The sequence below is a fragment of the Natrix helvetica genome (genome assembly GCF_964273705.1).
Source record: "Natrix helvetica genome assembly, chromosome: Z".
In the NCBI taxonomy this organism is placed as follows: Eukaryota; Metazoa; Chordata; class Lepidosauria; order Squamata; family Natricidae; genus Natrix; species Natrix helvetica.
This window is the reverse complement of record NC_138554.1, coordinates 5,756,318-5,828,406: the sequence shown is the minus strand read 5'-3', so window position 1 is coordinate 5,828,406 and position 72,089 is coordinate 5,756,318. Positions and strand designations below refer to the sequence as shown.

General features: G+C 38.8%; 2 protein-coding genes and 1 pseudogene across 3 annotated transcripts; 2 read left to right on the top strand and 1 right to left on the bottom strand.

Moving 5' to 3' along the window:
* Positions 1 to 18,749: 18,749 nt before the first annotated feature.
* Positions 18,750 to 31,466, bottom strand: LOC309401205 (vomeronasal type-2 receptor 26-like; the record flags this gene model as incomplete). The annotated part of the gene is made up of 6 exons (XM_081970266.1): positions 18,750 to 19,648; positions 22,785 to 22,911; positions 24,347 to 24,574; positions 26,193 to 27,044; positions 28,099 to 28,390; positions 31,282 to 31,466. 6 exons carry the CDS (start codon positions 31,464 to 31,466, stop codon positions 18,750 to 18,752), a joined length of 2,583 nt encoding a protein of 860 aa, XP_081826392.1.
* A 927-nt stretch (positions 31,467 to 32,393) lies between these two features.
* LOC309401204 (vomeronasal type-2 receptor 26-like) lies at positions 32,394 to 41,710 on the top strand (the record flags this gene model as incomplete). The annotated part of the gene is made up of 5 exons (XM_081970265.1): positions 32,394 to 32,614; positions 34,899 to 35,190; positions 36,634 to 37,497; positions 40,550 to 40,676; positions 40,812 to 41,710. 5 exons carry the CDS (start codon positions 32,394 to 32,396, stop codon positions 41,708 to 41,710), a joined length of 2,403 nt encoding a protein of 800 aa, XP_081826391.1.
* Positions 41,711 to 49,195: 7,485 nt separating this feature from the next.
* LOC309401203 (vomeronasal type-2 receptor 26-like) lies at positions 49,196 to 54,458 on the top strand (annotated as a pseudogene). Its single transcript has 4 exons — positions 49,196 to 49,395; positions 50,164 to 50,455; positions 50,868 to 51,693; positions 53,561 to 54,458. The product of its transcript is annotated as a vomeronasal type-2 receptor 26-like (transcript).
* Positions 54,459 to 72,089: the final 17,631 nt, after the last annotated feature.

Sequence of the window (72,089 nt, the reverse complement as noted above, 5' to 3'; positions counted from 1 at the left end):
CCTTGGTTTACCAAGGAGCTAAGGGTGATGAAGCACCACAAAAGACGCCTAGAGAACAGATGGAGATCCTCACGCTCTGAATCTGACCGAACACAGGTAAGAGCCTACTTACGGACTTACCTTGTGGCATTAAGGGTGGCCAAACGTCAATACTGTGCCACTCTTATTGCATCTGCAGAAAACCACCCTGCTGCCCTGTTTCGGATGACCCGCTCCCTCCTTTCACAGAGGCCGCGGGAAGCCCCTCTACAGGGTAGAGCAGAGGAATTTGGGGAATATCTGCAGGATAAAATCGCCCAGATCCGGAGTGAATGGGTCTCCCTCAGTGATCCAGGGGTGACGTCGGAGGTGAGTCTTGAGGGACCACTCTGGGAGGAGTTTGACTCTGTTGCCGCCGAGGATATGGACAGGTTACGTGGGCGACTGAGGGCCACCACATGTTTACTGGACCCGTGTCCCTCCTGGCTGATACTGGCATCCTGGGAGGTTACACGAGGCTGGCTCCTGGGACTAGTGAACGCTTCATTGAGTGAGGGGTCCTTGCCAGCTGTCTTGAAACAGGCGGTGGTGAGGCCCCTACTTAAGAAGCCTTCCCTGGACCCATCAGAGCTTGCCAATTATTGTCCTGTCTCCAACCTTCCCTTCTTAGCGAAGGTTGTAGAGAGTGTGGTGGTGCAACAGTTCCCTCGTCACCTGGAGGAAATTGACTATCTAGACCCGCCCCAGTCCGGTTTCCGGCCCGGTCACAGCACGGAGACGGCTGTGGTCGCGTTGGTGGATGATCTCTGGAGGGCTAAGGATGGGGGTTGTTCCTCCATCCTAGTCCTATTAGATCTCTTAGCGGCTTTCGATACCATCGACCATGGTATCCTGTTGCGTCGGCTGGAGGGATTGGGAGTGAGGGGCACCGTGCTGCCGTGGTTCTCCTCCTACCTCTCTGGACGGACGCAATGTGTGTTGGCAGGGGAGCAGAGGTCGACCCTGAGGCCACTCACTTGTGGGGTGCCACAGGGTTCGGTCCTCTCACCTCTCCTGTTCAACACATACATGAAGCCGCTGGGTGAGATCATTCAAGGTTTCGGGGTTGAGTATCATCTGTATGCTGATGATACTCAGTTATACATCTCCACCCCGAACCACCCCAATGAAGCCATCGAGGTGATGTCCCGGTGCCTGGAATCCGTACGGGTCTGGATGGGCGACAACAGACTCAAGCTCAACCCTTCCAAGACGGAGTGGCTGTGGTTACCGGCACCCCGGTTCAGCCTGTGGGCTCCATCTCTGGCCATTGGGGGTGAGCAACTCTCCCCCCCCCATGGACGAGGCGCGCAATTTGGGCATCCTCCTAGACACGCGGGTGTCGCTGGATGACCATGTGACGGCCGTGGCTAGGGGGTCCTTCCACCAGGTTCGCCTGGTGCGCCAATTGCGCCCCCTACTGGACCGGGACGCCCTTCGCACAGTCACTCACGCTCTGGTGACGTCCCGCCTGGATTACTGCAATGCTCTCTACATGGGGCTCCCCTTGAGATGCACTCGAAGGCTACAGCTGGTCCAGAATGCAGCCGCGCGGGCAATTATGGGGAATACCAGGTACCCCCATGTAACACCTCTCCTGCGCGAGCTGCACTGGCTACCTGTGGCTTTTTGGGTGCGTTTCAAGGTGTTGATTCTCACCTTTAAAGCGCTCCATGGCTCAGGACCTAGTTATTTGCGGGATTGCATCCTACCCCATACATCCCTGCGACCAATTCGCTCTCACAGAGGGACTCCTCCGGGTGCCGTCCGCCAAGCAATGCCAGCAGGAGACGCCCAGGAGTAGGGCCTTCTCTGTGATGGGCCCGACCCTCTGGAACGACCTCCCCCCTGACATTAGAATCATTACTGATCTCCGCTCCTTCCGTAAGGAACTCAAGACCCACCTGTTCCAATTAGCTGGCCTGACCCAATCGCAATTATGATCTAATCCCTTGACTTTCCTGACCGGTTATTTTAAATTTTGGGGTATTTTAATTTGGTTTTAATCATTATTTAATCTTTGCACTATTGTACAGACTTGTGTTTAATTTGTTTTTTATGGGGTTTTGTAATTGTTGTATATAATGTTTTTTATAATGTTTTTATTCTGTCTGTACACCACCCCGAGTCCCCTAGGGGAGAGGGAGCGGTTGACAAATCCAATAAATATAAAAATATATGGGTGAGGTGCATTGTATTAGGTGTGTGGGCAGACACGAACGTGCAATATCACATGCACGCCCATTATTTGCACGCCTTTACAAAAAGGTTTGCTATCACTGGTATAGAATCTCCAAACTGGCACGAATAGCCAACACTCCAGAAGATAGACTCAAGATACAGAAGGATCTTGACAGACTTGAACATTGGGCCCTATCCAACAAAATGAAATTCAATGGTGAAAAAAATAAGGTTCTACGTTTAGGCAAGAAAAACAATTTGAGTGTAGGGTTTCCTGCCTAGGCAGGGGGTTGGACTAGAAGACCTCCAATATCCCTTCCAACTCTGTTATTCTATTATATTCTGTTTGTTTGTTTGTTCATTTGTTAGAATGTATTTGGCATCCTTTCACTGTCAGGGTTTCTAGGCTGCTGGAAAAAAAATCCAAAATACAAACAATAGAAATAATAAACATTCCCACACACACACCCCTGGAGATAACAATCCATTAGATAAGCCACTTGATGGGCTCCATCCCACTCTGGATTTCAAAGGCCTGTTAGGCCTTGCAAAAGACTATCAAAGTGGGTGCCAATCTAATCTCCATGAGGAAGATGTTCCAAAGAGAGGGAGCCACCATAGGCCCATTTTCTGAGTCCTGCCACATGGACTTTCTTAGGAGAGGAGACCCTCCCTGCCTCCCCACTCTGATCGGTCAGGAAGATTTGACCAGGATGAGATGGTCCTTCAAATAACATGATCCCAACCATATTAAGATTTAAAGGTAACAATCTTTACCCAGAAGGAAATTGGCAGCCAATGCAGCTCTTGCAGGAGAGGTGACACATATGAGCACCTGGGTCTACACTAAACCACCACCACAACCTCCTCCTCCTCCTCCTCCTCCTCCTCCTCCTCCTCCTCCTCCTCCTCCTCCTCCTCCTCCTCCTCCTCCTCCTCCTCCTCCTCCTCTTTCTCCTCCTCCTCTTTCTCCTTCTTCTTCTTCTTCTTCTTCTTCTTCTTCTTCTTCTTCTTCTTCTTCTTCTTCTTCTTCTCCTCCTCCTCCTCCTCCTCCTCCTCCTCCTCCTCCTTCATGATTGGACATTGGGATCATATTAGCAATCCTATTTTTATCAACAGCCGCACGAAAAAGTGCTGCTGAGTTTGGTCCAAACCAGTCCCTTACATTTCAAAGCCATGATGTCCTTCTTCTGCCTGGTCCTCAGTTGCCTTAAGTCTTTCCCTGGAAGATTAAGTGAAGTATGCCATCTTTTTCCAGATGTCGCATCACATGTCCAAAATATTCCAACTTTTGCATTTTTATGGTTTTGATGATCATTTCCATTGGCTTTCCCAGGCGTCCTATCACCTCCTCATTTCCATATAGGCGATTGAATTTGGAAACAATTGGAGCCTCCGGATATCTTTCAAGGGAAGTCCCATATTTGAATGGTCGAATAATTGGCAACTCCATATCTCTGCTAAAAAATGCTCTGTCCTACACAGTGGCAACAAAAACCAAAACACCAAATGCAAGCTGGGTGGATACGACCTAATAGACGGCTCTGTCAAGGACCTAGGAGTACTCATCTCTCAAGATCTAAGCCTCAGAGCTCACTGTAACCACATTGCCAAAAAGGTTGTCAACCTCATTTTACGAAATTTTTTCTCTGGTAACACTATACTGCTAACTAGGGCATACAAAACCATTGCTAGAGCAATCCTTCAATACTGCTCACATGCCCAGAATCCACACTGTATATCAGACATTAATACAGTAGATAGTGTCCAGAGGTATTTCACAAGAAGAGTACTTAACTCATCTGCTTGCAAGAACATACCTTATGCCACCATGCTTGAAATTTTAGGCATGGAAAACCTCCAAATATTCTGCCTACATTGTGACCTAAGCATAGAATACAAAATTATATGATATAATGTTTTACCTGTAAACAACTACTTCAATTTCAACTGCCATAATACAAGGGCAAACAATAGATACAAACTCAAAGTAAACTGCTCCAAACTCGATTGCAGAAAATACGATGTCAGCAATAGAGTGGTCAATGCCTGGAATGCTCTACCTGACTCCGTTGTTAGTTCCTCAAACTCCCATATCTTTAACCTTAATCTGTCCACTGTGGCTGTCACATGTTTCCTAAGAGGTCCCTAAGGGGGCATGCATAAGCGCACTAGTGTCCCTACTGTCCCTATCTTACTGTCCCCGTTGATATGTACTCATTTTATGTGTTCATGGCCGTGTTACACTTATTTATACCCATCTATTTGTACCAATCATATGCAAAAATGTCCATGCCTATACTAATACCTGTTGCCTTGTACATGTTGACAAATAAATAAATAAAATGTCAGCCCTCAGGCTGCCATCCGGGGGGACCCTGTCCATCACTATGCCCACCATGCAACGCTGCCAGGTTGATGTTGCTCCTTTGATGTCGATTGAGCTTGTAGCTTCATATGGCTCTTCTACCCGTATGCAACAGCCTCCTCGATTGTAACTCTTCTACTCAGGTGCAACTGCCTACTCTGTCGTAACTCTTTGCTCGGATGTAGCTAACCAGGAAAGAGGCTATGATGACACTGAGTGGGGGTGTGGCTGGAGGTGTGGGTCATGGTCATTGGTGATGGTGGGTGGGTGTCATCTGGGTGGAGTTGTGGGTGGAACTGGGTGGGGTAATGCTATATACATGGGTGATGGTGTTAACTTGGTTAGAACTGACTTGGATTTGATTACCTTTGTGTCATTGTCATTTGGTGTTGGTTATCATGTAGTTTGTTAGATAGAGATAAAAGTTTTTCACCAAGCAAACTGAATCTCTCTTTGTATGCAATGTGAACACCGGAACGTGACATAAAATAAATAAATAAATAAATAAATAAATGGAGAGCCCCATATAAAGCTGCTGATATCATAATTGGTGGTATAGTCTATCCCTTTTATGAATTCAACTTAAAGCATCATGACATAGAGGTTTATTTACAACGGAAGGGTTTTTCTTTCTTTTTATATTCTTAGCCAGTTCCCCAATAATTGTTTAGGTGAATAAAAGATGTTACAGTATAAATGTAGGTTTTTTATCTAACATAAGCCATTCTGTCCTTCTAATGTTTCTAGTTCTGGGAGAAGAAATCATATGTTAAAATGTTAGCAGTAGAATAGTAGAAACTTTGGTTCAAAAAAAAAGTTTTCAGTGAGTTCACGGTAATTTCTTTTAAAAAGTTTCTGCATTGTTACTCCTCATGACTGATACCTGCTAGATATGTTCCTATTCCATTTTGTGAAAAATTGATAGAAAAGAAATGTTTCTAGATTCAAAAAACACTTTCAACAATTTCAACAACCAGGCATATATTTTATTGCAAATCTCACTTATATGATTTTCATTGGCATTTGCTCATATAAAAAAAATAGTTGAACCAGTGGTTAATTATTATCTCATCAAAATGAAATAATTTACCCCCACAGGAATCACCATGTTTTCTCAGCTAGGCAGAAAACACCAGAGGCTGCACAGAAGGAAATGATATTCAATAACAGTCAAGGTATCAGCTTGGATAAATGAAACCTTTGAAGTACAGGAAGTTTGGCACAAGGGTAACAACAGCTCCGTTGGGCTCATTGCTTAAGATTTCTACCCTCTGTTCTCTTCTGCCAGAGTATCTGTTCAAATACTGTACAGGATACAAATTTGCACTCACAGGGATATTCAAGTAGAAAAGAATAGATTTTCTCATTTGGTGCATTCTCACATACAACCTTGGATCAATCTTTAGATGAAGTATTGGACTATAGGTAGTTTCTGAACAGGAAGATGGAAGGAAAAACATTTACACAATAACAAAAGCATGAAGATGTTTCTTGTGATGTTTTTGGTGCACAAAGTAGTCACTCTGAAATGCCCTGCAAGTGATGTTTTCCTTGTTCCACACGAGTGGTACCAGCCTGGAGACATCATCATTGGTGGGATGGCATCTCACTTCGCTTACCACCATTACGTAGCTAAATTTAGTGAAAATCCTTCTAAGAGACCTTATGAGATACCAGTGTAAGAATTCTTTTCTCTATGTCTAATGTTACTCAGATTTTCAAAAATCCTTTCTAGGACTAAAAAGTTATTTGTGCATAAATGTAAGGTGTAAAATATAATCTATGCCTCCCCTTTCTTCCAATTGTATCTGTTTATGAAAAGAGAAATAACCTTTGTGAGATATTAAAACCAGTTCCTATACTCACAATGCAAATGACAAGTCTGGTTCAAAATTCAGACATTTATTGCAAAGAAATGAAATAGCAGTTGTAAGTGCGGCCTCCCAGACTCTTCCCGAGTACAAAGAGTGCAAAAAACAGGTTTCAAGCAATACAATTTATACTTTTCTAATCATTACACATGATGCCTAAGAAGATCTCCCCGTCTCCAAAGTCATTCTTTGAAGTTAATAAGCATTTCAAGAGATCAGAGGGACCCTTCCTGCAGACCCCTTTATCTTATCAAAGATTTTCAAAAATCCTTTATATGACTAAAAAAGTTATCTGTGGATAAACGTAAGGTGTAAAGTATCTACCCTTCCCTTTGTTCCAATTCTATTTGGTTATGAAAGGAGACATAACCTTCTTTACATTATCTTAAAATATTTCACATGAAATGTACAAAACATAAGATCAAGAAGTCTCTACAGGAAGATTTACTGGGATAAGATATTTTTTAGGAAGATTTGACATCTCTCCTCACTATATATGTGTGTGTGTGTGTGTGTGTGTGTGTTGTATTTGTGCTGATAAATAAATAAAAGAGACTAGTATGGATCCATTTCAAGCTATTTAGCTCTCATCAGCTAGCCATACCCTTACTGGGATTCTAACCAGGGCTGTATTGCATATTAGGCCGATGCAATTGCCACTAAGCCACAGGCTCTCTCCTTTCCTTCCATATTTGGGCATACCAGGGGTTGTAACACAAATACATACATAGTACTTGGAAAAAAGTGACCATTTCTATAAGTTGCAGTACATATTTCTTTGAAGTCAGGGAAATGCTGTGTAACATAAATGTGAGTTCTGTAGAAATTAGCAATATAAGAGAATATTTTAGTTCAGGGTGGAAATGAGGGGTCCTCTCACATTGATTGTTGTCTTTAAGACGTCTCATTAGCCAAACTAGATAATATCATCAGTGCTAGGTTGTGTTGATGTTACCTACTTTGGGTAATGAAATGTCTCGAAGAAAACAGCCAGGCTCAGAGAACACCAAGGACCCCTCTGTAGAAATATTAGAAAACTATTTTCTTTCTATTACTGTCAGAGAAAGAAATGTTTGTTATTGAAAAAGAAATGTTGTCACCTTATGAGAATTGTCAATTTTCCCTTTCAACTGGGTGGGTATTTAAATATTTGCAGCATATTCACCAAATTTCACCAACATGTCCTTGCATTGGCTTTTGCTGTGAAGGAGATCAATGAGAATTCCCAGATCTTACCTAATGTCACTCTTGGGTTCCACATCTATGACAGCTACCTCAATGCAAGGATGACCTATCGCACCACTCTGGACCTGCTTTTCAAATCTCAGGAATTTGTCCCTAACTACACGTGTGACAGCCAGAAGAATCTCATGGCTATCATTGGGGGACTGGATTTTGTCACATCATCTCATATTGCTGAAATTACTGGATCCTTCAAAATTCCACAAGTAAGTTGTGCAAGGGCTAAAGGAGAACAATTCTGTATTCTGTTCTTGATGTTGTTCTGGATTAATTAAGGAGCATCAAAGATTAGGGTTATGTTTTTATTAAGATGTTCTGCCTGGCCTAAGGTCTATTAGTTGGCATACTTTTGAAACTATAATGCTGAATACAAGAACTGAGTATCCATAGACAGTCCACATCTGAGGTAAGAGTTGAGAGTAGTATTCTTTATTTCTATCAAAAGAATTAATCAATTCTATGTGTTTGAAATAATTCCAATAAATTCCTTTCTATATTTATACTTAGAAGAATTTCAGGAAAACAATTCCTTTCTTGCATGTATGCAAAATAGATCAGGACAATTGCATTTTATCTTACAACTGAAGAGAATACTACTCCATTTTCTTGCAGCTGACATACGGCTCATTACCCCAAGAGCAATTTCAGACCCGTAAGCTCTCTTCACTTTATTTCATGGTCCCCAAAGAGGACCACCAGTACATTGGGATTGTCCAACTGCTTCACCATTTCAAGTGGACGTGGATTGGGATATTTGCTGTTGATAACAATGATGGAGAAAATTTCTTACAGAAAATGCTGCCCTTGCTTTCAGAGAATGGAATCTGTATATCATTCATAGAAAGACTTGAAATGCTAATCCACTTGGAAGACTTCCTAAAAGTAATTGAAAAAATCTTAATTATTTCCATGAATTGGATGAATAGCCAAGCCAATGCATTTCTTGTTTATGGAGAACCATTGACAATTATGTGGCTAAGATTTGTCGTATTTATGGTAGATCCTGAAAGCAAGGAAATTGCATTATTTAGAAGGGTGTGGATCATGACTGCCCAGATTGATTTCATATTATCAGGATTTCAAATCACATTGGATCTCACAATGTTCCATGGGGCTATTTCCTTCACCCTTCATTCAACAGCAGTTGCAGGTTTCAAGGAATTTCTTCAAATCATGAATCCTCTTTCAGACTATAGAGATCAGTTTCTGCAGGAAGTTTGGGAACAAGCATTTGATTGTTCATTTCCAAAACCAGAGTTACAAGAAATACAAGGAATTTTCTATACAGGAGGTAGAATATGCACTGAGGAAATGAAGCTGGAGGATCTCCCTGGACCTGCCTTTGAAATGGAAATGACTGGCCAAAGCTACAGTGTCTACAATGCTGTTTATGCTGTGGCTCATGCTTTGCAGGCTCTGTACACTTTACACTACAATAGGAAAAAAACAATGATGAGTAAAAATCCTGTCCTTCCACATCCCCCAGCTTGGCAGGTATTCCCTTTGCTTTGGACACTTCTTTTATTTCAATAAGCAGCTTGACGTAGAATTATGTTTTGAAGCCATTGTGGAAAGTCTTAATATTTTCTGCATGTGAAATCAAGCACAAGAAACAACCTAGAAATAAGGAGGAATTTTGTGATGGTGACAACAATTAACCATTAATTAATGGAACTGCTTCTCTTCAGAAGTTTCGAATACTCTCAACACTGGAGATTTTTATGAAGAGGACAGCCACTTATCTGAAATAGCATAAGGTGTTGGATTAGAAGACCTCCAAGTCTTCTGTACTCTGATATGCTGTTCTGTCCTAAATAGATATTGAAAAAAAATAGTTTGTGTTGTTGTTCTGGAGCTATTGTATAAATTATGGTTTAGATGTCAGTAGTGGTTATTTAGTAAATCAATACAATACAATACAATACAATACAATACAATACAATACAATAATACAATACAATACAATACAATACAATAGTAGAGTTGGAAGGGACCTTGGAGGTCTTCTAGTCCAACCCCCTGCCTAGGCAGGAAACCCTATACCGTTTCAGACAAATAGCTATCCAGCATCTTCTTAAAGACTTCCAGTGTTGGGGCATTCACAACTTCTGGTCACCATACATTGCATAATAAAATCACCATACATTGCATAATAAGAGATAGTTAAAATTATAATTTAGGTTACTTTTCATTGCCTCCTCCAACAATAATCAATTCTCCAAGAATTTTCTACGTGGCTCATGGACTTGTCATGGGTAACAAGCTGAGCTTTCTGTCTCTATCTGGAGTTTTAGAGGAATGAAATAAAAATGGGCCTTCTTAGATGTGGCACGCATAGTATGAAACATGAAACATGTTTGCAATAATCTCTATCTTGCATCTCTCTATGGAGGAATGCTTTAGTCTCAGAATCTAAAATTTGAGTAACAGACAATGAGGAAAGATTAGATATGATCTAGGTGGAATTAATTGTTCATGTAGTCAATTTAAATCAGGTGTTTCAAACTCATGGCCCACGTGCTGGATGGATCACGCGCTGGCCATGCTCACCCCTGGTTTAGTGAAGGGGGAAAAAGTCATGACGTGTCACATGATGGCATGATGGTGTGAGTTTGACATCCCTGATCTAAATCATAATTTAAGGAAGGTACATAATTCCAGAACCTTTTATTCATTCTGCTTCAATTCATTCTTACTCTTCCTTATACTAATACCAATAAGATAGATAGATAGATAGATAGATAGATAGATAGATAGATAGATAGATAGATAGATAGATAGATAGATAGATAGATAGATAGATAGATAGGACATGTACATTATCAGGCAATATTGATTGTCAAATTTCTAAGTGTCCATACTTTATAATAGTTATAGGAATAGGAAGAATGAGGGAATGAAACTTGAATATGATTTTCTCTTCTCTACTATATTGTTTTTAATGCCCTCTCTCTTTCAATCCTTTTCAAGTAGCTCCATCCATTTCTTCAAGGCATTTCTTTTAATAATTCAGCTGGGGAAAGAGTGTTCCTGAGTGAGAAAGGGGAAGCAACAGGTGGATTCGATATCATCAACTTAATCACTTTTCCAAACAGATCCTTTCAGAAAGTTAGAGTTGGAAAGATGGAGCTACAGGCTCTAAAAGGGAAGGAATTATTGATTGATGACAATGTGATTGTTTGGAGTCCAGCTTTTAACCAGGTATCAAATTAGTGATTCCACTTTAGTCTATTATGATTCCATGCCTTAACCCATTATGATCCCATATTGAACATAATCTCTTTAGAAATCTAATTTCTATTTTTTTAAAAAATAAATAATGGCATATTGTTTCAAATGTGGATGATCAAAGATTCCTCAAATTGGCAAATATGATATTACAATGTAAATGCCAGGATTGCATATTTGGTGGGCATTTCCACTTGAAATCACAAGAGTGGCCATGTTTGCATGACATTGTTACCATGTATAATTATTTATTTACCCTACTCTTCAGACAGGAGGTTTTGAACCTCATTATATTTTCTCAATTATTTTTCGGTTGTTGATGAAGTTGTTAATTTGCTGTATTCCTTTGGGAAGTCAATAATCATGTTACTATATTAAGGAGAAAAATCAGCAACTGTCTTTAAAACTCTCCTTTTCAAAAGATTTTCATGTTTATCATCAGGTTCTTCCATTCTCTCGATGCAACGACCCTTGTTTTCCTGGATCCTGGAAGAAAGGGATTGAGGGAAATCAATTCTGCTGCTATGACTGTGTGCCATGCCCTGAAGGGAAGATTTCAAATCAAAATGGTAGGGTAGACATTCTACCAATTTTCTTTAGAATTAAGTGAACTTTTATAAACTACATGGGTGCATAAAAATAATGTTATTATTTTCAATAATTTGGAAGGCCTAGATGACTTTTTAAAAAAATTTCCTTCCAGATATGGATGACTGTTTTGAATGTTCAGAAGATCGTTATCCAAATAAAGAAAAGAATGGATGTATCCTGAAACTGCTGGTCTTTCTAACTTTTGAAGAACCGTTAGGAATTGGTTTAACCTCAGCAGCTCTTGGTTTCTTCTTCTTGACCTCTTGGGTACTTGGAACTGTTTTTAAGCACAGGGATACTCCCATTGTCAAAGCCAACAACCGGTCCCTCACCTATACCCTCCTTGTCTCTCTTCTGCTTTGTTTTCTCTCCTCTTTGCTCTTCCTCAGCCAACCGAGCAAAGTGATATGCCTTCTCCGACAATCAATGTTTGGCATCACTTTCTCAGTGTCCATTTCTAGTGTACTGGCCAAAACCATCACTGTAGTTGTGGCATTCACAGCCACTGAACCAGGATCTCATATGAGGAGATGGGTGGGGAAAAGATTGGCTTTTTCTATTGTCCTCTCATGCTCCTTATTACAAGTATGTATTTGTATTCTTTGGTTGTCAACATCTCCTCCATTTCCTGAGTTGGACATGCAATCAGAATTCCAAAAAATGATTTTACAATGCAATGAAGGGTCAGCTTTCTTCTTCTACTGTGTCTTGGGTTACATGGGTCTCTTGGCCATTGCCAGCTTTATTGTGGCTTTCCCTGCCCGTAAATTACCCAACAGCTTTAACGAAGCCAAGTTCATCACCTTCAGCATGTTGGCCTTTTGCAGTGTGTGGATCTCCTTCTTTCCAGCCTATCTGAGCACAAAAGGAAAGGCCATGGTAGCTGTGAAGGTCTTCTCCATCTTGGCCTCCAGTGCTGCTTTACTGGGATGCATATTCCTCCCAAAATGCTACATCATTGTTTTGCGGCCTGACCTCAACCACCGGGAGCAACTAATAAAGAGGAATGAACACATCATGTGATCTTTCTTTCTAAGTAAAATTGCTGAAAAACAATAGAACAATTATTTGTTGTCTACAGGTATATATAAAACATATAGGACTATTGTTTTGTTTTGTTTTTCTGTGAAGGAAGGATTTATGTGGGGTATTTAAGATTTATTCATATTTAAGCCAATTCCAAAGTAAGTGCTCCTGTTGCTGAATTTCCATCACTGTCCAAGATTCTTTATCCTAATCCAATCTCCCTTTCAACACTCCTGTTGCACTTGACTTTAATCTAGTTTTCTTAGATGCTATTAGGATATTTAAGATATTGATTCAACTGATGTCCAATGTTTGCAGGGACATTTTCCTGGGTTTTACACTGTCAGTTCGTAAAGCACTATACAAATGTAGTAAAATGCTGACTGCCATTTTATGAATATATTTTTAACACAGTGTTATAGGATATTAGTTTGGATTTCTTAGGGTGTTTTGAAATATAAAATATATTGAGATTGTGACTCCTGAATATTTAACTGTATTGAAAGAAAACGGCTCTCATACTGGATTATAACAATTCGATTTCTACATATAAATCTATTTCCATTGTCAATTACTATAACATATTAATAATATGGGAAATTTATTGAAATGAAATTTTCTCAGGCGAAAAATACCCACAATACAATCCTAGGCTGCATTAATAGGTAAAGCTAAAAGTTCCACTCACACATAGTATTAGTTCTTCCCAACTCCCTCTCTTCATCTCTTTTTCAATGCCAAAGAGCCACAGCTATCTGAAGACGTCTCCGTGGTCATGTGGCTGGCATGACTAAATGCCGAAGGCACACAGAATGCTGTTACCTTCCCACCAAAGGTGGTTTCTATTTTTCTACTTGGATTTTTACATGCTTTTGAAGTGCTAGGTTGGCAGAAGCTGGGACAAATAATGGGAGCTCACTCCGTTATGCAGTGCTAGGGATTCAAACTGCCAAACTGCCGACCTTTCTGTTCAACAAGCACAATGTCTTAGCCCCTGAGCCACCACATTAATAGAACGATAGAATCAAGATCACATGAAGATGTAGTATAACTTTACAAAGCCTTAATAAAACCACACTCAGAAAACTATCTAGTTCTGGTCACCACACTATAAAAAATATGTGGATATTCTAGAAAGAGTGCAGAGAAGAAGCAACAACAGCAATTAGTTTTTGAACTTTTTGAATTTCTAAGAAAATTCTTTGCAAAGTTAGTGCTTTTTCTTCTTCACGTTGTGCAATTTTCCAGGTTATAAACACTGCCAAAACATCTGAGACTTTTTAGGTCAAACAAATTCAGTGGAGTTTTTCAAATCAAAGCTTTCTCTTTCCTTCTAAAGAACACCTGTATCAACAAAATGTTTTCACTGAGCCTTTCAGTAAAAAAAGCTTATTGCTTTATATTGCCAAGCCTCTAGTCACTAGATGGCAGTGTTACCTCTTTTCCATCTGTCTCTGCCTCTCTATTCGAGAAAGGAAAAGAAAAATAAGTAAAAATTATGCTGCGTCCCAGCCTTACGAGAGAAGAAGCTTTTAATCCACGAATACAAAAACATGGAGAAAGTATAGAGGAAGAAGGAAAAAAAGAGACAAGTCCAGTTTAAAAGTAAGAGGCATTTGTAAAGAGTCCATCCATAGAAAACAAACAAAGTTAAGGTAGAAAAGATAACACGATCGTCTTAAACCAGAGTTAATTCACCGCTTGTTTTCTTCTGTCTTCAATTTTAGTTTAAATTCCAATTCTTTTGGGTTTTCCCTTCTTTAATAATATTTTTTTTCTCACCACTTAGACCCACTCCTGTACTGCTTCTGTTTCAGAGGCTTTACCCAACCTTTGGCAGCCATTTTGGTTAACTCTCTTGTAACTGGCAAAAAGAGCTTTCTCCTTTGCAATGCCCCTGAGGTCAGCAGGACATGCTCTTCTCTATCACTGTTCCTTCAGAACAGTTTAGGTCCAAAAGGACCATCCAGAAATAGAGATATCGACAGCAATCCTGGAGACCCAAGATTGCATGTTGTGTCGTTGCGACATCAAGCCCTGCCCCCAGAGAAAACTTTGATATTTACATAGATATAATGCCATTTTATGAGAACTGTCAATTTCCTTTTTCAAATGGGGTATTTAAATCATTAACACTGCAGTAACTAAGATCTACCAGCAAATCCTCGCCTTGGCTTTTGCTGTAAAGGAGATCAATGAGGACTCCCAGATCTTACTTAACATCAGTCTCAGGTTCCACGTCTATGACAGTTACCACAATGAAAGGATGACCCACTCTGGACCTGCTTTTCAAATCCCAGGAATTTGTCCCTAACTACAAATGTGATAACCAGAAGAATCTCATTGCTATCATTGGAGGATTGGGCTTTGAAATATCATTTTATATAGCGGAAATTACAGGTTTCTTCAAAATTCCACAAGTAAGTTCTGAAGGGGTTGAAAAGAAAATTCTTAATCTTTGTTGTGGAATAATTAATATGCAGCAAAAATTAGGCTTAGCTTTGTGTTAATATGTTCTCCATGGCTTAAGATCTAATATTTAGCTGTTTTTTTTTCTGGAACTACAATGCAAATTATATGAAGTTAGTGTCTGAAGACATTCCACAGCTGAGGGTAGATTTCAATGTATATTCCATGTTTCTTGGAATTACTTCAGATACATATAACATTATTACACGTATTTGAAGTAATTCCAAGTAATTCCTTCCTATATTGGTTCCCCCTTGCACATATGTGCTAGTTGTTCCCAACTCTAGGGGGCGCTGCTCATCTCTGTTTCAAAGCCGAAGATCCAGCCCTGTCCAAAGACATCTCTGTGGTCATATGGCCGGCATGACTAAACACCCGGAAAGCTGTTACCTTCCCACTTAGGTGGTCCCTATTTTTCTACTTGCATTTTTACATGCTTTCGAACTGCTAGGTTGGCAGAAGCTGGGACAAGTAATGGGAGCTCACCCCGTTACAGGACGCAGTAGTGATTTGAACCGTTGAACTGCTGACCTTTCTGATTGACAAGTTCAGCGTCTTAGCCACTGAGCCACTGCATTAATAGAAAGATAGAATCAAGATCACAGGAAGTTGTAGTATCACTTTACAAAGCCTTAATAAAACCACACTCAGAAAAGCTGTATCCAGTTCTGATCACCACCTTCCTATATAAATATTTTGAAGAAATCCAGGAAAAAAATATTCCTTGCATTTATTTTATATAAAAACTAGAAAGGACAATCAGATTAGATCTAACAACTAAAGAAAACATTACTCGACTTTCTTGCAGCTGATATCGTCTAGGGTAGACAGGTGCTCATTTTCTTCTCTATTTCAATTTGTGTTCCTAATCTGATTTTTGTGGTGCTGCTTTTGAGAGGTTGGACTGTTTTATCCCTTTGTGTAAAGACAGATGCAAAACATGAGTTAAATAGTTCTGCTTTCTCCCTGTTGCTTGTCACCTTCTTGCCACTTTCTCCTAGCAATGGACCAATATTTTCCTTAACTTTTTTCTTGTTTTTAACATATTGGAAGAAGCTTTTTTTGTTAATTTTTACTTTTATGGCAAGCCTTTCTTCATTGTGAGCCTTAGCTTTCCTCACTTCATCTTTACAGGCTCGGGCTATTTGCTGATATTCTGCCTTAGTTATGTCCCCCTCCTTCCACTTTTTATATGTAACTTTTTTGTCTTTCAGTTTGTCAGATAGTTCTTTATGCAAACATGCTGGTTTCTTCTGGGAGCTGTTATTTTTTTCTTCATTGGATTTGTGTTAGACTGGGCTTTTGTAATCTCATTTTTCAAAATTTCCCAAGCTTCTTGAGTTGTTTTCCCCTTGAGGATTCTCATCCATGGAATTTTTCCCAAGCTCTCTCTAAATTTTTTGAAATTAGCTTTCTTAAAGTCCAAGACTCTAGTTTGACTTTGTTCTACTACTTGTGTTTGCATAATGTTGAATTTCAATATTGCATGGTCACTTATCCCCAGGGTTCCTATGGCTTCAACGCCTTCTATCATTTCCTCTCTGTTAGTGAGAATTAAGTCCAATATGGCTGATCCCCTTGTTCCCTTCTCTACTTTTTGGAAAACAAAGTTGTCTGCTAGGTTTGTTAGGAATCTGTTGGATCTTCCACTTGGTGCAGAGTTTGTTTCCCAGTTTCCCAGCTTACGAAGATATCCTCCACCCTTTGAAAGGACGTTGATTTTGTTTGATCCACTTCTCTTTTCCAATTTGGGTAGACCAGACTGATGGGAATTAACAATGGCAATATGAACTTCTATCCCTTTTACCTTTTCTTTGAAAGCCCTGCCATGTTATAAGTAAGCAATTTTAAAGAATTAAGTATCTGGTTTTCCCTCTACTTTTTTTAAAGTCCTTCCTTGAAGTACATCTTGTGTCATGAGGACCAGAAATAATGATACACCTGGAGAAAGTGTAACCCTACACTACAAACATACTGAGGTTTACATCACTACTAATGGCTATTTGTGGCATTGGGCATGTGAGCTTCCAATAAAAGGTTGAGGATTGATTGCTTGAATCTACGCCTATGATGGGAGAACTTTATTTATTTATTTATTTATATTTGGTGCTTCTAGACCGCCCCCTCTCCCAGAAGGGACTCGGGGCGGTGTACAGTCCATAGAGAATATCACAAAATACAGTAAAAAAGTGAAATATGTACAGTTTGGAGGAGGTTAAAATGTAATTAAAAGAACTGTACAAGCTAATATAAATATAAATTTTAAATCCCTAAAACAGACACCACAAATTAAAAAACCCCTAAGATAGCCAGATAATAATACATTTGCCAGGAGGGACAGATTGTAATTATGCCAGGCCTGCTAATCGGAACAGGTGAGTCTTCAATTTTTGCCGGAAGGAGCGGAGGTCAGAAGTGGTTCTAATGTCGGGGGGGAGGTCATTCCAGAGGGTTGGGCCCATCACATAGAAGGCCCTACCCCTTGGTGTCGCCCGTTGGCATTGCCTAGTGGACGGCACCAGGAGAAGTCCCTCCCTGTGTGAGCGAATTGGCCGCAGGGATGTATGTGGAGGATGCGATCCCGCAAGTAACTAGGTCCCGTGCCATGGAGCGCTTTAAAGATGGTAATCAGCACCTTGAAACGCACCCGAAAAACCACAGGTAGCCAGTGCAGCTCGCGCAGGAGAGGTGTTACGTGGGAGTACCTCGTACTCCCCATCACAGCCCGCGCGGCTGCGTTCTGAACTAACTGCAGTCTCCGGGCGCGTCCCAAGGGCAGCCCCATGTAGAGAGCGTTGCAGTAATCCAGGCGGGACGTCACCAGCGCATGAGTGACCGTGCGTAGGGCATCCCGGTCCAGTAGGGGGCGCAATTGGTGCACCAGGTGAACCTGGTGGAACGCCCCCCTCGCCACGGCTGCCACATGGTCATCCATTGACAGCCGGGCATCAAGGAGGACGCCCAAATTGCACGCCCGTTCCACAGGGGGCAATTGTTCGCCCCCTATGGCCAGCGATGGAATCAGCTGGCTGAACCGAGGTGCCGGTAGCCACAGCCACTCGGTTACCGGTTACCGAGAACATGGTTACCGAGGAACAACGTAGGCCAAAGCAAATTACATTTTGTGAGTACATATATGGCAAGTATATGTGTCAAATAAAGGATGAGACCGAAACAGTATATTTCACATCACTTCATTTCACTACATTTCCAATATTTTTAAAATTGGGTAATAGGTCAAAATGGAAATAGAATGATAAATGCTTATGACCTTTAATTCAATTAATGTACCGGATTCAGAAACTTTTTAAGTTTTACATTTCAGAGTACCCTAAAAATCCAAAAATAATATTCTATGATACTGTACCAAATACATGTTCATAAAATGTTAATCAGCTTCTTAAACAGTGATTTATGAACAGAAAGTATAACAACCACAAAAGAATTATGATATCCTTTGAGTCAATATCTGAAATCTCCCAAGAGTACCTAAGAAATCTAGATTCACAAAATCTTCTTGAGCTGAGGTGTTGAAAGAGTAAAAGGAATTAGGTTAAACAATCTTCAAACATAGTTGAAAATGCAACACCATAAACACTTTTTTTTGAATGGGGGACATTAATAAATCTTAAAAATCATAATAACCTTCCAAAAATCCTCCTTTCACAGAAATAACTTCTATATGTTTCATATACACAGCAAAAGGGGTTTTTTATTCTTCTTTGTCAATACAGCAAGAAAAATTAACTGATGTACTAAGTCCTCTTTATTAGTTGCTCCCTGTGGTTTAGCTGAGGCTTGAAAACAATGATGTAGCATTTTGGGAGGAATATGCATCCCAGTAAAGCAGCACTGGAGGCCAAGATGGAGAAGACCTCCACAGCTACCATGGCTTTTCCTTTTGTGCTCAGATAGGCTGGGAAGAAGGAGATCCACACACTGCAAAAGGCCAACATGCTGAAGGTGATGAACTTGGCTTCGTTAAAGCTGTCGGGTAATTTACGCGCAGGGAAAGCCACAATAAAGCTGGCAATGGCCAAGATACCCATGTAGCCCAAGACACAGTAGAAGAAGAAAGCTGACCCCTCATTGCACTGCAAAATCATTTTTTGGAGCTCCGAGTGCATATCCAACTCAGGGAATGGGGGAGATGTTGACAACCAAAGAACACAAATACATACTTGGAAGAGAGAGCAGGACAGTACAGTAGAAAAGGCCAATCTTTTCCCCACCCATTTCCTCATCTGAGATCCTGGTTTAGTGGCCATGAAAGCCACAACCACAGTAATAGTTTTGGCCAGTACACTAGAAATGGACACTGAGAAGGTGATGACAAACATTGATTGTCGGAGAAGGCAGGTCACTTTGCCCGGTTGGCTGAGGAAGAGCAAAGAGGAGAGAAAACAGAGCAGAAGAGAAGCAAGAAGGGTGTAGGTGAGGGATCTGTTGTTGGCTTTGACAATGGGAGTATCCCTGTGCTTAATAAAAGTCCCAAGTACCCACATTGTGAGGAAGAAGAAAGAAAGAGCAGTTGAGGTGAAACCAATTCCTAGGGTTTCTTCAATATTTAGAAACACCACCGGTTTCACAATGCAGTCTATCTTTTCCTCATTTGGATAACGATCTTCTGAACATTCAAAACAGTCATCCATATCTGGAAGAAAAGTCAAGGCATGTTTTTACACATTCCATATTTTTGAAAATGATATTTTTTATGGGTGCCAACCATTATCCATCTCACGGGTTTTTTTTTTTTAATTGTCTACCAGTTGGATCATGTTTCTATGGAAATGCAGTTTTTCCATCATTGTACCATCTGGGACCAGCATAAAAGAACCACAATGGGAAGAGCAATTATTCTATGAAATGCAGTCCGGTGTAATAATTATTCAAATTTATTAAAAATGTAAACCATTTTGACTTTTCCCATTTTTCCAAAACACAGAGGCGAAATTTGTGAGGGGAGAGAGGGGAGGTATGAGTTTCACTATTTATACTCCGAATAACAGATTGTGTTTGGTATTTTATATTCCAAATAACAGATTGAGATTCACAATTATAGAAATGAATAGTCACCTTGAAGAAGTCACAAAGCTATTCGTTACACCAAAGTAGCATGAGGGTAAAAGGTTCATTCTCCGAGCTTGTGTGTTGGTGTCCAAATGTTTCATTTCCAGGCTACGTAACATCTTCAGCAGATTTTAGGGGGTGTCAGTGTTCTGTTTATAAGGCAGTGGTTCTCAACCTTCCCAATGCCGCGACCCTTTAATACAGTTCCTCATGTTGTGGTGACCCCCCAACCAGAAAATATGTGTTTTCCAATGGTCTTAGGCGACCCCTGTGAAAGGGTCGTTCGACCCCCAAAGGGATCCCGACCCACAGGTTGAGAACCACTGCTATAAGGGCTTTGATGTGGGTGTGTCAACTGAGGGTCTTGTGACAGGACTTGTGATGAATCATTTGTGAGTTATCTGTGAGTCTTGCGAAGGGTCTTGTGATAAGGAGATTACCTCAGATCTGGCTCTTTCAGAAGTGAACTGCTGGTGATTGGGAGTGTGGGGGGAATTGCATGAGTTGGCTGTGTGGTTGATTTGGATCCTGAGGGGTATGTAGCAGTGGTGGGTTCCCAATCCCCTGCGATGGGGCTGGGCGTCCACCCTGTGCAAGTGCACTGTGCTCGCATGTGCACTGACCACCCTGTGATGCTCCAGCTGCTTGGCGGAGGTCGCACAGGCGCCATATGCTACACATGTGTGTGCAAATAGCCTGGTTAGCTCAAATAGAGGTAAGGAATGAGGGTGGGTGGGTGGGCCCTCCAAAGCACCATTCTGGTACAGTGGCCACTGCTCCCATCTGCCACCGGTACCCCTGTACCAGGGCGTACCGCCCAGAACCCACCACTGGTTTGTAGGCTGGTAATAGGTCAACGTGTCCATCGATGGAAATGCTTGTTGGGTGCAACTAGACAGTTTTACATCTATTGTATCATTTAAGACTGGCCTAAAATAAAGTGCAACTGCTTTTAAAATGCAGTCTTTCGAACATTTACTGTTGTCCTAACAGTGACAACAATTAACTCTTGGAACAGTTTGCCTTCGGAAGTTTCTCGATAAATCCAATCTACTTTATAAAAAGAAATTTGCTGGTTGAAATCTCCCATTCAAATATTTGTCGGATTAGCATAATGAGTAGGCTGCCCTCACAAGCTATGAAGATGACATCATAAGACAGAAGAAACCAAGATATTAAATGCTGAATATATCCTGAGTTTACAAAAGATAATATTTTTTTTACTGATTAGTTATTCTTAGGGAGAAGAATAACTAATACAAATAAATATGAAAATGCATCTATTTGTGTGTGTATGTGTATACACATCCCTTTAATGGTTTTTACACTCTGACGATGTTAGCAGTGGCTAATGAAAGCTAAGTGAGCAATATATTTTAAGTTCCAGAGATCACAATGTCTGTTTCTTCTTTTATAATTACACCTGGAATTTGTATTTTTAGGATAATTCTATCGCTATCTCTATCTCTATCTATCTCTATCTCTATCTCTATCTCTATCTCTATCTCTATCTCTATCTCTATCTCTATCTCTATCTCTATCTCTATCTCTATCTCTATCTATCTATCTATCTATCTATCTATCTATCTATCTATCTATCTATCTATCCAGTACATATCTATATCATCTATATCTATATCTATATCTATATCTATATCTATATCTATATCTATATCTATATCTATATCTATATCTATATCTATATCTATATCTATATCTATATCTATATCTATATCTATCTGTCTATCTATCTATCTATCTATCTATCTATCTATCTGTACAGTACACATACATATCTATATCTCTATCTCTATCTATCTATCTATCTATCTATCTATCTATCTATCTATCTATCTATCTATCTATCCAGTACACATACATATCTATATCTATATCTATATCTATATCTATATCTATATCTATATCTATATCTATATCTATATCTATATCTATATCTATATCTATATCTATATCTATATCTATATATCTATATCTATATCTATATCTATATCTATATCTATATCTATATCTATATCTATATCTATATCTATATCTATATCTATATCTATATCTATCTATCTATCTATCTATCTATCTATCTATCATCTATCTATCTATCTATCTATCTATCTATCTATCTATCTATCTATCTATCAATCTATCTAGAGATAGAGATAGAGATATTTTTCTATCTATCTGAGAATAATTATAGATATAGATCATGCCATCATATAAACTCTATGGCTCATATACAATTTGCATTTGTATAAGAAACATGACCTGTAGGCATCTCAATGGCAAATTGAGTTTGATCCACAGGTAAAGAGATAAACATCTGTCCTGCAGTAGTCATAAATCTACTAATTACATATACTATACATCCTAAAATGTGTTACAGTTTACTTAAGTATATCTAATGAAAGCTTTCTGGAATGTCTAACCTGTTTTCCCAAAAATAAGACTGCCCGGATAATTAAACCCATTTGGGCTTTTGAACGCATGCGCTAAAATAAGCCCTCCCCTGAATATAAGCCTTCCCTGAAAATATTGCAACACAGCAGCGGCCATGAGGTGACCACCGTTTCCTGCACCTCAAAAATAATAAGGCTCTGTCTTATTTTGGGGGAAACACAGTAGTAATCACATATGCTTTACATCCTAAATGTGTTACAGTTTGCTTAAGCATATCTAATGAGAGCTTCCTGGAATGTCTAACCTACCCATTTGATTTGAAATCTTCCCTTCCGGACATTGAACACAGTCATAGCAACAGAATTTTTTCCCTTCATCTCCTTTCTTCCAATATCCAGGGGAACAGTGGTCATTACACCGAGAAAGTGGAAGAACCTGGGGATAAACATAAAATATTTTGAAAAGGGAGATCTTTAAAACAGTTTCTGATTTTTATCCCTGCTTTCTGGAGGCAGATCATAGTTTACTTCCCAAGGGCTGCTGAATTTTATCAACTTGGATTTACACTGTGCATTAAAAAGGTGTTGAAATTACAAGGAAGTGTGAGAGGATCTGCTTGAGGAGGGGCAGAGCAAGTAAATAAATTGGAATGATGGCAATATTAAAATCATAATACCAGTTTGTCAATTTGATAAATGAACCTTTATACAGAATATGCCTTCCCCCCATCCTGCTCTCAAAACAGAAATCAGATTTTGAAAGTGACTATCTTCTCATTCAAGACAACGATGAATCCGCATACCTATGGGAGTTGAACAACTAGCCTCATGGTGCGACCGGAACAATCTGGAATTGAACACACTAAAAACCGTAGAAATGGTGGTAGACTTTAGGAGAAACCCTCCCATATCACCACCTCTTACAATATTAGACAACACAGTATCAACAGAGGAGACCTACAAATTTCTAAATTCTGCCATATGTCAAGACCTAAAATAAACACCTAACATCAAAAATGTCATCAAAAAAGCACAACAAACAATGTTCTTTCTGCGCCAACTCAGGAAGCTCAAACTGGCCAAGGAGCTGCTGATACAGTTCTACAGAGGAATGATTGAATCTGTCATCTGCACCTCTAAACCTATCTGGTTTGGTTCTGAAACCCAACAAGACAGACCCGGACTTCAGAGGATAATTAAAACTGCGGGGGGAAAAAACAATCAGTACCAACCTGACTTCCATTGAGGACCTGTATAATGCACGAGTCAAAAAGAGGGCCATGAAAATATTTACAGACCCCTTGCATCCTGGACATAAACTGTTTCAACTCCTACTCTCAAAACAATGCTATAGAGCACTGCACACCAAGACAACTAGACACAAGAACAGTTTTTTTCCCAAACGCCATCACTGTACTAAACAAATAATTCCCTCAACACTGTCAAACTATTTACTAAGTCTGCACTACTATTAATCTTCTCATCGTTCCTATCACCCACCTCCTCCCACGTATGCCTGCATGGCTGTAACTTTGTTGCTTGTATAGTTACGATTAATATTGATTGTTTCCTAATATGATTTGATTGCTTATTTGTATCCTATGACTATCATTAAGTATTGTGCCTTACAATTCTTGACAAATGTATCTTGTCTTTTTATGTACACTGAGAGCTAATGCACCAAAGACAAATTCCTTATGTGTCCAATCACTCTTGGCCAATAAAGAATTCTATTCTATTCTATTCTATTCTATTCTATTCTATTCTATTCTATTCTATTCTATTCAGTATATTTTAATAGACAGCAATCAACAGATAATAATGGATCAAGATACAATTCATGCAGGTTTTGCACAATCATGATTGCCTACCTGGTTAAATCCAGGGTGCCAAAGGATTGTGTTTCTCTCAATGACAAATTCTTTTCCTTCTGGAGCATTGGACCTTAACTCTCCCACTTTAACTCTCTGAAAAGATCTGTTCGGAAAAGTGATCATGTTGTCAATATCAAAACCACCTTGACCTTCCCTCTTGTCTTTGAAGAAGACTGTTTCTCCAGCTGAATTGTTAAAAGAAATTCCTTGAAGGAATTTGTGGAGCTACATGAAGAAGGATAAGAAAAAGGGAGTCGAAAAGAAAACAAATTATTAGGGATAAAAGGATTAAAACTTCCCTTTATTTTACTCTCACTAGCAATAGCCCTTAGACTTATATACTGCTTTGCAGTGCTTTACAGCCCTCTCTCAGCAGTTTACAGAGTCAGCACATTGTCCCCAACAATTTGGGTCCTCGTTTTACCCACTTCGGAAGGATGGAAGGCTGAGTCAACCTAGAGCTTGGTGAGATTTGAACTGCCAAATTGCAGTCAGCTGGCAGTCAGCAGAAGTAGCCTGCAGTACTGCACTCTAACCACTGGGGCACCATGGTTCATGTGGTGAATGAAAATGAAAAAAAAATGTCTTCCTAACTTGAAATATAGAAGAAGAAAATGTCAACTCACACTGAATGATTAATAAATGAGGTTTGGAATTCACTTTGACCATATTGGTAAATGATGACAAGTATTTCAAAGCAACAAGCTCAACAATTTTTCTGGCAGTTTACTTTAAGCCTGAAAACTAACATCTCTTCATGAAGTTTTAAGTTTCTGGGTGTTATCATAAACGAGGACCTGGCCTGGGGCGCTCACATTGCAGCACTGGTCAAAAGAGGGCAGCAGAGATTATGCTACCTGAGACTTCTCAGGAAACAACAACTCAATGAAAAACTGCTGGTGACCTTCTACCGCTGCACCATAGAGGGTATTTTAACTTACTGCACCTGTGTATGGTTTGCCAATTGCACAGTGGCAGATAGGACAGTATTCTGGAGGGTTAACATCATTGGATCATTGGTTGACTTCTCCCCTCTTTGGAAGAGTTTTATAGCTGTTGCTGCCTTAAGAAAGTTCAAAACGTTCTGAAAGATCCATCTGATTCTGGGCACCCTTTTTTTGAACTATTACCATCTGGCAGATGGTACAGGATAATAAAAACAAGGACAAATCAGCTGGAAAACAGCTTACATCCCAAAGCAGTAACTATATTGGAATCTACTGTATAGTGCAATATGAATGGAATATCAGGGGTTTTCAATTCAATTATATAGAATGTGAAGGATGAGTGATTTGTTTTATGTATAATGTACACTGAAGATGGCATTTAATTTCATCGTACAAGGTGCAATGACAATAAAGTAAACTTAAATAGTGCACCTCTACTGATTAAAAAACCCAATTGTCATTGTCTCTGAGTTCTAACATCCCTGTCTTGACTAAATTGCAAAATACTAATCAGAAAAAAATGAATCTCCATATTTTAGAAAAGTGTGTTGGGCACAAAGCAAAGAAACACTGCTTTTAGACCCTTCTTCATTAAACTTTTCTTGTAACTGGGCTGGATACATTGACAAGACAGGCTCATTCTATGTGAAATGGTTGTTTATGGACCCAAGAATGATATACAAACTTCACTGACTGGACTGAGATTTGCAGAGGTATTGGTTATTTTCATCTCCTTGTATTCTGTAACTTAGAATCGCCTCTTACGCCATCAGTCTTGTTCCCTCAATATTTCTATTGATATGTGAGCATAGACCAAAACAAACCATACTCAACAGTGGATGAGAATGGCTATTCACTAAAACAAAAGGTAGGTAAAGCATATTTTGAGACATTACCTTCCAAGGCTGAAGATCTGGAAATTCAAACCTTTGAATGTATCTCTTTGGGGATTTTGAACTCACTTCTTCATGCAAAGAATGTGCCACTGCATAGACAGCGTTGTAGATACTGTAGCTATGGCCAGTCATCTGCAACTCAAACAGAGACGCAGGCAGAATCTCCAAGTTCTCTTCTCCGGTACAAGTTTGCTCATATATTACAGAAAATTCTTCATTTGGAAATGAACAGTCAAACATTTGCTCCCAAACTTCTTGAAAAAATCCATTTTTGTGGGTTGAAGGCTTGATGACGTGAAGAAATTCTCTGAAGCCTTGGACTTCTCTTGAGTGCACTGCAAAGGAAAGAGCACCATGGAACACCTGGAGATCGAAACCTCTTTGAAATGATGTCAGTATGAAATCAGTTGGGTCCATCAGGATCCAAACCTTTCTAAATGAGGTGCTCTCTTCATCCTCTAGATCACATAGATACACAACAACTCTGAGCCACCAAACTGTGAATGATTCTCCATAGACAAGAAAAGCATTTGCTTTCTGGTCTATCAGTTTATTGCAGATAATTGAGTTTCCCCGAAGTAATTCAGACACGTTTTCCAGATTAACCAACTGTGGAATATTTTGTGAGAAAGCTGTGCAGATGCCATTCTGGGAAAGCAATGACTGCAGTTTCTGGAAGAAACGTTCTCCTTTGTTGGTATCAAGAGTGAAGACTCCTATCCACGTCCATCCAAAATGAAGAAGAAGTTGTATAACTCCAATGTATTGATGGTCCTCATTTGGGACCATGCAGTAAAGTGAAGATAGTTTAGTAGTCCAGAACTCTTCTTGGGCAAAAGAACCATAAGTCAACTAAACTAAAAAAAAAGGGAGAGCCATTATTCATGAGAAGCAAGGGGAAAATGTGGGGGAAAATGATTGCTTTCTGGGTGTAAATTGAATGAAGCTGTCCCAACACTGAAAATGTCTACAATTATACATAGATTATAGAAGATGAGCAATATAAGCAAGGAAGTCTCAAAATGAAATATTTTCTCACCTGTGGAATAACCTTATGAGCCAAATTTAGCATCCTGACATAGAGTTCCAGAATGCTAATCCTCATGAATACCTGGTATATTGCTAAATCTGGGCAGAAGCAACCTAGAAGCAATTAAGAGGAGAAGCAATCTAGAATGAGGGATACATTTGCTAAATCAACCAATGGAAGAGCTTGCCTTCAAAAGTTGTGGGTTTTCCATCACTGAAGACTTTCAAAAAGAAACTGGAGAATCATTTATCTGAAATCTCAAAAAGGGGGATGGATTAGAAGACTGTCAAGGTCCCTTCCAACTCTATTATTCTATATTCTATGTTCTTTAGAGCTAGACTTATCTTAGCTCTTCTTTGTAGGTGGCAGAATAAAATATTTAAGCATGAAAGACTATCCATGCGATTCTGGAGAAATGGAAACCGTTAAGTATGTCCTCCCTAAATTCTTTTTTTTTTAACATACAGATCTCCAAAAAGACCCAAGTGCACCAATCGTCCAACGATTCCAGAAAAACCATTCAGTTTTATACTAAACTATTTTTCTCAGACCCCAATAAAGACAGAGTAAGAAGAGATACCACCTGTTCCCAAATGGCAGTAAAAACACAATACCTGCCTGCTTAAGTAAGCTTAAGGTTGTTCTCTAATTTATTTTTTCCATTTTAATTTTCTAATCTGTGATCATGCTAAAAGATTTTGATGTTTTAAACATTGCATCTCCTTGAGCCAATGCACTGCATTGTGGAATCAAATTACAGAAGGATTGCAAAGTGGACTTCAGTAAAGTCCTGCAGAAAGGCATGGCAAACATCTAATATCTAACATTCATTACAAAAGAAGTCAAAGTTTCTATCTCATCCCCTGCCGAAACTACCTGTGGAATTTTGTAGACATTTACACTTTCCGCCATATAAGATGATGTATCCGAGCCTAATCCTCCTATAATGGCCATGAGATTCTTCTGGCTATCACATTTGTAGTTAGGGACAAATCCCTGGGATTTGAAAAGCAGGTCCAGAGTGGTGCGGTAGGTCATCCTTAGATTGTGGTAACTATCATATATGTGAAACCCGAGAGTGATGTTAGGTAAGATCTGGGAATCTTCATTGATCTCCTTCACAGCAAAGGCCAAGGCAAGGACGTGCTGGTAGAATTTGGTTATGACACTGCAAATAGGTTAAATGCACTCATTGAAAAATGATTCTACAATTCTTGTAAGGTGGCAAGATTTCTATAAGAAGAAGACGCAGTTCTGTCTCTTGCTGAAGTAGATAGATGACAGGTTTTCTAAAACACTCAATAATTAGAGCAGAATTTAAATATACGTTTTACACAGTAATTCTATGATTTGCAACAATACTACAACAATATAGTAGCTTTTTTCAAACTATCACTTTTATTTCCTATCCACATCACTGAATATGAATAGATAATGTAGACTTTTTTTAAAGAAAAAAGTACCTAATCTCACTAAACATTCCTCAAAAGACTTCTTGCAACAAAGTTTCCTACATTTTACAAGAATGACTTTAACGTAATATAAAGGAAATTATTCCTTCTCCCACACCCAAATATATTTGAAAGACAAACAGGGTTGGATAACATACAAAACTCAGCATTTTACATTCCCGCAGCTATTATTTATGTAAGAATTGGAGGATTTGGTTAAGATTGGAAACCGCATGGAAAGAAAAGGAAACCCTTACAGGGGTAAGCCGTAACCTTTTAAAGATGGATGTTCCTTAAATGTAATTTCATAAAAGTGGTAAACAATGTGAGACACCATCCCACCAATAATAAGGCCACCTGGCTGGTACCACTCCTGTGGAATAAGGAAAGCATCCCTTGAAGGGCAGCTCAGAGTAACTACTTTGTTCACCAGGAATACCAGAAGGAGTAAATTCATGACTCTCTGCTCATGGGGAAAATATCCGCGTCTATCATTCGAAGAGATGTTCTGACAGATAAGACAGAAGGAAGAGAATTTGTGGAAGTGAATGTCAGAAAGACAGCATCACCCCTTCCTGCCTCCCTATGGCTCTTGAAATATATATATATGGATTGTTTCTCAATTTCTACTCCCTTCTGCACAGAATCTTTGTTGTTTTGCCCTACTAGAATAATGGAGTGATTCCAATAATTCACAAGGGACATAATTGCCTTTGAACTAGAGGCAACCTGGCAATTTTCTTTATTATAGCTGATCGACATTTTTCTTTTAGATGACATAATATGGGATTGAGACCTGTTTTGAAAACACATGGAGAAATAGAATTGGACTCTTACTGGGTTAAGAGTTGATGTTATACTTTGCATTTTTATATTATTCTGTACATACATGCAGATTGTCAGAGTTCCACATAGCATCCAAAAGTAAATCAGAGTCCAATTTGCTCAAAGTTCCAATTTATTAAGAGAGCCAAGTTGGCATATCTGGGAAAACCTGAATATGAAGGCTTCCTGGTTTTCCCACCCAGTTGAAAGTTCAGGATCTTGCCCCCACATCCACAAGTCCATCACATGGTCCAATCTTCCACTGCCATGCTGGCAGCTTCCACCCATCCAGTTCCAGTCAGATGCAGAGGTGCAGAGACAAAGGATGACCTTGGCTTTCTAGAAAGAATTTGGTTATGGCTGCATACCATCTAACTCTGTACAATCCCCCCTCCCATTTGCCCACAATATAAAATGCATAATAGAATCATAGAAAGTGTGGCAGGCCTAAGATCCACAAGAAATTATGGCTGCAGGCCTGACACACACTGGATTTGCAAATAATATTTTCCTTTGTATATAATATTAGATCATTCTACTTGGCTCCATAAAATTAACAAGGTAATTTTCAGTAACATGCAATACCTACATGAAAAAAAAAAATCCTTGATTTTCCTTCCAGATATGGATGACTGTTTTGAATGTTCACCAGATCACTATCCAAACAAAGAAAAGAATGGATGTATCCTTACACTGCTGGTCTTTCTAACTTTTGAAGAAACCTTAGGAATTGGTTTAGCCTCAGCAGCTCTTTGTTTCTTCTTCTTGACCTCTTCGGTACTTGGAACTGTTTTTAAGCGCAGGGATACTCCCAATGTCAAAGCCAACAACCGGTCTTTAACCTACACTCTCCTTGTCTCTCTTCTGTTCTGTTTTCTCTTCTCTTTGCTCTTTCTCAACCAGCCTGGGAAAGTGACCTGCCTTCTCCAACGATCAATGTTTGGCATCACCTTCTCGGTGGCCATTTCTAATGTACTGGCCAAAACCATCACTGTGGTTTTGACTTTCATGGCCACTAAACTGGGATCTCAGATGAGGAAATGGGTGGGGGGGAGGAATTGGCTTTTTCCTCTCATGCTCCCTCTTCCAAGTTTGGATTTGTATGGTTTAGTTGTCAACATCTAAACCCATTTCCTGAGTTGGACATGCACTCAGAGCTCCAAGAAATGATTTTGCAGTGCAATGATGGGTCAGCTTTCTTCTTCTATTGTGTCTTGGGCTACATGGGTATCTTGGCCATTGCCAGCTTTATTGTGGCTTTCCCTGCCCGTAAATTACCTGACAGCTTTAACGAAGCCAAGTTCATCACCTTCAGCATGTTGGCCTTCTGCAGTGTGTGGATCTCCTTCTTTCCAGCCTATCTGAGCACAAAGGGAAAAGCCATGGTAGCTGTGGAAGTCTTCTCCATCTTGGCCTCCAGCGCTGCTTTACCAGGATGCATATTCCTCCCAAAATGCTACATCATTGTTTTCCGTCCTGACCTCAACCACAGGGAGCAACTCATAAGCAGGAATTAGTTGATCATGTTACATTTCTGGCTCACAGAAGTTGCCTAAAAAAGAAATAGAAAGAATACCATCTATAGGAAAAAATATTGTATATAAAGTTATAGGAAGAGTTATTTTTTATTTTTGTCAAAGAAGTATTTGTGTATGATATGCACGTTCCCACCCCTCATGTACTCTCCTCCATTGATGACATTACCGCAAAGCCTGGTCAACCCCCAGGTGCCCAAGCATTCATTGCAGCCTCTGCACAGTCTGTAACCAGGAAGGGGGAGCACCCCGGTAGAACATCCTCAGTCTGTGTTCCCACGTCGGCCAGCTGGACACCCTTGGAGTGACATGCCAGCGATAACACATCGGCCAGCTTGAGGCTTCCAGGGGGCAACTCTTCCACAACACCAGGTACTGTAGGAGACCCTTGAGCCAATGTGAGTTTAATATTTGGTCTATCACATAGTGCCATAGTATTAATCCTATAGTAAGATTTAAGGCTACCTGTCCATTTCCAAATAGAGTAAAGAATGTATTGCCTCCTCATGGCTAAAAGAAGTAAAAAATGCAAGCCAACCTATAATTGTGGAAACAATAGAGGTATCCCCCTCCCTTCTAGGGGGATCATGGAAGGAAACCACAGAAAACTTCTTAAAATGCTAAAACACCTACACATCCTATAGGGTAAACAAGGGAAGGTGGTGGGCAATTATCATTTGTCATAAAAAAGAACACGTTTAAAAAATTAAGGGTATTTTTTGTTAATAAAAATAAAATGTACAAAGTCCTATTTGTACATTTTTATTAATTGTGCAAATGGAATAGAATAGAATGAAGTGGAGTGGAGTGGAGTGGAGTGGAGTAGAGTAGAATTCTTTATTGGCCAAGTGTGATTGGACACACAAGGAATTTGTCTTTGGTGCATTAGCTCTCAGTGTATATAAAAACACAAAATACATTCGTCAAGAATCATAACATAACAAGCATTTAAACAAGCATTTAAACACAAGCCACCAATTATCTCATCAAAAACAAAATAATGGTCTCCTCCAGGAATCACCATGTTTTCTTAACAAGGCACCAACATCAAAGACTGCACAGAAGACCACTTCAATTCAACCATAATCAATATTATGCTTATAAAGCAACACTTAAACCCCAGGGCACAGCAATGATCATGGCTGCGTCAGAGCCATTGCTGCCAGTTGCCTCCCTCTGTTCCCCTTGGCCAGAATATCTGTTCAAACTCTGATGATACAAATTTGCACTCTCATGGATCTTTAAGTAGACGATGGGGGATTTTTCTGATTAGGTTCCCTCTCCGATAGAAAGCTAGAATTCATCGCTAAGTTACCTATTGGAATAAAGCAACCTTTCCTGTCCAATTTCATCTTGTAGGATGAAAGACAGAGACATTTGCATGAGTTTGCTTCCCCTGATGTTGCTGGTGCAGAAAATAGCAACTCTGAACTGCCCTGCAAGTGATGCTTTACTTGTTCCACATGAGTGGTACCAACCTGGTGACCTCGTCATTGGTGGGATGGCGTCCCACATCATTTACAACCTTTATGAAATTAACTTTGAGGAATATCCTTGTGTAACCTCTTATGACATACCAAAGTAAGGATGATTTTTATTTTTCTAATCTTCATCAGTTCCCCCAAAGCTGCTTATGTGAATAAAAGGTTTTCAGCATAGCATTAATATCTAATCGAAGTCTCTCTGTCTTTCAAATGTTACTTGTTATGGGAGAATACTTTTTTAATTTTACTTTATGGTATAGTATTTGTCACACAATGTATGAAACCTTGGTTCAAAATATCTTTGAAAAAGCTGAAGGATTCTTTCTTTTAAAAAAATCTGCATTGTCACTCTTAATAAAACATACTGTGTATACAATAAATGACCGATTTATTGTATTAATTTTTATTTATTTCATTTGTCAATCATGTCAGGCCTGCAGTCGTATTTTTTTTTGGATCTTTGGCCTGCCACGCTTTCTATTATTCTTCTATACATTTTCTATTGTGGGAAAATGGGAGAAGGGAATTGTACGGAGCTAAATGATATGTAGCCATGACAAAATTCTTTCTAGAAAGCAAAGGTCATCCTTTGTCTTTGCACCTGACCGAAACTGGATGAGTGGAACTGCCAGCATGGCAGTCGAAGATTGGACCATGTGATGGACTTGTGAGTGTGGGTACAAGATCTTGAACTTTCAACTGGGTGGGGAAAACTGGGAAGCTTTCAGATTCGGGTTTTCCCAGATGTGCCAACATGGCTCTCTTAATAAGTTGGAACTTTGAGGAATCCTTTGCCTTGGACTCTGATTTAATTTTGGATGCTATTTGGAACCCTGATAAATTGTTTACAAGTTAATAGGGATAAGAATAAACATGAGTATGAATGAAATGGGTGCAAATAAATGGAATCAGTAGGACAGGGACGGTAAGCAAGATGGTGCGCTTATGCACGCCCCTTACAGACCTCTTAGGAATGGGGAGAGGTCAACAGTAGACAGCGTTTGGTTAAAATTATGGGGGTTTGGGGATGTAATAATGGAGTCAGGTAGAGCACTCCAGGCATTGACCACTCTGTTGCCAAAGTCGTATTTTCTGCAATCGAGTTTGGAGCAGTTTACCTTAAGTTTGTATCTGTTGTGTGCTCTTGTATTATTGCAGTTGAAGCTGAAGTAGTCATTGACCAGTAGGGCATTGTAGTGGTTAATTTTATGTACTATGCTTACGTCCAACTGTAGGCGTCAGGGTTCTAGGTATAGTCCAAGCCCAAAATTTCAAGCCTGGTGGCATAAGGTATTCTGTTGTGAGCGGAGGAGTGGAATATTCTTCTCATGAAATACATCTGCTCAATTGTATTAATGTCTGATACACAGTGAGGATTCCAGGCAGATGAGCTATATTCGAGAATTGATCTAGCAAAGCTTTTGTATGCCGTAGTTATCAAGACAATATTATCAAGTAATTATCAAGACAACCAGAGGAGAAGCTTTGTGATATCAGGTTAACAACTCTTAATGCCTTTTATGCAATGCTGTTACTGATGACTGATGCATGTCTATATTCTACTTTGTGGGGAAAAAATGTTAGAAAGTAAATATGGTTCAATGAAAATAGCACCATTTATATTTCCTGTAGAAGATAATTGTTGCCAATCATGCAAATATTGTAGAAAAAGCAAAATTTGCCCTTTGTATAAAGCAGTCAGCATTTTGGAAAACCTTTTACTTTCCTGTTTTCATCGGAGAAAGTCATGATTGTGATTGAAATAGAAATCAGTCAATCAGAATAGAGCTGGAAGGGGCCTGGTGCAACTCCCTGCTCAATCAGGTGACCCTACACCATTTCAGACAAGTGGCTGTCCATCTTCTCTTAAAGGACCCCTGATGATGAAGCAGCTCTAACTTCTGAAGGCAAGTTGTTCCACTGGTTAATTTTCCTCACTGTTAGGAAGTTTCTCCTTAACTCCAAGTTGGTTCTCTCCTTGATTAGTTTCCATCCTTGTTTTCATGTATTGTTTTCTGGTGCTTTGGAGAATAACTTCACCTGTTCTTCTTTGTGGGAGCCTAACCCTAATCCTCAAATACACAAATACTCTATTATGTCAACCTATCATATATCATGATACCAAATCACTGTTTATACTTCTTGTGGCAGATGTTTGTTCCCAATCACGCAAATACTACAGAAAAAAAGCAAATTTCAATTTTGCATAAAGTATTCAACATTTTAGAGAACTTTACTTGAGAATTGAGAATTTTACTTTCCCAATTACATTCCAACTTTAATCAGAGAAAGAAATATTTGTGTTTCATATAGAAACGATGCCACCTTAAGAGAATTGTCAACTTTCTTTTTTTCAACTGGGGTATTTAAACCATTTTCAGTGTCATAACCAAATTCTACCAGCATGTCCTTGCCTTGGCCTTTGCTGTGAAGGAGATTAATGAGGACTCCCAGATCTTACCTAACATCACTCTCGGGTTCCATATCTATGATAGTTACAACAACCCAAGGTTGACCTACCGCACTACTCTGGACCTGCTTTTCAAATCCCAGGAATTTGTTCCTAACTACAAATGTGATAGCCAGAAGAATCTCATGGCCATCATTGGAGGACTAGGTTTCGATACATCATTTTATATAGCTGAAATTATAAGATTCTTCAAGATTCCACAAGTAAGTTCTGAAGAGGTTGAAAAGAAAATTCTTAATCTTATTGTTGCTATGGAATAATTATTATGCATCAAAAATTAGGTTTATGCTAATATGTTCTGCGTGGCTTAAAATCTAATTTACACAATCAGCTAAATATGAGCCAGCAGTGTGCAGCGGTAGCCAAAAAAGCCAATGCAATCCTAAATTGCATTAACAGAAGTATATAATCAAGATCAAATGAGATACTAATACCACTATATAAAACCCTAGTAAGATCACCCCTAGAGTACAGCATCCAGTTTTGGTCATTACACTGTGAAAAAGATGTTGAGACTCTAAAAAAAAAGTACAGAGAAGAGCAACCAGGATGATTAGAGGACTGGAGGCTAAAACATATGAGGAACAGTTGTGGGAACGGGGCATGGCTAGTCAAGGGAAGAGAAGGACCAGGGGAGACATGATAGCAGTGTCCCAATATTTGAGGGGCTGCCACAGAGAGGAGGGGTTCAAGCTATTTTCCAAAGCACCTGAAAGCCAGACAAGGAATAATGGATGGAAACTGACCAAGGAGAGGTTCAAGCTAGAAATAAGGAGGGACTTTATGACAGTGAGAACAATCAACCAATGGAAAAGAAGTTGCCCTTGGAAGTTATGGGAACTTTATCACTTGGGATTTTCAAAAGGAGATTGGACTGCCATTTGTCAGAAATGGTGTAGGGTCTCCTGCTTCAGTGGGGGGTTGGACTGGATGACCAATAAGGTCCCTTCCAACTCTGTTAATCTGAGATTTAGCTGTCTTTTCTTAAACTACAATGCCAGTTACCCAAATTAAGTGTCTGAAGATATTTCATAGCTGAGGGAAGATTTGAACAGTTTCTATTAAAACAATTGATCTAGTTCACATGTTTGAAATATTAATACAAAAATATTTCTATATTCTTAAAGGGATGCTAAGGGAAAATGTCCTTTGGATATATTTTATATGAAAACTAGACTAGAAAAATTGGGTTTGATAAGAGCCGAGATAGAATGCAGTACTGCAGGCTACTTCAGCTGACTGCTAGCTGCAGTTCAGCAGTTCAAATCTCACCAGGCTCAAGGTTGACTCAACCTTCCATCCTTTCAAGGTGGGTAAAATGAGAACCCAGAGTGTTGGGGGCAATACGTTGACTCTGTAAACCACTTAGAGAGGGCTGTAAAAGCACTATGAAGTGGTATATAAGGCTAAGTGCTTTTGCTATTGATCAATAGACACAACAGAATACTCCTAGCTTTTCTTTTTAGCTGACCTACAGCTCCTTAGCCCAGGAGACCTTGGAGGTTTTCCAATCCAAGAAATGTGTTACTACATTTTTAAAAGAATGCTAGGGAAAATATTCTTTGGATATATTTTATATGAAACCATGATAGCAAAATTAAATTTGATCTAAAGACTCAATACAATAGTACTGGATTTTCTTTTAGCTATCCTACGGCTCGTTAGCCCAAGAGGAATTTCAAACCAGTAAGCTTTCTTCACTTTATTTCATGGTCCCCGAAGAGGACCATCAGAACATTGGGATCATCCAACTGCTTCAGCATTTCAGGTGGACTTGGATCGGGATATTTTCTGTTGATAACATCCACGGAGAAAATTTCTTGCAGAAAATGCAGCCCTTGCTTTCACAGAACGGAATCTGCTCATCGTTTATACAGAGGCTTTCACAAGGGGTCCACCTGGAAGAATTGGAAACAGTTGATCAGAGACTGTCAATTACTTCTTTTCGTTTGTTGAATAGCAAAGCCAACGCCTTTCTTTTCTACGGAGAATCCAGGACCATTACAGAGCTAACATTTGTAAGATTTCTGATCGATCCCGAAAGCAAGGAACCTGCATTATTTCGAAAGGTGTGGATCATGACTGCCCAGTTTGATTTTGTACTATCAGGCACTCAAATCAAATTGGATCTCAGCATGTTCAATGGGGCGGTTTCCTTCACCGTTCATTCAACAGCAGTCGCGGGGTTCAAGGGATTTCTTCAGACCATCAATCCTCTTTCAGTCTGCAGAGATGTGTTTCGGCAGGACGTTTGGGAACAAGCATTTGATTGTTCTTTTCCAAAGCCAGAGTTACAAGAAACACACAGTAGGAAGTGCACCGGGGAGATGAAGCTGGAGGATCTGCCCTCACCTCTCTTTGAAATGGAAATGACCGGCCAAAGCTACAGCGTCTACAATGCTGTTTATGCTGTGGCTCATGCTTTGCAGGCTGTACACATGTTGAGGTTCAATAGGAGGAAAACCATAATGGGCAAAACACCTGATCTTCCACAGCTGCAGCCTTGGCAGGTATTCCTTTTGCACTGGACTCTTCTTTTATTTCAATGAGCAGTTTGATGCAAAATTATCTTTTGAACGCATTGCGGAAACTCTTAATATTCTATATGTAGAATTAACTGAAGCATCAGAATAAGCATAGAAATCCTGGCAGTGAGAACAATTAATTAGTGGGGAAACTTGCCTTCAGAAATTATAGATGATCCATAATTGGAGATTTCTATGAAGACATTGGACATTCACTGGTCTGAATTGTCGTAGAGTCTTTTCCTTGACCAGGCTGTTGTGTGCTAGAAGACCTTCAACGTCCCTGTATAATTCTGTTGTATTGAGATACAAGGGGATGTGGTGGCTCAGTTGCTAAGACACTGAGCTTGTCGATCAGAAAGGTTGGCAGTTCAGAGGTTCAAATCCCTAGCATCACGTAACGGAGTGAGCTCCCATTACCTCTCCCAGCTTCTGCCAACCTAGCAGTTCGAAAGCACGTAAAAATGCAGGTAGAAAAATAGGGACCACCTTTGGTGGGAAGGTAGCAGCGTTCCATTCATCTTTGGTGTTTAGTCATGTGGGCCACATGACCATGGAGACGTCTTCGGACAGCACTGGTTCTTTGGCTTTGAAATGGAGAAGAGCACTACCCCCTAGAGTCAGGAACAACTAGCACATATGTGTGAGGAGAACCTTTATCTTTAACTATTGAGATACAGAAAAAGTAGTTTCTCTTGTTATTCTGTCATTCAAGTAGTCTGCCATTCTGATCATGCAGAACCTGCTGGATGTGTCGGTAGCAGTTATTTAATAAATTACCATAGCCTACAGAGTCAGAGATAGTTAAAAAAAATTGAATTACTTTTCATTGTCTCTTCCAAAAATAATCAATTCTCCAAGAACTTGCTGGGTGGCCCATGAAAGTTTCATGAGTAATGAGTTGAGCTTTCTGCCTATATCAAAGATTTAAAAGAATGAAGTGGTGGTCCTTTTGCTATGTGGCATCCATAGTATGAAACAATCCTATGTTAAAATCTCTACCTCTCATCTATCTATCAAAGAATGCTTGAGTCTCAGATTCTAAAATCTGGCTAAAAGAAATTAGTCAGAACTCAGACTCTCAAATACTTCTGTACCAATGGGGAAAGATTAAGTATGTTCTATCTTGAATTAGTTTGTCAAGTAGTGGACCTAAAAGACAACATAAGGAAGTTACGCAGTTCCAAAAACCAATGTTCATTCTGCTTCATTTCATTGTTACATTTTCTTAAGCTAATATCAAATAAATAACAGAGTGAAAATGTACATTTCCATGCGATATTGCTTATCAAATTTCTAAGTGTAAATATTTAATAATGGTTATTGGAATGGGAAAAATGATTGAATGAAACTTCAATGTCTTGTTCTCTTCTCTGTTATATTGCGTTCAATTGTCGATCTCTTTCATTCTCTTTCAAGTAGCTCCATCCGTTTCTTCAAGGCATTTCTTTTAACAATTCAGCTGGGGAGAGAGTTTTCCTGAATGAGAAAGGGGAAGCAACAGGTGTATTCGACATCACCAACTTGATCACTTTCCCAAACAGATCCTTTCAGAGAGTCAGAGTGGGAAAGCTGGATCTAGAGGCTCCAAAAGGGAAGAAATTTTTCATTGATGAAGACGTGATTTTGTGGAACCCAGCTTTTAACCAGGTTTTAAATTATTGTATCAATCATGTTTTAATCCATTGTGTTCTGGTATTGAACATAATGTCTTTAGAAATCTGATTTCTGGTTTTTGAAAATAAACAGTGGCACATTGTTTGCAAATGTTGTTGATTATCACCAGTGGTGAAATTCATTTTTTTTACTACCAGTTTACTAGCAGTTCTGTGGGCGTGGCTTGTAGAAAGATACTGCAAAATCCCCATTCCCTCCCAATCAGCTGGGACTCAGGAGGCAGATAATAGGTGGGGCGGGGCCAGTCAGAGGTGGTATTTCTCGGTTCTCCGAACTACTCAAAATTTCCGCTACCAATTCTCCAGAACTTGTTAGAACCTGCTGAATTTCACCCATGATTATCACAGAAGACATTCCTGAGGTGAGAATAGAGATACTGAAAGATGTACTGAAAGTCTGGCAGCAAGAGGTAGAGGTAGAGATTGAGGAAACATTTAGATTAAATATGAATGATGCATGGAGATACAAAATCTCAAAGAAGGAGTATGTAAAGCAGGCCCAAAAATCAATAAGGATTGAAGTACTAAAACGAGCAAGAGATGAATGGTAGAAATGGAACACTTCCTAATATAAGATTTGTGTTTAGAATAGAGGTAGAAATTAGAAAATATTGTTCCCTATATTCTTATATAATATTTTAAAATCAGAATGTAGATGAAGAGATCACAAGTTGAAAAATGATTGTGTTATGTACATCTAAATAATATGATTATGGTTACTAGTAATGTGTATTAAAATATTGAATAATTAAATGATGAAGGGTTATATACATGGTAGAGCAAATTATACAATGTTAAACACTTTAATTGTAATATTTATAATGTTACTATAATGTTGTAAGTATAACTAATGTAAATAATACAAAATCCCAAGGGAGATTGGAAAACTGTCCAAAAATCAACAAGAATTGAAATACTAAAACGGGCAAGAGATGATGGATAGAAATAGAATACCTATTAATATAGGATTTGTGTTATTAAGATGCAGAATAGTGGTACAAGCTAGAAAGGAGGGAAATATTATTATGCATATTTCTGTATATTATTTTTAAATCAGTATGTAGACAGAAGAATTAGAAGTTGAATGCTGAGGGTATTATATACAATGCTATTTTAATGATGTGAGTATGATTAATGTAACTAAGATTGCTAAAATTATCAATATTATTATCCCTGTTTGGTATCAAAACTAATGATACCCAGATACCAAACTATTTGTACATCATTCTAATTTGCTGATGAAGTTGACAAATTCAGTATTCTTTTGGGAAGTAAAAACTAATTTCCTTGCATAAAGGAACAAAATATTGCAAACTATTTTAAATATCACACTTTTCAAAACCTTTTATGATTATCGCCAGGTTATTCCACTTTCTCGATGCAATGACCCTTGTTTCCCTGGTTATTGGAAGAAAGGGATTGAGGGAAATCAATTCTGCTGCTATGATTGTGTTCCGTGCCCAGAAGGGAAGATTTCAAATCAAAATGGTAGGGTAGGAATTCTACCATTTTTCATTAGATTTAAGTAATCATTAATAAACTACTTGGATGCAAAAAATTAATCAAGCGATTTTCAATATTATGGAATGCGTAGATGATAAAATTCCTTGATTTTCCTTCCAGATATGGAAGATTGCTTTGAATGTTCAGAAGATCATTATCCAAATAAAGAAAAGAATGAATGTATCCTGAAACTGCTGGTCTTTCTAACTTTTGAAGAAACCTTAGGAATTGTTTTAACCTCAGCAGCTCTTGGTTTCTTCTTCTTGACCTCTTGGGTACTTGCAACTTTTATTAAGTATAGAGATACTCCCATTGTCAAAGCCAACAATCGTTCCCTCACCTACACACTCCTTGTCTTGCTTCTGCTCTGTTTTCTCTCCTTTTTGCTCTTCCTTAGTCAACCTGGCAAAGTGACCTGCCTTCTCCGACAACCAACTTTTGGAATCACATTTTCGGTGGTCATTTCTAGTGTACTGGCCAAAACCATTACTGTGGTTGTGGCTTTCATGGCCACTAAACCGGGATCTCAGATGAGGAAGTGGGTGGGGAAAAGATTGGGTTTTTCTATTGTACTTTCCTTCTCTCTCTTCCAAATATTGATGTGTATTCTTTGGCTGTCAACATCTCCCCCATTCCCTGAGTTGGACATGAACTCAGAGCTCCAAGAAATGATTTTGCAGTGCAATGAAGGGTCAGCTTTCTTCTTCTACTGTGTCCTTGGCTACATGGGTATCTTGGCCATTGCCAGCTTTATTGTGGCTTTCCTTGCCCGTAAATTACCCGACAGCTTTAACGAAGCCAAGTTCATCACCTTCAGCATGTTGGCCTTCTGCAGTGTGTGGATCTCCTTCTTTCCAGCCTATCTGAGCACAAAAGGAAAAGCCATGGTAGCTGTGGAGGTCTTCTCCATCTTGGCCTCCAGCGCTGCTTTACTGGGATGCATATTCCTCCCAAAATGCTACATCATAGTTTTGCGGCCTGACCTCAACCACAGGGAGCAACTCACAAAGAGGAATTAGCACATCATGTGATATTTCTTTCTATGTACAATTGCTGAAAAACAGAATAGAAAAACCATTTGCTATCTACAGGTATATATAAAACATATAGGAATATTGTTTTGTTTTGTTTTCCTGTAAAGAAAGGATTTATGTAAGCTATTTAAGATTTATTCATATTTAAGCCCATTCCAAAGTAACTACTCATGTTGCTGCAATTCCCTCATTGTCTAAGTTTCTTTAACCTAATCCATTCTCCTTTTCAAACTTCTTTTGAACTTGACACATCTAGTTTTCTTAGTTGCTATTAGGATATTTTAGATATTGACTCAAATGATTTCCAACATTTGAAATGACATTTTCCTGGGTTTTACACTTTCAATTCGTAAAGCACTATACAAATATAGTAAAATGCTGATGGCCATTTTATGAATAAATATTTAACACAGTATTATAGTATATTGCGTACAATTTCTGAGGGTTTTTTGTATATGTAATATATATTGAGTTTGTGAATCCTGAATATTTAACTGTATTGAAAGAAAATGGCTTCCATACTGGGTCATAGCAATTCACACTCTACACCTAAATCTATTTCCATTGTAAATTGCTATCATGTATTAATAATATGGGAAATTTATTGAAATGAAATTTTCCCAGGCAAAAAACCCCCACAATACAATCCTAGGTAAAGGTAATGTTTTCCCTCGCACATATGTGCTAGTTGTTCCCAACTCTATGGGGCAGTGTTCATCTTTGTTTCAAAGCCAAATAGCCAGCACTGTCTGAAGACATTTCCGTGGTCATGTGGCCGGCATGACTAAATGCCAAAGGGGCACGGAATGCTGTTATCTTCCCAGCAAAATGGTTCCTATTTTTCTTTTTTCTTTTTTTATTATATATATATATATATATATATATATATATATATATATATATATATATATATATATATATATATATATATATATATATATATATATATATATATATTATATAAACATTTATTTATTTATGTAACAGACATATACAGGTTATCTTATTAGGAGTAACATTTTCTCCCTCCCCTCCCCCTCCCCCCACCCACCCCCCCATTTCCCCACCCTAACCCTCCCTAACCCAACCCCTGACTTCCCAGATAGAGTCAGAAGCATAGTTACCAGCAAATCTGAAAAACAAATATCCCAATAATAATATGCATATATCAGAATAAGAACAAGATAATACAAAAAAGACAAAAAAGGAGAAAAACCATCATAACCTCCTTTCCAAAACCATTACTACATATTTATGAAACATTTCTCAACCAAATCCCATAGACACTTCCTTTGAACCGTACCTTAATTTTACAAAATCAATCCAGGGATACCAATCTATAGTATACTTATCGTAAGAGTGATCTTTTAGGTATACAGAAATTTTATCCATTTCGGCAAGATTTGCTACCTTAACTATCCATTCTTCTATAGAGCATAATTCTGCTTTCTTCCAATATTGTGCTATCAGCAGTCTAGCTGCTGTAATCATATACAATATTAATTTAGTTTCAGCAACAGTGCAGTCAGGTACTATGCCCAATAGAAAAAATTGGGGAGCAAATTTAATTTTTCTTTTAAGAATCTTCTTCTGCATTATCCACCATATTTTAATCCATAAAGCCTTAACTTTCTTACAGGACCACCAAATATGAAAGTATGAAGCGTTTGAACAATCACACCTGCAGCACTTAGGATTGTAATTTGGATACATTTTAGACAGCTTAGCTGGATCTAGATGCCATCTATAAAACATCTTGTAAAAATTTTCCCTTAAATTCTGGGCTTGCGTAAACTTCCCATTTCTAATCCAGATCTTCTCCCATGTATCTAACATTATAGGCTCCTCTATATTCTGTGCCCACTTTACCATACAATCCTTAACTAACTCAGAAGCAGAGTCTCTCTTTATCAAAATATTATATATTCTTTTAATATGAAATTGTCCTTGGTCCCTAATTTGCTCAGTCAACTCATCATACGTATTCTCAATACCTATCCTCATATCTTCCTTAAACCTAAATTGTAACTGTTGATATTGAAACCAAGTCTGTACAATCTTTTTATCTTTTAGTTCATCTATCAACTTTAGCTCCCAATGATTATCTACCCAATCCAACAGTTGAGCATATGTAGTTTCATCGTGCCTCTGTGTTATACTAATATTTTCTATCATATGCCTTGGTATTACCCAGTCAGGAATCTTACATTGCATATTTGGCTGATGCTTCTTCCAGACTCTTAACAACGCAGACCTGTATATATGCGTTCTAAAAACAAAATCCTGCTTTTTACCATACATTAAATACGCATGCCAACCATAAAGCAGATCATATCCTTCTAGATTAAGAATCTTCTCCTCCGTCATATTTATCCAGTTACTAATTGCTCCCAGGACAGCTGCATCATAATACAACATCAGATTAGGCATTTTCAATCCTCCTCTCTCCCGCACAGCATTTTCAATCCTCCTCTCTCCCGCACATCTTGTATAATCTTCAACTTAACTCTGGGTTTTTTCCCATCCCATATAAACTTATTTATGTCCCCTTGCCACTCTAACAAAGTAGCCTCTCTTTTAATTATTGGTGTCATCTGAAACAAAAATAAGAACCTCGGTAGTATATTCATCTTAACCGCAGCTATCCTTCCTAAGAAAGACAGATGGTTCCTATTTTTCTACTTGAATTTTTATATGCTTATGAAGTGCTAGGTTGGCAGAAGCTGGGACAAATAATAGGAGCTCACTCTGTTATGTGGCACTTGGGATTCAAACTGCCAAACTGCCGACCTTTCTTTTCGACAAACTCATTGTCTTAGTCTCTGACCCGCAACATTAATAGAGCGATAGAATCAAGATCACAAGAAGATGTAGTATCACTTTAAAAACCTTAATAAAACCACACTCAGAAAACTGTATCCTGTTTTGGTCACCACACTATAAAAAAATATGTGGATATTCTAGAAAGAGTGCAGAGAAGAAGCAACAACAGTCATTAGGGGCTGAAGGTTAAAACATATGAACAGTAGTTAGAGGAAGTGGGTATGACTAGTCTAGGGAAAAGAAGAAGTGGTGTGACATAATAACAGTGTTCCAATATTTGAGGGACTCCTACAAAGACAATGGGTTCAAACTATTTTTAAAAACACCAAAACCCGAGACCAGAAACAATGGATGGGAACTACGCAAGGAGGGAAGCAACTTAGAACTAAGGAGAAATTTCCTAGCGGTGAGAGCAATCAATCAATGGAATAGCTTGCCTCCAGAAGTTGGGGGATTACTTCATCACTGGAAGCTTTGAAAAAGAGACTGGAAAACCATTTGTTAGAAATGGTATAGGACCATGATGAAAAACCAATGGTACACAAGCCACAGGTAGCACATGGAGCCATATTTGCCAGCATGCAAGACATCAGCTCTGCCGTGCACATCTGCATTGGCCAACTGAATTTTGGGCTTCTGGGGGGCTAGGGTAGCCCGTTTTCCATTCCCCAGATTTCAGGAAAGCCTCCGGAACCTTGGGATGGCGAAAACTCCCCCATGCCCAGGGTGGTGGTGGTGTCGTGCACGCATATACAGATGGATGAGGTGCATTGTATTAGGGGTGTGGGCAGACACGAACGTGCAATAATGCATGCACGCACAATTTGGGCACACCTTTACAAAAAGGTTTGCTATCACTGGTGTAGAATCTCCAAACTGGCACGAATAGCCAACATTCCAGAAGATAGGCTCAAGATACAGAAGGATCTTGACAGACTTGAACATGGGGCCCTCTCTAACAAAATGAAATTCAATGGTGAAAAAAATACGGTTCTACCTTTAGGCAAGAAAAACAACTTGATTGTAGGATTTGTTGCCTAGGCAGGGGGTTGGACTAGAAGACCTCCAATATCCCTTCCAACTCTGTTATTGTATTATATTCTGTTTCTTTGTTTGTTTGTTTGTTTGTTTGTTCATTTGTGATAATTTATTTGGCGCACATTCACTGTCAGGGTTTCTGGGCTGCTGAAAAAAATCCAAAATACAAGCAATAGAAATAATAAACATTCCTACACACACACACACACACACACACACACACACACACACACACACACACCGGGGATGACAATCCATTAGATAAGCCACCTGACGGGCTCCATCCCACTCTGTGTTTCAAAGGCCTGTTGGGCCTTGCAAAAGACTATCAAAGTGGGTGCCAATCCAACTTCCATGGGGAAGATGTTCCAAAGAGAGGGAGCCACCATAGGCCCATCTTCTGAGTCCTGCCACATGGGCTTTCTTAGGAGAGAAGACCCTCCCTGACTCCCCACTTTGATGGTTCAGGAAGATGTGACCAGGATGAGATGGTCCTTGAAATAACATGGTCCCAACTATATTAAGATTTAAAGGTAAAAACCTTTACCCAGAAGGAAATTGGCAGCCAATGCAGCTCTCACAAGGAAGGTGACACATTTGAACACCTGGGTCTACACAAAACCACCTTCTTCTTCTTCTTCTTCTTCTTCTTCTTCTTCTTCTTCTTCTTCTTCTTCTTCTTCTTCTTCTTCTTCTTCTTCTTCTTCTTCTTCTTCTTCCTCCTCCTCCTCCTCCTCCTCCTCCTCCTCCTCCTCCTCCTCCTCCTCCTCCTCCTCCTCCTCCTCCTCCTCCTCCTCCTCCTCCTCCTCCTCCTTCTCCTTCTAACCTACATATTTTCTGGACAGTACATTGACTGGGTCAAATCTTTTCTAAACCACAAAAACAATAGTAATACAAATAAATATCTGTTAAAATCCTACAACTCCAACAATATTGGTCTCTTTCTATAGTCCTTTATCATTTTCCAATAGTTCATTTAAACATAAACAGCATTACTTTGGGCCCTATATTTATTACATCCTGCTAAGTAATATCAATTAATATTTTAAAAATTCCTCCTCCTCCTCCTCCTCCTCCTCTTTCATGATTGGACATTGGGATCATATTAGCAATCCTATTTTTATCAACAGCCACACGAAAAAGTGCTGCTGAGTTTTGTCCAAACCAGTCCATTAGATTTCAAAGCCATGATGTCCTTCTTCTGTCTGGTCCTCGTTCGCCTTCAGTCTTTCCCTGGAAGATTAAGTGAAGTATGCCATATTTTTCCAGATGTCGCATCACATGTCCAGAATATTCCAACTTTTGCTTTTTTATGGTTTTGATGATGATTTCCATTGGCTTTCCCAGGCGGCTTATCACCTCCTCATTTCCATATAGGCAATTGAATTTTGAAACAATTGGAGCCTCCGGATATTTTTCAAGGGAAGTCCCATATCTGAATGGTTGAATAGTTGGCAACTCCTTATCTCTGCTAAAAAATGCTCTGTCCTACACAGTGTCAACAAAAACCAGAACACCAAATGCAAGCTGGGTGGATACTACCTAATAGATGACCCATACTCTGTCAAGGACCTGTCAAGGAGTACTCATCTCTAAAGATCTAAGCCCCAGAGCACCCTGGAACCCCATTGCCAAAAAGGTTGTCAACCTTATTTTGCGAAGTTTTTCCTATCGTAACCTTATACTGCTAACTAGGGCATAGAAAACCTTTCCTAGAGCAATCCTTGAATACTGCTCACATGCCCGGAATCCACACTGTATAGCAGACCTAAATACAATAGATAATGTCCAGAGGTATTTCACAAGAAGAGTACTTAACTCATCTGCTCGCAAGAACATACCTTATGCCACCATTCTCGAAATTTTAGGCTTGGACAACCTCGAACTTCTCCGTTCTGACCTAAACATAGAACACAAAATTATCTGATATAAAGTTCTACCTGTATATGACTACTTCAATTTCAACTGCCCTAGTACAAGGGCAAACAATACATACCAACTCAAAGTAAACCGCTCCAAACCCGATTGCAGAAAATACAACATCAGCAATAGAGTGGTCAGTGCCTGGAATGATCTACCTGACTCCGTTGTTAGTTGCTCAAACTCCCATATCTTTAACTTTAATCTGTCCACCGTGGATCTCACACATTTCCTAAGAGGTCCCTAAGGGGCCATGCATAAGTGCCTACGATCGATGTTCTACTGTCCCCATTGATATGTACTCATTATATGTGTTCATGGCCGTGTTACACTAATTTATACCAATCTATTTGTACTAATCTCATGCAAAAATGTCCCTGTCTATACTAATACTTGTTGCCTTGTACATGTTGACAAATTATATATATATATATATATATATATATATATATATATATATATATATATATATATATATATGTTGTAATTGTACTGATATATATGTATATGTATATGTATATGTATATGTATATGTATATGTATATGTATATGTATATATGTGTGTATATATATATATATATATATATATATATATATATATATATATACATACATACATACATACATACATACATACATACATACATACATACATACATACATACATATATATATATATATATATATATATATATATATATATATATATATGGAGAGCCCCACATAAAGCTGCTGATCTCATAATTGGTGGCATAGTCTATTTCTTTTATGAATTGAACTTAAAGGAACATTCCTGTGTACAGCATTATGATGTAGAGGTTTATTTACAAATGAAGGTGTTTTTCTTCATTTTATATTTTTAGCCAGTTCCCCAAAAATTGTTTAGATGAGTAAAAGATGTTACAGTGCAAATGTAGGTTTCATATCTAACATAAGGCATTCTGTCTTTCCAATGTTTCTAGTTCTGAGAGAACAAATAATATGTTAAAATGTTAGCAGTAAAATAGTAGAAACTTTAGTGCAAAAAAAGTTTTCAGTGAGTTCACGGTATTTTTTTAAAAAAGTTTCTACATTGTTACTCCTCATGACTGATACCTGTTGGATATATTCCTATTCTATTTTGTGAAAAATCGATAGAAAATAAATGTTTTTAGATTCAAAAAACACTTTCAACAATTTCAACAACCAGGCATATACTTTATTGCAAATCTCCCTTATATGATTTTTATTCTCATTTGCTCATATAAAAAAAAAAGTTGAACTAGTGGCCAATTATTATCTCATCAAAACAAAATAATTAACCCCCACGGGAATCACCATATTTTCTCAGCTAGGCCAAAACACCAAAGACTGCACAGAAGGAAATGATATTCAATAACAGTCAAGGTATCAGCTTGGATAAATGAAACATTTGAAGTACAGGAAGTTTGGCACAAGGGTAACAACAGCTCTTTTGGGCTCATTGCTTCAGATGTCTACCCTCTGTTCTCTTCTGCCAGAGTATCTGTTCAAATACTGTACAAGATACAAATATGCACTCACAGGGATATTCAAGTAGAAAAGAATAGATTTTCTCATTAGTTGCATTCTCATATATAACCTTGGATCAATCTTTAGATGAAGTATTGGACTATAGGTACTTTCTGATCAGGAGGATGGAAGGAAAAACATTTACACAATAACAAAATCATGAAGATGTTCCTTGTGATGTTTTTGGTACACAAAGTAGTCACTCTGAAATGCCCTGCAAGTGATGCTTTCCTTGTTCCACATGAGTGGTACCAGCCTGGAGACCTCATCATTGGTGGGATGGCATCTCACTTCACTTACCACCTTTATGAAGCTAAATTTAGTGAAAATCCATCTAAGAAACCTTATGAAATACCAGTGTAAGATTTTTTTCTATATCTAATCTTACCCAGATTTTCAAAAATCCTTTATATGACTAAAACATTATCTGTGCATAAATGTAAGGTTTAAAATATAATATATGACTTTCCTTCCTTCCAATTGGATCTGTTAAAGAAAGGAGAAATAACCTTCTTAACATTATCTTAAAGTATTTCACGTGAAATGTATAAAACCTCAAATCAAGAAATCTATATATAAAGATTTACTGGGATAAAGATAATTTTTAGAAAGATTTGACATCTCTCCTCACAAAACATACAGTTGGTAAATAAGTGATACCTTCATAAACAGTTTTTTTAAAAAACATAATGGAACATATTGTATTTTGAAAGAAGTGACCACTTGTATTTGTTGCAATACATATTTCTTCGAAGTCAGGGAAATGCTGTGTAAAATAAATTTGAGCTCTGTGGAAATTAGCAATAGAAGAGAATATTTTAGTACAGGGTGGAAATGAGAGGCTCCTCTCACATTGATTGTTTTCTTGAAGACGTCTCATTAGCCAAACTAGATAATATCATCAGTGCTAGGTTGTGTTGATGTTACCTACTTTGGGTAATGAAATGTCTGCAAGAAAACAGCCAGGCTCAGAGAACACCAAGGTTCCCGCTGTAGAAATATTAGAAAAACTATTTTCTTTCTATTACTGTCAGAGAAAGAAATGTTTGCTATTTATACAGAAATGTTGTCACCTTATGAGAATTGTCAATTTTCACTTTCAACTGGAGGTATTTAAATTTTTGCAGCATATTCACTAAATTTCATCAACATGTCCTCGCCTTGGCCTTTGCTGTGAAGGAGATCAACAAGGACTCAAAGATCTTACCTAATGTCACTCTTGGTTTCCACATCTATGACAGTTACTTTAATTCAAGGATGACCTATCGCACCACTCTGGACCTGCTTTTCAAATCTCAGGAATTTGTCCCTAACTACAAGTGTGATAGCCAGAAAAATCTCAGGGCTATCATTGGTGGACTGGATTTTGTCACATCTTCTCAGATTGCTGAAGTTACTGGATCCTTCAAAATTCCACAAGTAAGTTGCTTAATCGCTAAGGAGAACAATTCTATATTCTGTTCTTGATGTAGTTTTGGATTAATTAAGGAGCATCAAAGATTAGGGTTATGTTCTAATTAAGATGTTCTTCTTGGCTTAAGGTCTGTTAGTTGATATAATATTGAAACTATAATGCCAAATACAAGAATTGAGGATTCATATACAGTCCACCCCTGAGGAAAGAGTTAAGAATAGTATTCTTTATTTATATCAAAAGAATTGATCAATTCTATGTGTTTGAAATAATTCCAATACATTTCTCTCCATATTTATACTTAGAAGAATTTAAGGAAAACAATTCCTTCCTTGCATAAATTTTATATGAAAACTAGATCAGGACAATTGCATTTGATCTTACAACTGAAGACAATACTACTCTACTTTCTTGCAGCTGACCTATGGCTCACTACCCCAAGAGCAATTTCAGACCCATAAGCTCTCTTCAGTATATTTCATGGTCCCCAAAGAGGACCATCAGTACGTTGGGATTGTCCAACTGCTTCACCATTTCAGATGGACATGGATTGGGATATTTGCTGTTGATAACAACAATGGAGAAAATTTCTTACAAAAAATGCAGCCCTTGCTTTCAGAGAATGGGATCTGCTCATCATTCATAGAAAGACTTACACAACTGGTCCACTTTGAAGACTTTCCAGAAGTATATTCAAGAGTCTCTAGTATTACCATAAATTGGATAAATAGCAAAGCCAATGCATTTCTTGTCTATGGAGAATCATTGACAATTACGTGGCTGAGAGTTGTCACATTTATGGTAGATCCTGAAAGCAAGGAAATTGCATTATTTAGAAGGGTGTGGATCATGACTGCCCAGATTGATTTTGTATTATCAGGATTTCAAATCAGGTGGGATCTCCAGATGTTCCATGGGGCTATTTCCTTCACCGTTCATTCAACAGCAGTTGCAGGTTTCAAGGAATTTCTTCAGACCATCAATCCTCTTTCACACCACAGAGATGGGTTTCTGCAGGAAGTATTGGAACAATCGTTTGATTGTTCATTTCCAAAACCAGAATTACAAGAAATGCATAGTAGGAACTGCACTGCGGAGATGAAGCTTGAGGATCTCCCTGGACCTGCCTTTGGAATGGAGATGACTGGCCAAAGCTACAGCATCTACAATTCTGTTCATGCTGTGGCTCATGCTTTGCAAGCTCTATACACATTGCATTTCAATAGAAAAAAAACTAGGATATGTAAAAATCTTGACTTTCCACATCTCCAGGCTTGGCAGGTATTCCTTTTGCTGTGGACACTTTGTTTATTTCAATACAATACAATAGTAGAGTTGGAAGGGACCTTGGAGGCCTTCTAGTCCAACCCCCTGCCTAGGCAGGAAACCCTATACCATTTCAGACAGATGGCTATCCAACATCTTCTTAAAGACTTCCAGTGTTGGGGCATTCACAACTTCTGGAGGCAAGCTGTTCCACTGATTAATTGTTCTAACTGTCAGGAAATTTCAATAAGCAGTTTGACATAGAATTATTTTTTGACCCCATTGTGGAAAATATTTTCTGCATGTGGAATCAAGCATGAGAAATCAAGCTAAAAATAAGGAGGGATTTCCTGTTGGTGAGAACAATTAACCATTAATTAGTGGAGCAGCTTGCCTTCAGAAGTTTTGGATGCTCCAACATTGGAAATCTTTACAATTTATCTGAAATAGCGTAAGGTCTCATCCTTGAGCACTGTGTTGGATGAGAAGACCTCCAAGTCCATTCTGACTCTGAAACTGTTCTGTCTTAAATAGAGGCAGAAAAAGGGTTTCTTTCTATCAATGATGAAAGATTATATATTATCTATGTGGAAGTAGATTGCAATTCTTTAAATTATGATTTAGATTCACTACTTAAACAAGTAGTGAATCTAAATCATAATTTAAAGAATTGCAACCTTCCAAAATCCTATTTTGCATTCTGCTTCAGTTAATTCTGACTTTCCCTTATATTGATATCAAGTTAAATACATCGTGTAGAAATGTACATTATCATACAATATTGATTATCAAATCTCTAAGCTTAATAACATTGTAGGAATGGGAAGAAAGAGTGAATGAAACTTGGATATGATTTTCTCTTCTCTATTATATTGCTTTTCATTCCCTCTATCTTTTATTCCCTTTCAAGTAGCTCCATTCACATCTTCAAGGCATTTCTTTTAACAATTCAGCTGGGGAGAGAGTGTTCCTGAATGAGAAAGGGGAAACAACAGGTGGATTTGACATCACCAACTTGATCACTTTCCCAAACAGATCCTTTCAGAGAGTTACAGTTGGAAAGGTGTATCTACAGGCTCCAAAAGGAAAGGAATTTTTCATTGATGAAGATCTAATTGTCTGGCACCCAACTTTTAACCAGGTATCAAATTAGTGATTCCACCTTAACCCATTACGATCCCATATTGAAATCTCTTTAGAAATCTAATTTCTATTTTTTTAAATAAACAATGGCATATTCTTTCAAATGTTGTGGATGATGAAAGATTCCTCAAATTGACAAATATGATATTACAATGTAAACGCCAGGATTGCATATTTGGTGGGCATTTCCACTTGAAATCACAAGAGTGGCCATGTTTGCATGACATCATTACCATGTATAATTATCTATTTTCCCTGCACTTCAGACAGGAGGTTTTGTACCTCATTATAATTTCTACATCTTTTCAAGTTGATGATGGAGTTGTTAAATTCTGCATCCTTTTTGGAAGTCAATAATCATGTTACTCCACTAAGGAGAAAATTCAGAAATTCAGAAGTTTTTAAAACTCTCCTTTTCAAATCATTTCCAGGTTTATCATCAGGTTCTTCCTTTCTCTCGATGCAATGACCCTTGTTTTCCTGGATCCTGGAAGAAAGGGATTGAGGGAAATCAGTTTTGTTGCTATGACTGTGTTCCGTGCCCTGAAGGGAAGATTTCAAATCAAAATGGTAGGGTGGGAATTCTATGACATTTCATTAGACTTAATAACATTTTAATAAACTACTTGGAGGCATAAAAAGAATGTGATTTTCAATAATTTAGAAGGCCTAGATGACAAATTCCTTGATTTTCCTTCCAGATATGGATGATTGTTTTGAATGCTCAGAAGATCATTATCCAAATAAAGAAAAGAAAGGATGTATCCCTAAACTGGTGGTGTTTCTAACCTTTGCAGAAACCTTAGGAATTGGTTTAACCTCAGCAGATCTTGGTTTCTTCTCCTTGACCTCATGGGTACTTGTAACATTTATTAAGCACAGGGATACTCCCATTGTCAAAGCTAACAACCGGTCTTTAACCTATACTCTCCTTGTCTCTCTTCTGCTCTGTTTTCTCTCCTCTTTGCTCTTCCTCAGCCAACCTGGGAAAGTGACCTGCCTTCTCCGACAATCAATGTTTGGTATCACTTTCTCAGTGGCCATTTCTAGTGTGCTGGCCAAAACCATCACTGTAATTGTTGCTTTCATGGCCACTAACCCGGGATCTCAGATGAGGAGATGGGTGGGAAAAAGATTGGCCTTTTTATTGTCTTTTCTTGCTCTCTCTTACAAGTATGTTTTTGTCTTCTTTGGTTGTCAACATCTCCACCATTCCCTGAGTTGGACATGCACTCAGAGCTCCAAGAAATGATTTTACAATGCAATGAGGGTTCAACATCCTTCTTCTACTGTGTCCTGGGCTACATGGGTGTCTTGGCCATTGCCAGCTTTATCGTGGCTTTCCTTGCCCGTAAATTACCTGACAGCTTTAATGAAGCCAAGTTCATCACCTTCAGCATGTTGGCCTTCTGCAGTGTGTGGATCTCCTTCTTTCCAGCCTATCTGAGCACAAAGGGAAAAGCCATGGTAGCTGTGGAGGTCTTCTCCATCTTGGCCTCCAGCGCTGCATTACTGGGATGTATATTCCTCCCAAAATGCTACATCATTGTTTTGCGGCCTGACCTCAACCACAGGGAGCAACTCAAAAAGAGAAATTAGTTTATCATGTCATCTTACTGGCTCAGAAAAATTGCTTAAAAAGAAATAAAAAGAATGCCATCTATACGAAAAATATTGTATATAAAGTTATAAGAACAGTTATTTTTTTATTTTTGTCCAAGAAGTATTTGTGTATGATATTTATGATTATTAAGATTTATAACAATTGTTGGTTCCAAAATAAAGTGCTCATGTTGTTGTGTTAGCACCATTTTCTAAGATTCCTTAACCAAATCCTTCTTTTCAACACATCCATTGAATTTGGTTTTGGTGATCTAGCTGTCTTGTTCCCTGTTAGGATCTTTTGGATATTGGCTCAAATGATGCCCAGTGTTTGCTGAGACATGATCATCATTTCGATACTATCCATTCCTAAAGTGTTACATAAAGACAGGAAAAAGCTGATTACCATTTTCTGAAAATGCAGTTAACACAGTATCATAGGATATCAGTTTTTTGATTTGTAAGTGTTCTTTCAAGCATAAAATGTGTTGAGTTTTTGAATCTTGTACATTTATCTCCATCTTTAAAAAGGCAATAAATCAGATTAGTTGAACTTGATTATGTGTGGATCTGTTTTCTGCCTGATGTTTATTTCCAGTCCAATTTTTTTTCCCGGGGAGCAATGGAAACAACTAGCATCACATCTAACCTACAAGCAGAAGCAGTGTCTGACCACACAGCAGTTTGACACTCTCCTGCAGTGTGTGTGCAATTTGTGCAACTTTGCAGCATTCCAACTATGCAAGAAATAGTCCAGATCTTCATAAATTAATAACAGGCTGCAGCTAAAGAGAGCCTCTCCTAGTTTAATAAATATTAAAAGTCCTTAAACATGATTAAGAAAGGGAAGGAACTCCTTTTTATTTTTTCAAGGTTTTTGATTTTTATTACAAATTTTTACATATTTTATGAACAATGTTTTGTCCAGATCTTTTCTTTTACATCCTCTCATAGGCATAATCCATTTTGCACCACATCTCTGTTTCCAATTTCAGCCATATTATTCTCTTTCCATATTTTTTTATCTTAAATTTATTTTCTTCTTAGCACATAAACAATATCACTAATCGCCCATAATTTCTAATCTCTTACAACACCATCAATTCCATCGCTAAATATGTTTCTCAAATTCCTCATCCCACTCATTAACATTTCATCTTCATCTCTTCACTTTAAATTATCTTCAAAGTTAAACCAAATTATCATTTCACATTTCATCGGTGGACCTGTTTTGCTGTAAGCAGCATACATCATCAAACTCAATTTTTACCTAAAGAACATTTAACTTAATTAATTCTCCACATTTCATAAGGTTCATATAATTCCCTTACATCTTAATTAACTACCCACCATTAATAATATTAATACAATTCCCTTTAATCGACTAACATGTTCCTTATTTCCCTTCTTCCCTCTTTCTGCCACTTTGGAAGGATGGAAGGCTGAGTCACCAGTCAACCTGGTGAGATTTGACATGCAAAATCACAGTCATTTGACAGTCAGCAGAAGTAGCCTGCAGTACTTCACTCTAACCACAGTGTCACTGCAGCTCCTCAAGTGGCCATCTTCACCGGAAGTCATCATTTCTATTACTTTCATTGGCAATTGCTCATTAAAAAAAATAGATGAACCATCAGCTACTTATTATCTCATCAAAACAAAATAATTATCTCCTAGGCGCCCAGGAATAGGGCCTTCTCTGTGATGGGCCCAGCCCTCTGGAATGACCTCCCCCCAGATATCAGGACAACGACCGATCTCCGCTTCTTCCGCATGAAACTCAAGACCCACCTGTTCCAACTAGCCGGCCTGGCTTAACTAGAACTTTCTAACCTCCCTGGCAATTTAAATATTTTAATATTTTATATGTAAATTTTGGGGGGTTTTAACTGTTTTAATTGTTTTAATTTATTGTTATTTATTTTAACTTGACTGTTAAATATTGGTGTTACCTCCTCCATGCCACACTTGTATTTTGATTTAATTGTACGTCGCCCCGAGTCCCTTTGCGGAGAGGGGGCGATTGATAAATCGAAATAAATATAAATATAGTGGAAACACCATATTTTCTTAGCTAGGCCAAAAATGCTACATGGAGGGGCATTTCAATTCAACAACAATCTAGGCATCTGTTTGGCTGTGAAGTAAATCTTCAACCACAGGGTGTTTAGTACAAGGTGTAATAATGTCTCTGGCAGATTAATTGCTTCAAGTTTCTACCCTCTGTTCTTTTCTGGTAGAGTATCTGTTCAAATTCTTGTGATAGTCAAGATGCAAGTTTGCACTCTTGTGAATCTTCAAATGGAAAATTTTACATTTCCTCATCAGGCGTTTTCTCAGATATAAACCTTGCATTAAACCTTAGCGGAACTATTGGTTCATATGTACTTCCAGTGGGCAGGATGAAAGACAAAACATTTTCACAATAACAAGAATATCAATATGCTTTTTCTGGTGTTTTTGGTGCACAAAGTAGTTACTCTGAGCTGCCCTGCCAGTGATGCTTTCCTTGTTCCACATGAGTGGTACCAGCCTGGAGACCTCATCATTGGTGGGATGGTGTCTCATCTCTTTTTCCAATTTTCTGAAATGAAATTCAGTGAACATCCTTCCAAAACTCCTTATGGTACCCCAATGTAAGAATTTTTCTTTGTTATCTAATCATAGCCAGATGTCCAAAAATGCCTTATATGAATAAAAGTTGTTTGTGCAAAAATAGATTACATTATGTAATCTATTTTTTTGTGTCTTTCAATTGCATCTGGTTCTGGTATCATGTGATCATGATACTGCCTCAGAGAAATTGCCTAAAAAGAAATAGAAAGAATGCTGTCTATAGGAAAAAATACTGCATATAAAGTTATAGGAACAGATTTATAATGATTGTTGATTCCAAAAGAAATGCTCACATTGATATGTTTTCATCATTTTCCTGGATTCTTTAACCACGTCCTTTCTTCTTTTCAACACATCCATTGAATTTGATTTTGATCATATAATTTTCTTGTTCCCCAAAGAGCTGGGGAAAAGTTGGTCCAATTATGTGGTCCCTGCTGCTAATAGCAGTAATCCAGCATACTGAACTTTTAACCCTATATATATCACCAGCCCCCTTCATGTTCCATTAATCTTATGATCAGAGTGGCCAAAACTTCCCATCCTATTATAGCCTGGAGACTGGAACTCTTGTCTTTTATAGCTCCAACTTGCCAACTTGTCCAAGTACAAAGAGCAGATCGGAAGATCCATTGCAGTCACTGGTAGGACACCGCAAAAGGACAAAACCAAGTTACCAGTTAAATACATAGATTTTCCAGGTGTTTTGGGGGGAAGAAAAAGCAGTCCTTATGCCATACAGATACCACATCTTTGCTATAGACCCGGTCCTTGGTATGTGTGGAGCTAAAATACCCACTAAGATATAGTACCGCATGTCAATTAAGAGATGCCCAGTGCTTATTCACCTGGATCAAAACACAGAAAGTCCTCAACCAGTTTTTAGGGGCAACCGAAGGATGACCTCCAAGGAGTCTCGCCAGATAATGTATCCTCAGTTTGAGTAGGGCTCTTGAAGTCAAGGACAGAATAGTAGTACCTCCCATCTTTGAGAAGGGAAGTTTATCAGCTTTGCCATAATGACTAAAGAGCAAGGCATGGGAAACGGCTGCTGGAATTGGATATGTCTAGTTTAATGAAAAGAAGGACTGGTGTGACATTATAGCAGTGTTCCAATACCTAAGGGGTTGCCATAAGGAAGAGAGGGGTCAGCCAATTTTCCAAAGCACCGCAAGGCAGAACAAGACACAATGGATGGAAACTAATCAAGGAGAGGACTACGGAGAAATTTCCCGATAGGACAATTGATCAGTGGAATGGCTTTGTCAGACTAATCATGAACTGGCAGATACATGGTAACAAGGTTAGCCAATGTATAGGCAATGCAACTGGGTCAGCCAATGGGAACTATTTGGTGACTGAGAGCCATGCCAGATGGCTTGGAGCCTGGGCGTGGCTTACCTATGTAGCTCTGAGTCTGTGCAAGAGAACTAATCTAGTCTACTCTCTGGGCTCGTCTCTGCTGTACTCTGCCTGTGGTTGTACTTATGTACAATCTCTTCTCTCTACCATGTTATAAGAACCATTGTTGGTATTGTATATATACTTATGTGTTATATTGTATATAAAGAGAAGTTAATGAATTCCTGCTGAATTCTGTGTATGCTTTCTGGATGTGATTTTCCGCAGCAAATTCTGACAGACTTGCCTCCAAAACCTGTATGTGATCCAACACTGGAGGTTTTTAAGAAGAGATGGACAACCATTTACATGAAATGGTATAGAATTTCCTGCCTGAGCAGGGGGTTGGACTAGAAAACCTCCAAGGCCCCTTCCAACTCTGTTATTCTGTAGAAATAATAAAGGTGGAATATAGTGTAAAAAATAAAATAAAACAATAAAATAAAAAGTAAAATAAAATCTGGTGTGGCGTGTGAGAAAGATTAAAAAATGAAACATCTGTGGTGAAATTGTAATCCAAACCCCACCCAGTTTTTACCTGCATTGTCAGTTTGCACAAGGGGATGTCATTTCCATGGCACCAATAATAGGTTGACTGATATGCTTTATTAAAATTCCCAAGAATAATCAGCCTAAATTCCTTGGAGTGGGCTCAGCCAGCTGGATCAATTCAGTAGAAGGCTGGGTTTTTTTTAAAAAAAATCTGTGCTTGACTTGAAATGAACTTCTTGGCTAGGTCCACTCTGTCAATCCTGAAGTCATTTTGGAGAGCCTTCATTGCTGCCACAGTAGGGCTGGCTGGAGCTGTGGGAACCGGAGTGGGGGAGATAGAGATAGATGGGGACTTATAGCCAGAATAAAATTCTCGCCAGGTGCAGGGAGGCCTGGATGGAAACCAACTGTAGTTGGGACAGTGACTGGATTGGACCATGTGATGGACATATGGACTAGGGCAAGACATATGGACTAGGGCACCTCTCCCACCTCAGCCTGTATTTTTAAATTTTGGTCTTAGGCTAAGTTTTTAATTTTTATAAATTTGTACAGGGGTTTAAAGTTTAATTTGATTTTAACTATATTTATGATTATTTGTAAAGTTTTTAATTTGGTACCTGTACACCGCCCCGAGTCCCTTCGGGGAGAGGGGGTGGTCTAGAAATCAAATAAAATAAATAAATAATAAATAAGAGTCGGTTCCACCTATCGTAGTGTCCTTTTTCCTCTGCCAACCGGAAGTCCGGTTCCCCCACCATAGAGTCTCCTCCTAGCATGGCGTCCTTTTTCCTCTGCCAACCGGAAGTCCGGTTCCCACACCATAGAGTCTCCTCCTAGCATGGCGTCCTTTTTCCTCTGCCAACCGGAAGTCCGGTTCCCCCACCATAGAGTCTCCTCCTAGCATGGCGTCCTCTTTCCTCTACCTGTCCTAACTGAAAGCCCTATCAATTGTGGAAGCGATGGGTAAGAGGAAGCTGCAGCAGAGGGATGAAAGAGCCACATGCAGCTCCAGAGCTGTGGGTTGATGACCTCTGGACCGGGGGAAAGAACTTTTAATTTGGGTGGGGAAAACCATGGTACTTTCAGAGTCCTGTTTTCACCAAATGTGCCAATATGATATGCCTAATAAATTTGGAGTTTGAGGATCACCTTGGCCTCGGAGTTTTGATTGTGATGGGTCTGTTACTTGGAATCCCGACACACTCTTTCTGGGAGATTTCACTATCTGAATTTTGATCCGCTGGATGGAACAAAAATGTTCTGTCAGAATCAGCTTCCTGACTTTGCTCAGAAGATCAGGCAAACTTATTCAGTGTGGTTCTCTGACACAATAATACATGGAAATGTCAGCAGCTGACAAGGAGTCCAACTGAAGGGAAAACTCCTTCTTGGCATTGTCTGAAGCAATGGTGGTGCAGCTCTAAGAAAAGACGAATGCTATTTCCTTCCATCATTTGCTTCCATCTTCACCTAAGTATAGTACACAAAATTGTCTGCTACAACATCCTTCCTGTCAATGACTGCTTTGGCTTCAACTGCAGTAATACATGAGCACACAATAGATACAAACTTATAGTAAATCGCTCCAAACTCGATTGCAGAAAATACTATTGTGTCCAGGCAGATGACGTCAGGGATTTCCCTCTGACTGCTGGCATCTGCGCTAGCAACAGCCAGGTCGCGTCTGATTGGCTAAGACGCGACCTGGCTGAGAGCGGGGAAACTCTGGCTTGGGGATTGGCAGCTTCGTATAAATAGCTGTCAGACGAACCCTGCTTTGATTCTCTCCTGTATTTTGCTGTGACTGTTTTGTTCAATAAAGATTCTTGATTCTCCTCACGACTCCGCTCGCCTTTCGTTCGTACTTAACAAATACGACATCAGCAACAGAGTGGTCAATGCCTGGAACGCTCTGACTCTGTTGTTATATCCTCAAACTCCTAAAACATTAACCTTAAACTGTCTATTGTGGACCTCACCCCATTCGTAAGAGATCTGTAAGAGGCGTGCATAAGCGCACCATCATGCCTACCATCCCTGTCCTACTGATTCCATTTATTTGTACCCATTTCCATTGGCTCCATTTAGGCCCAGGGTACCTGCGAGACCACCTACTGCCACCAGTAGCCTCCCACCATCCAGCGCGATCCCACAGAGTTGGCCTCCTCAGGGTGCCGTCGGCCACGCAGTGTTGGCTAGCGACCCCCAGGGGGAGAGCCTTCTCCGTTGGAGAGCCTTCCCTCTGGAATGAGCAGCCCCCAGAGCTTTGCATAATCCCCGACCTCCGGTCTTTCCGACACGCCCTAAAAAGTTGGCTTTTCCAGCAAGCCGGCCTGGCCTGAACAAAATAAAATAAATGCTTGATTTAATTGTTAATTTTAATCCAATTTTTAAAATGTTATTGTTCATACTAATTGGGTTTGTTGGATACTCTATCTAATTTCTTTTTAACTTTTATAATTTGTGTTTTTTAATATTATACACTGCCATGAATCCTTTGGGAGAAGGGCGGCATATAAATCCAATAAACATAAACATTTCATTCATACGCATGCTTATTCTTATACCTATTAACTTGTAAACAATTTGTCAGGGTTCCAAATAGCATCCAAAATTAAATCAGAGTCCAAGGCAAAGGATTCCTCAAAGTTCCAATTTATTAAGAGAGCCATGTTGGCACACTTGGGACAACCCAAATCTGAAAGCTTCCCAGTTTTCCACACCCAGTTGAAAGTTCAAGATCTTGCCCCCACACCCACAAGTCCATCCCATGGTCCAATCTTCCACTGCCATGCTGGCAGTTCCACTCATCCAGTTCCCGTCAGGTGCATGGTGCAAAGACAAAGGATGACCTTGGCTTTCTAGAGAGAATTTTGTTATGGCTACATATCATTTAGCTCTGTACAATTCCCTTCTCCCATTTTCCCACAACAGAAAATGTATAGTAGAATAATAGAAAGTGTGCCAGGCCAAAGATCCAAAAGAAAACATGGCTGTAGGCCTGATATGATTGACAAATGAAATAAATAAAAATTAATACAACAAATCAGTCATTTATTGTATACACAGTATGTTTTATTAAGAGTGACAATGCAGATTTTTTTAAAAGAAAGAATCCTTCAGCTTTTTCAAAGATGTTTTGAACCAAGGTTTCATACATTGTGTGACAAATACTATACCATAAAGTAGAGTTTTAAAAAAATGTATTCTCCCATAACAAATAACATTTGAAAGACAGAGAGACTTCGATTAGATATTAATGCTATGCTGAAAACCTTTTATTCACATAAGCAGCTTTGGGGGAACTGATGAAGATTAGAAAAATAAAAATCATCCTTACTTTGGTATGTCATAAGAGGTTACACAAGGATATCCCTCAGAGTAAATTTCATAAAGGTTGTAAATGGTGTGGAATGCCATCCCACCAATGAGGAGGTCACCAGGTTGGTACCACTCGTGTGGAACAAGTAAAGCATCACTTGCAGGGCAGTTCAGAGTTGCTATTTTCTGCACCAGCAACATCAGGGGAAGCAAACTCATGCAAATGTCTCTGTCTTTCATCCTACAAGTTATAAATTGTACAGGAAAGGTTGCTTTATTCCAATAGGTAACCTAGCGATGAATTCTAGGTTTCTATCGGAGAGGGAACCTAATCAGAAAAATCCCCCATCATCTACTTGAAGATCTATGAGAGTGCAAATTTGTATCATCAGAGTTTGAACAGATATTCTGGCAAAGGGGAACAGAGGGACACAAATGCTAGCAATGGATCTGACAAAGCCATGATAATGGGCTCAGATAGGCTGGAAAGAAGGAGATCCACACACTGCAGAAGGCCAACATGCTGAAGGTGATGAACTTGGCTTCGTTAAAGCTGTCGGGTAATTTACGGGCAAGGAAAGCCACAATAAAGCTGGCAATGGCCAAGACACCCATGTAGCCCAAGACGCAGTAGAAGAAGAAAGCTGACCCCACATTGCATTGTAAAACCATTTCTTGGAGCTCTGAGTGCATGTCCAACTCAGGGAATAGGGGAGATGTTGACAACCAAACATTACAAATACATACTTGGAAGAGGGAGCATGAGAGGAAAAAGCCAATTTTCCCCCACCCATTTCCTCATCTGAGATCCCGGTTTAGTGGCCATGAAAGCCAAAACCACAGTGATATTTTGGCCAGTGCATTAGAAATGGCCGCTGAGAAAGTGATGCCAAACATTGATTGTTGGAGAAGGCAGGTCACTTTCCCAGGCTGGCTGAGAAAGAGCAAAGAGGAGAGAAAACAGAACAGAAGAGAGACAAGGAGAGTGTAGGTTAAAGACCAGTTATTGGCTTTGACAATGGGAGTATCCCTGTGCTTAAAAACAGTTCCAAGTACCCAAGAGGTGAAGAAGAAAAAACTAAGAGCTGCTGAGGCTAAACCAATTCCAAAATTTTCTTCAAAAGTTATGAAGGCCAGCAGTTTCTTTTCATTATTTGGATAATGATCTGGTGAACATTCAAAACAGTAATCCATATCTGGAAGGAAAGTCAAGGATTTTTTTTTTCATGTAGGCATTGCATATTACTGAAAATTACCTTGTTAATTTTATGCAGCCAAGTAGCATGAACTAATGTTATTTACAAAGGAAAATATTATTTACAAATCCAGTACGTGTCAGGCCTCCAGCCGTAATTTCTTGTGGATCTTAGGCCTGCCACACTTTCTATGATTCTACTATGCATTTTATATTGTGGGAAAATGGGAGGGGGGATTGTACAGAGTTAGATGGTATGCAGCCATAACCAAATTCTTTCTAGAAAGCCAAGGTCAACCTTTGACTCTGCACCTCTGCATCTGACTGGAACTGGATGGGTGGAAGCTGCCAGCATGGCAGTGGAAGATTGGACCACGTGATAGATTCGTGGGTGTGAGGGCAAGATCTTGAACTTTCAACTATGGGGGGAAAATCAGGAAGCCTTCATATTCAGGTTTTCCCAGATATGCCAACTTGGCCCTCTTAATAAATTGGAACTTTGATCAATACTTTGCCTTGGACTCTGATTTACTTTTGGATGCTATTTGGAACCCTGACAGTTTGCATGTATGTACAGAATAATATAAAAATCCAAAGTATAACATCAACTCTTAACCCACTAAGAGTCCAATTCTATTTCTCCATGTGTTTTCAAAACAGGTCTCAATCCCATATTATGTCATCTAAAAGAAAAATGTCGATCAGCTATAATAAAGAAAATTGCCAGGTTGCCTCTAGTTCAAGTCCCTTGTGAATTATTGGAATCTCTCCATTATTCTAGTAGGGCAAAACAACAAAGCTTCTGTGCAGAAGGGAGTAGGAAGTGAGAAACAATACATATATACATATTTCAAGAGCCACAGGGAGGAAGGAAGGGGTAATGCTGACTTTCTGGCATTCACTTCCACAATTTCTCTTCCTTCTGTCTTATCTGTCAGAACATCTCTTCGAATGATAGACCCAGATATTTTCCCCATGAGCAGAGAGTCATGAAGTTACTCCTTCTGGTATTCCTGATGAACAAAGTAGTTACTCTGAGCTGCCCTTCAAGGGATGCTTTCCTTATTCCACAGGAGTGGTACCAGCCAGGTGGCCTTATTATTGGTGGGATGGTGTCTCACATTGTTTACTACTTTTATGAAATCACATTTATGGAACATCCATCTTTAAAAGTTTACGGCTTACCACTGTAAGGGATTCCTTTTCTTTCCATGCAGTTTCCAATCTTAACCAAATCCTCCAATTCTTACATAAATAAAAGCTACCGGAACGTAAAATGCTGGGTTTTGTATGTTATCCAACCCTGTTTGTCTTTCAAATATATTTGGGTGTGGGAGAAGGAATAATTTCCTTTATATTATATTAAAGTCATTCTTGTAAAACGTAGGAAACTTTGTTGCAAGAGGTCTTTTGAGGAACATTTAGTGAGATTAGGTACTTTTTTCTTTAAAAAAAGTCTACATTATCTATTCATATTCAGTGATGTGGATAGGAAATAAAAGTGATAGTTTGAAAAAAGCTACTATATTGTTGTAGTACACATCTGTTGCAAATCATAGTATTACTGTGTAAAAAGTATATTTAAATTCTGCTCTAATTATTGAGTGTTTTAGAAAACCTGTCATCTATCTACTTCAGCAAGAGACAGAAATGCTTCTTCTTCTTATAGAAATCTTGCCACCTTACAAGAATTGTAGAATTATTTTTCACTGGGTGCACTTAACCTATTTGCAGTGTCATAACCAAATTCTACCAGCACGTCCTCGCCTTGGCCTTTGCTGTGAAGGAGATCAATGAGGACTCCCAGATGTTACCTAATATCACTCTTGGGTTCCACATCTATGACAGTTACAACAACCCAAGGATGACCTACCGCACCACTGTGGACCTGCTTTTCAAATCCCAGGAATTTCTCCCTAACTATAAATGTGATAGCCAGAAGAATCTCATGGCCATTATAGGAGGATTAGGTTCGGATACATCATCTTATATGGCAGAAAGTGTAAATGTCTACAAAATTCCACAGGTAGTTTGGGGATGGGATGAGATAGAAACTTTGACTTCTTTTGTAATGAATGTTAGATATTAGATGTTTGCCATGCCTTTCTGCAGGACTTCACGGAAGTCCACTTTGCAATCCTTCTGTAATTTGATTCCACAATGCAGTGCATTGGCTCAAGGAGATGCAATGTTTAAAACATCAAAATCTTTTAGCATGATCACAGATTGGAAAATTAAAATGGAAAACATAAATTAGAGAACAACCTTAAGCTTACTTAAGCAGGCAGGTATTGTGTTTTGACTGCCATCTGGGAACAGGTGGTATCTCTCCTTACTCTGTCTTTATTGGGGTCTGAGAAAAATAGTTTAGTATAAAACTCAACAGTTTTTCTGGAATCGTTGGATGATTGGTGCACTTGGGTCTTTTTGGAGATCTGTATGTTAAAAAAAAAATAACTTAGGGAGAACATACTTAACTGTTTTCATTTCTCCACATTCTCATGGATAGTCTTTCATGCTTAAATATTTTATTCCGCCAGCTACAAAGAAGAGCAGAAGGTAGTTCAATAAGTCTAGCTCTAAAGAACATAAAATATAGAATAATAGAGTTGGAAGGGACCTTGACAGTCTTCTAATCCATCCCCCTTTTTGAGCAGGAGACCTTATACCATTTCAGATAAATGATTCTCCAGTTTCTTTTTGAAAGTCTTCAGTGATGGAGTTTTGAAGGCAAGATCTTCCATTGGTTGATTTAGCAAATGTGTCCCTCATCCTAGATTGCTTCTCCTCTTAATTGCTTCTAGGTTTCTTCTGCCCAGATTTAACTACATTCCAGATGTTCATGAGGATGAGCATTCTGGAACTCTATCAGGATGCTAGTTTTAGTTCATAATGGTATTCCATAAGTGAGAAAATATTTCATTTTGAGACTTCATTGCTTATATTGCTCAACTTCTATAATCTATCTATAATTGTAGACATTTTCAGTGTAGGAACACCTTCAATTTACATCCAGAAAGCAATCATTTTTGACATATTTCCACTTGCTTCTCATGAATAATGGCTCTCCCTTTTTTTTTAGTTTAGTTGACTTATGGTTCTTTTGCCCAAGAAGAGTTCCAGACTACTAAACTATCTTCACTTTATTGCATGATTCCAAATGAGGACCATCAGTACATTGGAGTTATACAACTTCTTCTTCATTTTGGATGGACATGGATAGGAGTCTTCACTCTTGACACTAACAAAGGAGAATGTTTCTTCCAGAAACTGCAGTCATTGATTTCCCAGAACGGCATCTGCACAGCTTTCTCACAAAATATTCCACAGTTGGTTAATCTGGAAAGCGTGTCTGAATTACTTCGGGGAAATTCAGGTATCTGCAATAAACTGATAGACCAGAAAGCAAATGCTTTTCTTGTCTATGGAGAATCATTCACAGTTTGGTGGCTCAGAGTTGTTGTGTATCTGTGTGATCTAGAGGATGAAGAGAGCACCTCATTTAGAAAGGTTTGGATCCTGATGGACCCAACTGATTTCATACTGACAGCATTTCAAAGAGGTTTCGATCTCCAGGTGTTCCATGGTGCTCTTTCCTTTGCAGTGCACTCAAGAGAAGTCCAAGGCTTCAGAGAATTTCTTCAAGTCATCAAGCCTTCAACCAACAAAAATGGATTTTTTCAAGAAGTTTGGGAGCAAATGTTTGACTGTTCATTTCCAAATGATGAATTTTCTAGATTATCTGAAGAAACTTGTACTGGAGAAGAGAACTTGGAGAATCTGCCTGCGTCTCTGTTTGAGTTGCAGATGACTGGCCATAGCTACAGTATCTACAACGCTGTCTATGCAGTGGCACATTCTTTGCATGAAGAAGTGCATTCAAAATCCCAAAAGAGATACATTCAAAGGTTTGCATTTCCAGATCTTCAGCCTTGGAAGGTAATGTCTCAAAAGATGCTTTACCTACCTTTTGTTTTAGTGAATAGCCATTCTCATCCACTGTTGAGTATGGTTTCTTTTGGTCTATACTCACATATCAATAGAAATATTGAGGGAACAAGACTGATGGCGTAAGAGGCGATTCTAAGTTACAGAATACACGGAGATGAAAATAACCAATACCTTTGCAAACCTCACTCCAGTCAATGAAGTTTGTATATCATTCTTGGTTCCATAAACAACCATTTCACATAGAATGAGCCTGTCTTGTCAATGTATCCAGCCCAGTTCCAAGAAAAGTTTAATGAAGAAGGATCTGAAAGCTGTGTTTCTTTGCTTTGTGCCCAGCACACTTTTCTAAAATATGGAGATTCATTTTTTTCTGATTAGTATTTTGTAATTTAGTCAAGACAGGGATGTTAGAACTCAGAGACAATGACAATTGGGGTTTTTAATCAGTAGAGGTGCACTATTTTAGTTTATTGTCATTGCACCTTGTACAATAAAATTAAATGCCTTATTCAGTGTACATTATACATAAAAAAAAACACTCATCCTTCACATTCTATACGATTGAATTGAAAACCCCTGTTATTCCATTCATATTGCGCTATACAGTAGAATCCAATATAGTTACTGCTTTGGGATATAAGCTGTTTTCCAGCTGATTTGTCCTTGTTTTTATTATCCTGTACCATCTGCCAGATGGTAATAGTTTGAAAAAAGGGTGCCCAGAATCAGATGGATCTTTCAGAACATTTGGAACTTTCTTAAGGCAGCAGCAGCTATAAAACTCTTCCAAAGAGGAGAGAGAGCAACCAATGATCCTCTGGGCAATGATGTTAACTCTTCAGAATACTGTCCTATCTGCCACTGTGCAATTAGCAAACCACACACAGGTGCAGTAAGTTAAAATACTCTCTATGGTGCAACGGTAGAAGGTCACCAACAGTTTTTCATTGAATTGTTGTTTCCTGAGAAGTCTCAGGTAGCATAATCTCTGCTGGGCTCTTTTGACCAGTGCTGCAATGTGAGCGCCCCAGGCCAGGTCCTCATTTATGATAACACTCAGAAACTTAAAACTTCTTGAAGTGATGTTAGTTTTCAGGCTTAAAGTAAACTGCCAGAAAAATTGTTGAGCTTGTTGCTTTGAAATACTTGTCATCATTCACCAATATGGTCAAAGTGAATTCCAAACCTCATTTATTAATCATTCAGTGTGAGTTGACATTTTCTTCTTCTATATTTCAATAAAATAATACAATACAATAGTAGAATTGGAAGGGACCTTGGAGGCCTTCTAGTCCAACCTCCTGCCTAGGCAGGAAACCCTACACCACTTCAGACAAATGGCTATCCAACATCTTCTTAAAAACTTCCAGTGTTGGAACATTCACAACTTCTGGAGGCAAGTTTTTCCACTGATTAATTGTTCTAACTGTCAGGAAATTTCTCCTCAGTTCTAAGTTGCTTCTCTCCTTGATTAATTTCCGCCCATTGCTTCTTGTTCTACCCTCAGGTGCTTTGGAGAATAGTTTGACTCCCTCTTCTTTGGGGCAACTCCTGAGATATTGGAACGCTGCTATCATGTCTCCCCTGGTCTTTCTTTTTATTAAACTAGATATGCCCAGTTCCTGCAACTGTTCTTCAAATGTTTTAGCCTCCAGTCCCCTAATCATCTTTGTTGCTCTTCTCTGCACTCTTTCTAGAGTCTCCACATCTTTTTCACATTGTGGTGACCAAAACTGAATGCAGTATTCCAAGTGTGGCCTTACCAAGGGTTTGTAAACTGGTATTAACACTTCACGTGATCTTGATTCTATCTCTCTGTTGATGCAGCCTAGAACTGTGTTGGGTTTTTTGGCAGCTGCTGCACACTGCTGGCTCATGTTTAAATGGTTGTCCACTAGAACTCCAAGATCCCTCTCACAGTTACTACTATTAAGCACGGTACCACCTATACTGTACCTGTGCATTCCGTTTTTGTTGCCTAAATGTAGAACCTTACTCTTTTCACCATTGAATTTCATTTTATTAGATAGTGCCCAATGTTCAAGTTTGTCAAGATCCTTCTGTATCTTAAGACTATCTTCTGGAGTGTTGGCTATTCCTGCCAGCTTGGTGTCATCTGCAAATTTGATGAGTTCCCCATTTATTCCCTCATCCAAATCATTGATGAAGATGTTGAAGAGTCCTGGGACCAAAACAGAGCCTTGGGGTCCTCCACTGCATACCTCCCTCCATGAAGATGCAGTTCCATTGAGGACTACACGTTGAGTGCAGTTGGTCAGCCAGTTACGAATCCATCTGGTGGTGATGCTGTCTAACCCACATTCTTCTACTTTATCTAGTAGTAGGTTATGGTCTACCTTATCAAAAGCCTTACTGAAGTCCAAGTAAACTATATCAACGGCATTCCTCTGGTCCACTATTTTTTTCACATTATCAAAGAATGTAATAAGATTAGTCTGGCATGATCTGTTTTTGACAAATCCATGTTGACTTTTGGCTATTACTTTGTTTGCTTCTAGGTGTTGCTTCAAGTTAGGAAGACATTTTTTTTTTTCATTTTCATTCACCACATGAACCATGGTGCCCCAGTGGTTAGAGTGCAGCACTGCAGGCTACTTCTGCTGACTTCCAGCTGACTGCAATTTGGCAGTTCAAATCTCACCAAGCTGAATTTTGACTCAGCCTTTCATCCTTCCGAAGTGGGTAAAATGAGGACCCAGATTGTTGGGGCCAATGTGCTGACTCTGTAAACTGCTGAGAGAGGGCTGTAAAGCACTGCAAAGCAGTATATAAGTCTAAGGGCTATTGCTAGTGAGAGTAAAATAAAGGGAAGTTTTAATCCTTTTATCCCTAATAATTTGTTTTCTTTTCGACTCCCTTTTTCTTATCCTTCTTCATGTAGCTCCACAAATTCCTTCAAGGGATTTCTTTTAACAACTCAGCTGGAGAAAGAGTCTTCTTCAAAGACAAGAGGGAAGGTCAAGGTGGCTTTGATATTGTCAACATGATCACTTTTCCGAACAGATCTTTTCAGAGAGTTAAAGTGGGAGAGTTAAGGTCCAATGCTCCAGAAGGAAAAGAACTCGTCATTGAGAGGAACAAAATCCTTTGGCACCCTGGATTCAACCAGGTAGGCAATCATGATTGTGCAAAACCTTCATGAATTATATTTTGATCCATTATTATCTGTTGATCGTTGTCTATTAAAATATACTGAATAGAATAGAATAGAATAGAATAGAATAGAATAGAATAGAATTCTTTATTGGCCAAGTGTGATTGGACACACAAGGAATTTGTCTTTGGTGCATTAGCTCTCAGTTTACATAAAAATACAAGATACATTTGTCAAGAATCGTAAGGTAGAATACTTAATGATAGTCATAGGGTACAAATAAGCAATCAAATCATATTAGGAAACAATCAATATTAATCGTAAGGATACAAGCAACAAAGTTACAGTCATACAGTCATACGTGGGAGGAGGTGGGTGATAGGAATGATGAGAAGATTAATAGTAGTGCAGACTTAGTAAATAGTTTGACAGTGTTGAGGGAATTATTTGTTTAGCACAGTGATGGCATTCGGGAAAAAATATTCTTGTGTGTGCAGTGCTCTATACCATTGGTTTGAGAGTAGGAGTTGAAACAGTTTATGTCCAGGATGCAAGGGATCTGTAAATATTTTCACGGCCCTCTTTTTGACTCGTGCGGTATACAGGTCCTCAATGGAAACCAGGTTGGTACTAATTGTTTTTTTCCCTGCAGTTTTAATTATCCTCTGAAATCCGTGTCTTGTCTTGTTGGGTTGCAGAACCAAATCAGACAGGTTTAGAGGTGCAGATGACAGACTCAATCATTCCTCTGTAGAACTGAATCAGCAGCTCCTTGGCCACTTTGAGCTTCCTGAGTTGGCGCAGAAAGAACATTCTTTGTTGTGCTTCTTTGATGACATTTTTGATGTTAGATGTCCATTTTAGGTCTTGAGATATGGCAGAACCTAGAAATTTGAAGGTCTCCACTGTTGATACTGTGTTGTCTAGTATTGTAAGAGATGGTAGTATGGGAGCGTTTCTCCAAAAGTCTACCACCATTTCTACGGTTTTGAGTATGTTCAGTTCCAGATTGTTACGGTCGCACCACGAGGCTAGCTGTTCAACCCCCCATATGTATGCGGATTCATCATTGTCTCGAATGAGACTGATCATTGAAGATAGTCCCTTTCAAAATCTGATTTCTGTTTGGAGAGCAGGGGGGGAAAGGCATATTCTGTACAAAGGTTCATTTACCAAATTGGCAAACTGGTATTATGATTTTAATATTGCCATCACGCCCATTTATTTACTTGCTCTGCCCCTCTTCAAGCAGATCCTCTCACACTTCCTTGTAATTTCGACACCTTTTTAATGCACAGTGTAAATCCAAGTTGATAAAATTCAGCAGCCCTTGGGAAGTAAACTATGATCTGCCTCCATAAAAGGGGGATAAAAATCAGAAACCGTTTCAAAGATCTCCCTTTTCAAAACCTTTTATGTTTATCCCCAGGTTCTTCCACTTTCTCGGTGTAATGACCACTGTTCCCCTGGATATTGGAAGGAAGGAGATGAACGGAAAAAATTCTGTTGCTATGACTGTGTTCAATGTCCAGAA